The sequence below is a fragment of the Chelmon rostratus genome, chromosome 1 (genome assembly GCF_017976325.1).
Source record: "Chelmon rostratus isolate fCheRos1 chromosome 1, fCheRos1.pri, whole genome shotgun sequence".
NCBI classification, from domain to species: Eukaryota; Metazoa; Chordata; class Actinopteri; order Chaetodontiformes; family Chaetodontidae; genus Chelmon; species Chelmon rostratus.
The window spans coordinates 30,786,885-30,858,355 of record NC_055658.1 but is presented as its reverse complement, the minus strand read 5'-3'; the positions used below and the strand labels follow the sequence as shown (position 1 = coordinate 30,858,355).

Here is a 71,471-nt window from a genome sequence, read left to right as displayed (position 1 = left end):
GACTTTGGCAAATGGAAGCCATATGAGGGCGGAGGGCGGCGGAGGGCCTCCTCACAGAGGGTCTTTGTGACAGGAGCTGTAGGCAGTGCAGGAGAAGGCAGGCATCATTTAGATAAATCTGACTGAAAATCTATGTATGCTCTGTTTCAAGTGCAAACAAACACCACATCTGAGTTTTAGTTTAAACCAGCTTATTGTTCAAAAAGAAGAACATCGTGCTAGAAGATAAAAAGGTCTCTACATTTCTATATGGACAGTACATCCATGTTCAGTTTATCATAGAACAGTCTGGTTTACACACTTCTCACCCTGGTGTTTTCTTTAGCTGTATAACTGCAGCAGCCTCAGCTGGCCTGCACACAGGTGTGTAACAGCCAAGGTGGCGTGGTGGTCAAACAGACTCTGGTGTGTACGGAGAAGCTGAGACACGCTGACGTCAATGTTGGCTCTGCAGCGGTTTGCTCTGCTGACTCTACTGATGGAGGGAAGGGTCACCTTTTAAGAGAAACGCTGAGTTTGCGTAGTAGGGCCCACTACAGAACTTCCTGTTGCACTAATTCATCATTGAAGTGTTCCAGCAGTAGCGCTGGTGGTAGTCAGCCAGATAGGTGGCTTTTTAGCAACACTGATGCTTGCTCCTGGGTGTTGTGTGGGTAGTGCTGCACCAAAATGGAGTGGAGGACGTACTCAGATCTTTTACCTGAGTAAAAGTAGCAATGTCACAGTGTAGAAATACTGTTACAAGTAAAGTCCTGCATTCAAAATTTTACTTCAATAAAAGTAGAAAAGTGTTAACGTCAGTATTCCTAAAGTACCAAAGTAAATATCATTCTGCAGAATGGCCCATTATAGAACAATATATATTATATTACTGCACTATAATTATAATTATAAATGTGTGTAAATCTCTTAAGTGTTGCAGCAGGTGAAGCTGGAGCTTATTTTTATTACTTCATATATTGCTGGGGAGCTTGTGGATTTTGCACCAAGATTATATTAAGTCTTATCTGAACTAATACAGCATAATGTATTTGTTGATCATGTTTTAATTATTCATCTGAAAACTAAAGTTATCAATTAAATGAAGTGGAGAAGAAGTAGCAGAAAAAGTACCTCAAAATCATAGTTGAGTAAACTTTCCACAAGTGCTGCAGCAGTGGAAATCCATGTAGTACAACAACAGATAGAATACTGCTTCAGTGAAAGAGCACATGTATTATCAGAAAAATTCATTTAAGCAAATAAGTGGTAATTATACTGCAGACTGGTCCCTGTCTGTGTCAGTATGAAGCTGTTATGTTGACGCATTTCTGTGAAAGCAGCATTTTAATGCGGCTGACCACGGTGACGCTTGCCCGCAACTCTCATATTCAACGCTAGAGGCCGCCAACGCTGTTCTCCTTTTTTGGATCCTTTTTTGCAGCCCGATGACTTTGTCGTTGCTTATTGGCTCATGTGTTTTTTGTGTCACGCCTTCTCGAAATCGTTGTCCTTTCCCATTGGTTGTTTTAGACTTCGACCATCCGTGCGTCAAACTGAAAAAATAAGATTGGTTTCACATGCAAACTGTCAAGCGTAAAGGAAGCGAGCAGAAAGCAGCGATGTAAACCTTCCAGCCAAACTGTAAGTTCGTAATTTAGTTGCTCGCTGGTAATTGAAATATTATCGACACGCCTCCAGTCCTAAACGTTAAGATTAATAATCACACTTACATTTAGTAATTGCTTCAAATGCAAACAAAATGGCACTGGAGGACTTGTTTACATTGCCGAACCAGCCGGGGTACTAACCTTAGCTGCATGCTAACATTAGCTAACGTTAACGTTAGCTAAATGTGTTTTGCACTGCTAAAATTAACGATAGCTAATGGATATTTCTTCGCCAGATTCAGCGTTATTCTTGAACCTTGACCGTGTTGGGCAGTCAGTATTCGCTTTTCATGCTGATGCTACAATTAAATCCATTTACTTTTTTGGTAAACGTTTCACGGTATCTGCGTCTTCGTATTCTAACATCCATTTGCTGTAACATAAAGCAACGTTAGGAAGTCGTTGCCGTTAAATAACGATGTAACGGCAGCATCAGCCATCAGTCCGTGGTACAGGTTAGCGCTAACCAACCCGCCTGGTTACTGTATGATTAGTCTGTCAGGGCCTCTTCCGACTGGGACATCAGGTGCAACTGTAACGTTTGTGTTTTTCTCCAGGTAATTATGTATTTGTGAAACTGAGCTGTGTTTTCAGCCGAAGCGCCTGCAGACACTGTTTAATTTCATTTATTATTAAAAAAAAAAAAAAAAAAAGTCATGGAAGGAAATGGCCACACTGACTGCACTGCATTGCTGGCCTGGTAGCCAGGTCCAGAGCCAGGATTTTACAAATACTGAGGTCATTAGTCCAAGTCTCCTATTTGAAATGTTCGCTCCTTCTCTCTCATGCAGAGCTACAGAAATGGACACCAAATCCAAACAAACAATTTAAGCTCATGGTTGAATTTGCTGAATCGGAGTTTGAAAGATTAGATGACTAGTTGCGTAGTTGACGACAGAAAATGTGTCTCCATTTTTAACTGATATATGCAAATCACTAAAGGCATGTGGCAATTTGAAATCAAGATTTTTGCAATAAATTACTACCCACACACTTTCCTGTCAAAGTGTGGTCAGGTGGCAAACCTGACAGGTAAAATATATCCTACATATTCTCTTGTTAATAAACTTCAAGTAAACCAGGCCGTGACACCCATGAGTGACATGAAAAATAGTTTTACTGAAACAAGTTTGAGGGCAGAGTGAGGCGCTCCAAGCCAGGCCGGAGGAGATCCTGGCACAGTGCTCTGCAGGAGGTGTCTGAGCCTGCCCCAGCAAGGAGTCATCTGGTTCAAGCTGTGGTAGAGGTGCAAGAAAGCATGTTAATTAATGGAAAGTCGTGCAACAGCGATTCAGAAACTCAGGCAGTGGTTATATGAATGAGATGAAGTTAGAGGTCAAAGGAAGGAGAAGACAGTGGCGTGGAATGGAAGGTATAAATGTTGCCTTGTAAAGGTGTGAATTAGTGTTGGTAGTCGTTTTACTGTATTGTTTAATCAGTTTTTAGAGAAACCACCATGGCGTTACTGTTCAACTTTTTTTGCTTTTAGAGCTGTAATGATTAGGCCATTAATTGATTAGTCTATTGGCAGAGAAGGAACCAAGACCTATTTTGATCCTCAAAATCGCAAAAAACGTCAAACATCATGTGGTTCCAGCTTCTGAAGTTGAAAGATTTGCTGTTTTCATATCACTGTAAATGTAATGTCTTTGGGTTTTGCACTGTAAGTTGGACAAAACAAGAGATTTTAAGGCAACACCTTGGGCTCTGGTGTTTACCAGAAATTTAGTTTTTCTATTTTCTGACATTTTATTGAGTTTTTATTGACTAAACAATAAATCAATTGAGCCAGGAAATAACTGGCAGATTAATCAATAATGAAAACCCAATTGTCGTTCATGTTGTCAGGTCAGTTGAAGGATTACTTTCTGCTCTTTGTGTTGACCCTTTTTGTTCCCTAATCTCTTAAGTTTATTAAAACTCTTTGAAAACCAGCTGAACCGTGTCAAAAATGTATTTTGATCAAGGTTAAAACAATAAATGTCTTTGTAAACTCCTGAAAAGTTGACATAATGGGTATACAAGGTTTACACACCACTACAGCTGTGTGTAGCGCAAAACTGTAGAGTGTGAACTGCACCGGGGTCGCCCCCCAAAGTCCCATTTCAAAAAAAAAGAGGACATGACCTCAGTGTCCTCGGTGGGAGCTATGGCCTTGCTCGTAGCCTGAGTAAGCAGGTGTAATGGAAGAGATTAACTGTTATGCTCAAGCTCTGAAACACTAATCCACTTAGGCATTTAAAGAGTTTATTTTAAATCAACTTGGTGCCAAAAAGGGAGTAAGAGTGAATTTCTGGATGTGTGCACCAGGCAGCAGTTAAACATTTATACTGTAGTTAGAATAAACAGACACAGACTTTAACAGAATGATCTGTGTTTTCTTATTTCTATTGCTTTAACTGCATGTATGTAACTAACGTCAAGGCATGACACTTGATAATCTCTGTGTTTAAATAGAAAGACAACGTCCTCACAGATACATTTATCAAATACAGCACTGACAGTCTACTACATATCTACTTTCTCTTTTCATTCACACTTTACCAAGAACATTTAATTGGCAGAAGACATCAGTAGGATTATTATTTCCTGCAGTCACTCTTCGACCTGATATTTGCTTGATGTTTACGAATTGTTTTTGTCAGCCATTAATCTATGTAGTATTTTCTTAATTAATCACCTATAAAATGTCCAAAAACACTAAAATGTGGCTGTCACAATTTCCAAAAGTTCCCAAGTTGACAGATTTAAATTGCTTGTTTTTGTCTGCCCAACAGTCCAAAACCCAACTTGCTGTCAGAGAAGAGAAAGAAAGGCAGTGAATAGTGAATGTTGCATACAGTTCATGCTTTACTGTTGTTTGTGAATCACAGGAAGGTTACTGGAGTGCTGCGCCTTTAGGTCACAGGGAGGGACCTTCAGTCTTTTTTACAGTCTTATTTATGTTCCCTCAGTTTGAGATCCCCAAGGCTTTGGACAGTAATGTGTTTGTTTATTTTCTCATTTGGACCCCTGAACAGCTGCTTATTCTAATAACAGTATTTTCGTGTATATAGTCAGTTGACCCTTGAGTGACTGGGCCTCATGTTGAAGAGGTTTGTTGTTCAGATGGGCGTCTTACAGCGTGCCAGAGAGAAATGAGCAGTTGTGGCTTGTCTGCAGTATGACATGTGGTCCGCTGCATGTCCCGTCTCCACGACTGGCTAATGTTTAGTGGTGATGGAAATGCAGATCAGAGCTGATGCCCTGCTGTTTTGCAGCACTAGACTGCAGCGTCAGGGTTAAATCTGTAACAGCCGAGTAAGTGATAAAGGTAATTATTGCTCAAGCACACAGCCAATTGTGCTTAAAGTGATGGTATATTGGCTGGGATTTGCAGTGCCAGACATGGTGTTTCTTTTTTACTGTGCAGTTGAAAGACCAAAATTACCCATGGAGCTTGGTGTAATGAGACTGTTTTGGAAAGACACCGTCGGATGTCTTTGAACAAAGAAGAGCACTGGAACGGTTTTATCAGTTTAGATTCGCCCTATTGATTTAATTCTCAATCCGTTTTTGATTAAATATTCAATTTGAATTTGTTTCTGTCAGGCGTTAATCTTTTTATCCTCAAAACAACGTATATGGGCAACTGCAAAAATTTGAATGAAATCGGAAGAAAATGATGGCACAGTGTTTCTGGACCTACAAGTTGCAGCATGAGTCTGACTAACCAAAACAGAAGCAGTGAAAGATGATTCATCGTTTTTGCAAACCATCATACTTCATGGAGGTTTCTCTCCCTCTAAGTCTGCCTTTATGGCTTCAAGGATTTTAATGTTTGATGCTTATAATATTTTTTTTTTCGATGATGTACTGTGTTGACCATTTTGGCCAAATGCACCTGCATGTGCTCTGTGTAAACAAGCATGGATGAGGAGTCTGTTTTATAATATGGCTGTTGTGGAGCGCAGTGAGACTATGACTTGATTGATCCGGTGCATGCCAGTTCATTTTGCTCAACACCATAAAGCAAACTTGCAAAAACATGAGTAATGTTTTGTGTCTCTTGCAGGATTGTCAGTCTTGCATACAAATGGAGGAAAGGACTGTCGTCAGATAATTGGAGATGCAGCCTCCAGGTTGCTAAAGACTCATGAGAAACCCAAGCCGGTCATATGAGATGTGAATTTACTGAACCAAGAATGAGAAACTCGAGCGACTTCATGGCAGAGGACTGACGAGCGCCGTCATTTCTCAGAAAAACCTTCTTCGTCTCAGCTCATTCAGTGTGATTCTGCTCCTCTGCCTCGCACACCTTCATCTACCACCTCTGCTGCCCAGGCCAGGCAGAGTGGACCCATCCCTCTCCCCAGGCCTCGCGCCCCCCCGTCGGCGGCCCGCTCTGGCAGTGTGTTGGTGTACGATGGCGCGGTGGGACGCTGAGGGCTGCCGCGGGGGACTGTGATGTCAGAGCCCAACAGCCCGGGCGAGAGCCGGCGTGGCGCTCCCAGATTCTTCGTGGGCTGCGAGGACGATGAGAGCGAGGCCCTGGATGACAGCATGAGGACAGACATGGAGCTATATGAGGACGACGAAGACACAGACTCGGTGGGAGGATTACTCAAACTACATTACCGCTTGAACATAATCTATTCATTCACCTCACTCTCGCCACTAGTTGGAAGAAATTTAGCAGAATATCGTATCAAAAGGCTACTTTAGTGAAAACAGGTCGTTACAATGGAGAGCTTTGAAGAGCATAAAAAATATTCCAACTCAGGCCAGGGAGGCATGCTGGTAGAAATCTGCTCAACATGTCAATCCTTAAGTTGGTATATGTATTTCACCACTCGGTGCAGTCTCAGTGCCTCACACTTATTTCTAACGTGACGACCGCACTTTCTCAAACTCTTAAACTTTAATCATGACACAGCAGATTTTACCATTATACTCAGGAGCTGCATTTAGGTCTGTGACACTGTCCCCTTATGAAGGATATGTGGAAATCACTTTAGTTTCTGGCTAAATCTATGTGAAATGCATTTTATTGATTGAATTTTGTCTGTGATAAATACCAATAGACTGATCAATTTACTAATCCGTGCTCTATTTACTGCAGCAACAGAAGTGTAAAAGGAGCGAACCAAGCGTAAAAACATAACCCAAGCTGCTCTACGGTTTCTGTTCCTTCATCGTTCTCAGAAGTCAAAACTCAGGCCTTAGGCTCAACATACCTTGCTTAGCCATTAATCTCTCTTCATAGTACACGCCTCCGTTGAAGGCGTCCAGTCAACATTGAGCATCCTTGGCAGCCATGACGGTGTCTTTGAACAAGTGAAGAAGAATTTCACAAACACTTCAGTAATGAAGGTTTCGCTGAATGAATTTACATGTCCTGAAGTGACCTGGTTATTGTAGTAGTCAGATGTTAACATTAACATTGGTTGCTTTGGTGAATTAGTCACCTGGATAGTAGCCAACAGACTAAAGTCTACACAAACAAATTCATGGTAGTGATTTGGAGATTTTCACTGAATGTCTTAGAAGAGGAGACACGAGCAGTCTGTCTCAGCTGTGAGTGTGGAGCCAGTTTTTTGATATGAGGCTTATGTGAGACTTGCGGGACAAAGCTGCCATTGTTTCTCTTGCTTCCTCAGGCAGGTCATTGAAATGTTGCTCTCTTCTCTCGCGTTCAGCCCCCGGAGCGACAGATCGTGGTGGGGATCTGCTGCATGATGAAGAAGTCCAAGTCAAAGCCAATGACCCAGATCCTGGAGAGGCTGTGCAGGTTCGAGTACATCACTGTGGTCATCTTCCCAGAGGACGTCATCCTCAACGAGCCCGTGGACAAATGGCCTCTGTGTGACTGCCTCATCTCCTTCCACTCCAAGGGTACAACACACAGACACACACACACATACACACACACACACACACACACACGTGCATGTGTGTTAATTTGTTGTATATGAATTATGTTTCTCGTGTTTCATACAGTGGTGATATCAGTAGTTGTACATTTAAAAACTGCATCATACAAAATCAAGTAAGTCTACACACACGATCACGTTCCATGCTGTCTGTACGGTCCGTGTGATCACATGGGCTTCTTATCAACTGCCCATCCATTTACACTCTAAACAGAGAGCCTGTCTTATAATCCAGTGTCACAGTGTCTCAAGTGTGTTTTTCTAGCAGTGTCTGAGTAGTTATGGCTGCGAACTTGTTTTTCTTCTGTTGTTGACATCACATCATTCATTTCTCTGCATGTGAACCAGGATTCCCGCTGGATAAAGCAGTGAGCTACGCCAAACTGAGAAACCCTCTGCTCATCAATGACCTGAACATGCAGTACTACATACAGGACAGGTACTTCTGTGTACCTAACTGTATATGTGCAGTATTGGTTGAATTATGTGAGGTTTGGTAATACAACAACCACAGTTTCTGTATGTATCTTCTAACAGGAGAGAGGTGTATCGCATCCTGCAGGAGGAGGGGATAGATCTGCCGCGCTATGCTGTGCTGAACCGTGACCCAGATAAACCAGATGGTCAGTCTGCTGGCTCAGTAATATTTGATATGTTGCTTATTCATATATCTTATTAACATCACGAGGGACAGCACATTAGAAAGCTGCTGATATTCACTCCAGCTTTGGTTTAAAGCTTTTTGTTCCTCCTGAAGCTCTAAGAAAAACAGCCTCAGGGCCTCTGTTCATGCAGCATCCTGAGGCCCTTCATTTCAGACTGCATTGGTTTTATTTCAGCTTGTGGATAAATATAGTATCAAATGTGAAGCAGTTGCAAGTGTACCATACTTCAGCGCTGTGATATGATGTCTGTCACAGTAACGTAGAGACAGTCCCTGGACTGATGAGCCATCAGATGTTCTACAGGAACGATGAACATCACATGATTGAGAGTGCAGAGCTGCTTCACAGGGCTCAAGAGTAAACACTCGGGGGGGTCAAGTGTCATCTGTGTATATTAAAAGAGGTAATGAACGGGGCTTCCTGGCACGCAGAAACATTTGCTGTGTGTGTGTGTGTGTCTCAGAGTGTAACCTGGTGGAAGGAGAGGACCATGTGGAGGTGAACGGAGAGATATTCCAGAAGCCTTTTGTGGAGAAGCCCGTCTGCGCGGAGGACCATAACGTCTACATCTACTACCCCACCTCTGCTGGTGGTGGCAGCCAGCGACTCTTCAGAAAGGTCCCTTGACTTTGGCCGTTATGGCAACTATTTACAAAAATTCCCAGAATTACATCCTGTAACATCCTAAAACTGTCCGGTCAACACCAGTTAATGTCGTCAAAATCTTTTATACCCTCATTCAGGGTTTTGACTCGTTAGGCTTTGATCTGAACTTGCCTTTAGACTCAAGTCCTCTTTATCTTTCAGAGTGCACTTGTGTGCCTGAAGTAACAGCAAGTGTTACCGGCCCGTGGCTGGTCTTGACATTTCCAGTGTACTCCCTCCTTTAATCTGTTCAGTGTTAATGGAGACTGTTAATCAGCCGAACAGACGAGAACACACCAGGCGTTGACCTGCACAACTTAATAGCTTCTCTTGTTACTATACACGAGTCTGTTGCCCTGCCAGAGAAAGAGCGTTATCATAAATCAGGCACGCTCCAGTCAAACATGGAGCTGCAGCCTTTAACTCAGGTTTGATGGATGATACACAGACTACACAGAGTGCACAGTGGAGCAGCTGTACCAGACAGAATCATAACATTCTTCACTCATTGTGTGATTTGATTAGATCGGGAGCCGGAGCAGTGTGTACTCACCAGAGAGCAGCGTGAGGAAGACGGGCTCTTACATCTATGAAGAGTTCATGCCAACAGATGGCACCGATGTGAAGGTAGAGTATGGACACTACTGAAATGGAGTATGAGACTTAATACTGATATTAAGATATAAGATGTAAAAGGTGAGAGGAGTTATTTCAGGAGCCCTGATTCTGGAAATATAAATCACATTTACTTTCCCCTTTCGATCAGCATGAACGTTCAAATATCTGGTTCCTTGATAAGAAGTAGATTGTATCAGTCGCTGTACAAACAGAGCTTAAAGTTTTGGTTGATACAGTTTTAAAGGCGAGTGGAAGCTCAAGATTTCAGTCTTGAGAAAACTGAAAAAAAAAAAAAAAGCTCAATTCACTTCTGATTTCAAGGTCGATGTTGAATGAGTTCAGCCACTGTGGCAGCATGTTCTGTTCTTAGCTGCACAGATGAAGTCTACTGAATGTGTTACTGCTCTGATACACACCTCTGACTGGCCTCATCTCCATGGCGACGGGGCCCGAGGCTCATTGGTATGGTAGTTTTTAAGAGCAGTCCACTAAGCAAAACTGCTTAAAAACAAAGTTGAAATAAATCGTACTTGTGGTCTTAGTATAATCTGATATGGTTGTTATTTTGGAGTCCTGTGTTTCTGTGTAAAGTAACGTTGTGGATTAGATCTGGTGAGTCATGGTAATGGAGAACAGGGTGAATACACTTTCACCTCACTACTCATTTTTGTGCTGTGGAACAATAATAAAATTAGTGTCACGTATTGAAAGAATGATCTGTGATTGTGGGTCTTTCACGTGACCTCAGGTGTACACCGTGGGGCCGGACTATGCTCACGCTGAGGCTCGGAAGTCCCCCGCTCTGGACGGGAAGGTGGAGAGAGACAGCGAGGGGAAGGAGGTCCGCTACCCCGTCATGCTCTCAGCCATGGAGAAACTGGTGGCCCGTAAGGTCTGCCTCGCGTTTAAGGTAAGCACAGTCTTGATAAAGTCTCTTTTGTCCCAGTTTCCTTGTAGCTTCATCGGGGGGGGTGCACTACTGATACTGTTGCATATGGACATAAATAAAAGACACGTGTCCTGCTCTCCTCTCACCGCAGCAAACTGTATGTGGCTTCGATCTTCTCCGAGCCAATGGACACTCTTATGTGTGTGACGTCAACGGTTTCAGTTTCGTGAAGAACTCGATGAAGTACTATGACGACTGTGCCAAGATCCTCGGGTACCGTGTTTGTTTTTTGTCCTTCCTCGTCCACTGGACCGTTTTCTCCTGAGTTTGCTTTGGTTGATTTCTTCTTCAGGTCTGTTGATTGAGTTTGTGTCCCTTCAGGAACATCGTGATGCGTGAACTGGCTCCTCAGTTTCAGATTCCTTGGTCCATCCCTACTGAGGCAGAGGACATCCCCATTGTTCCCACTACGTCAGGGACCATGTGAGTCAACAGAACAGTTTAGCAGTTTGTTTGCAGTGGAGGTGTGTTCAGTATACTTCAAAATAAGTTATGGTAATGAATATTATCACATTTGACCTAAATGAGCACACCAGCTGTACGTGGATAGTCCCGGTCACTGTAAACCAATTCAGTAACAATAAGCAGTGTAAGTGGACTCAACATTACTTAATGTGATTTAGCACTGCAGGCATAAATATTCTCAACTGTGTTCAATCACTTCGTGTCCACATTTTTTTGTTTGTTTTTTAGGAAAGTGCCATTTTATTTTAGATCTCACGGTCACATACAGTTCACGGGTTGAAGTGCCTGTAACCTGTAAACTGAATCTGTTGACGTCCTCTAAAGCGAGATGATTGCCAGTATGACTGCTGGGCATGTTACAGCCTCTGGAACTTGAGTCTGAAATGAAAATAATTAACATAAATTCTTACAAACCAACAGAAAGAGTTTTCTAGTTTGTCTAAGAGTAATAGTAATATGCTCCCATCCTATGTGTCTTTTTCTGATTGTCCTCTCACAGCAGGTCACCCAGCAGATTTGTAAATGTTCCACACAGTTGTGAGGTTTTGATTGATGGAAGCGGAGTCCTTTTATGGGATGTCACAGTTGATGTTAACTCTCTCGTACACTCTTCAGGATGGAGCTCCGCTGTGTCATCGCTGTGATCCGACATGGAGACCGAACACCCAAACAGAAGATGAAGATGGAAGTTCGCAACCCCATGTAGGTTTTCTCTGTTACTGCCGTCTTCTTTACTGCAACGATCAGTTAAAGACTTTGGATTCAATTGCAGCTTGTCTTTGATTCATCCAGGTTCTTTGATCTATTTGAAAAATATGGAGGTTACAAAACGGGGAAATTAAAGCTGAAGAAGCCAAAACAACTGCAGGTAACAATAAGTCAGACAAATACACAGTTATGTCGGTTTTACCATCTAACCCCATAACTCACATACTGCATCTCCCAGCCGGAGTGTGATCTCTGAGAGCTTGTTTCTCTGAACCTCAACAGGAGGTGCTGGACATCACACGGCAGCTGTTGGCAGAACTAGGACAGCACAACGACTGTGAGATAGAAGAGAAGAAGTCCAAACTGGAGCAGCTGAAGACTGTTCTGGAAATGTGAGTTACAAGTAAACTGGGTCATTAACCACCAGTCCCTGATCTCAGTCATTTAATTCAGTTCTAGGTCATTTCAGCAAATTGTGTTAAACCATGATAGACTGCCAGAAGGATTCACAGATTTTTAATCCACACTACAAGCCTTGAACCTTAACAACAACAACTCAGATGTATTCTGCTGTAAAATTATTTGTTTATATGCATAGCCTCATTTCCTGAAGCTCAATTTCCTGTTGAATATCCTGAAAATGGTTTGGACAGTGTTTCCCAACGTTGTCTTTGACTTTCTCTCGTGCTAATAACAATTTTTTACAAGGTCAGCATCTGCAACACAACTCCAAGAGCATTTGCTGTGCTGTTACGACTGCAGTGTATGTCCTGTACACAGAGTTAATTAAAACAAGCCGTGCATCTTAAAAACTCTCCAGATATTTATCTTCACAGCTGAGAATGACAGATTGTTGTACTTTGACAAGGGATTGCTAGCATGGAAATACATATCCTGGTCCTGTTTCTACATTAGTCAACACATTGATGTTGGCGACCCCCCAATTTGTGATCAGAGTTGGAAGAAGGTATACCACCATATACAGAACGTGCATCCATAAATAGCTTTTATTGAATCCAGATTTGTGTCATTTTCTTGCTAATGAAGGTATGGCCACTTCTCGGGGATCAACAGAAAAGTGCAACTAACTTACCTGCCCCATGGGCAGCCCAAAACCTCAAGTGAGGAAGAAGGTAGGAAGATGTTAGGAGATTTTTAACTTCTATTCAAAATAGCCGAGCTCAAGCTGGCAAAAAAAAACCCCAAACAATCTTGAAGTGATATTTAGCTGCTCTGGATTCGTTTTTAAGACACACGTAAGGAGGGTCCGTCTCTGCTGCTGGTGCTGAAGTGGGGAGGAGAGCTGACTCCTGCTGGCAGAGTACAGGCTGAGGAGCTGGGAAGGGCCTTTCGCTGTATGTACCCTGGAGGACAAGGTGAGAAAGTCAGCTGAGTTTTACCACTGTGAAAAAGTCATGTTGAATTTCTTTGCTCTAACTGTTATAAAAAAAAAATCTTCGCTGCTATCAGCCCTTCCAGGATCATATCAGTATTATTACCCACCTGGCAATGGAAAATAAACGTCACATATCTGTGATCAGTGTTGGTTAAAGCATTAGTAACAATGATCTTTAGCACAGAAAAGGCTTCATATGCAAACCACTGCATCATCTCTGCATCAATCAACTCTGCCACAGGAAATAAAATACGGCAGTCACAGAATTGAACTCTTGCTGTATAAAAAAGGGATTTAAAGCAAAGGCATGGATGGATTTATTGGAACGAGCATTTGAAAGCTAAAATGTTCTATAAGACATAAAGATTGTTGAGGCTCTTTACAAGAGAACATGTGATGTACGGCCAGTGATACAAACAAAGAAAACCTTGACAGGGAAAGTGACTCTCTTCATTAAAGCAAGGCACAGGCACAACACTCACAGGATAATTTTGTGCTTGCTCATAAAGGAATTATTGGGTCTCTGTAGACAAAGAGTTTGGTCTGTACCAGTTCTATATGGAAAGTGTCCTGAGAAGACATCAGTTGTGATTTGGTGCTATATAAATTTAGTCCAGTTGCAGATGGGTCACAGATTGTCTGCTGGGGTGCAGAGAGTTTAGGTAGCTATGCCAACACGATAGAGGTCAATTACAGATGAGATCGGAGTCAGGTAACACCAAAGTGGTGACATCTTATCACAAACTTGTTTGTTCCACACAGAAATGGTTATTCGTCCAGATAAAGCTGCCAAACAAGCTATTTTACAGTTTAAGTTTACAGTGACATTTTATACCAGCAGGGTCTGTGTCTGTGTAATCACCGTTGCTGTTGTTGGCTCTGTGTTTCTGTAGGAGACTATGCTGGCTTTCCAGGCTGTGGGTTACTGCGGCTACACAGCACCTACAGACATGACCTGAAGATATATGCGTCTGATGAAGGCAGGGTCCAGATGACTGCTGCAGCCTTCGCTAAGGTTTGCAATGTTCTCATATTCTAGGAGCTCCACACAAGATAGAAATGTCTTTCTGTTGCTCAGTGTCCTCATTGAGTCAACCTGTGGCCAGTTGAAAGCGTTAAGCTTTGTTAGAAGCATCAATAAGCAGTTACTTTTTCATTTACTGCCGGTTAATCTTTACAAAAGTCTACCGCTGTGTGAATCTGGTCATAGAAGACACTGTGTAGTTAAAACAAGCTGAATAGAAAGGAAAGAGCGCCACCTGCAGAATCTCAAATGACAGAAAAGTCAAGAGTTAGTACCTGCCTTTCAGACAACAGCTTCTTTAGCTTTACTAAAGAACTACTGAGCGAGTTCCAGTACTGTCAGCTGTTCATCTGTAATAACTGTGAAACTCAACTGTTGCCATGTTAAATGGTAAACTGTGCTTGATACAGCATACTTTTATAGTGTAGAAACGACTGTCAGTGGCAGTAGGATCAGTCATTTCAGCTCATGCAAGTTGTAATTAATTGATTAATCAAAGGGTCAAAGTGCACCACACTGTTGACACTTATTACTTTGCATCCAAAACAGATGGCAGATTCCCGCTTCATTTTGTCTGTGCGTCTGTGTGAGCAGGGTTTGCTGGCTCTGGAGGGTGAGCTGACACCCATCCTGGTGCAGATGGTGAAAAGCGCCAACATGAATGGGCTGCTGGACAACGACAGCGACTCTCTGAGCAGCTGCCAGCACCGCGTCAAAGCCCGACTGCACGAGATCCTGCAGAAGGACAGGGACTTCACCGACGAAGACTTCGACAGGGTGAGAGCACTGTCAGGAGGAAAACACTGAGAAACACTTTGACCTTTGAGTCTGGCTGCAGTATTTTACATCAGCTACACTACCAGAACAATCATTTACAGATTATTACATGTATTCTGTACATTATTACAGAATAATGTACAGAAGTACAACTAAGGGGTCATTCTGTAGATTGAGGGAAGCCGTGGATTGAGACTTGCTTCTGTCAGAAGTGGTAAAGTTCACCTGGGACGACAAGAACAGTACTGAACCAGAGCATATGAGCTTAATAGACTATTCAAATATATTTGGTATAGGTGTGTATATGTGAATATGTATATACACACACACACCAGCGCTGCAGCATCAGCTCCGCTGCATGAATTACTGATGAATAAGACAGAAATTTGTATCACAATATAAATATAAATATCAATAACAATGTCTGTATGCATGTTTAACATCGTGCCACTGTAGCTACTCCTCACAAACTGTAGCTTCAAAATAGTCACATATTCACAAGTTTCTACTTAACCTACAAATTAAATTAATTTTTTTACAAATGTTTCCCACAGTAACTGTTAGACTGAGAGGTTGATATGTAGCGACAAGGGGGTGACCTTTTAACCCTGGTACCTAACAGTCTGTGGCCGCATCTCCTTTGATCATTCAGAGGATTACTAAACTGTGGTAATGAAAGCAGAAAGGATTGTATTTTTTGAGCTAACTGTTTGCAGATTAATTATATTTCTTCATCTTCTGTTAAATCAAATGACAAAGTCACACTAATTTGTGCAGTTTAGCAACCTCAGGCTCTTCAGGTCTTTGTATTGTGAAATTTGTCAGTATTCATTTGTTCTGTGCAACTGGTTTTGTAATAACAGTACTTTTTCTTTGTGTGTGTCTCTGTGTGTGTGACAGCTGGCACCGACCTGTAGCGCCTCTTTGGTGAATTCAATGAAGATAGTCCAGAACCCGGTGGCCACATGTGACCGGGTCTACGCCCTCATTCAGAGCCTCACCTCCCAGATCCGCAAAAGGATGGAGGACCCCAAGTCAGCTGGTGAGCAAAATCCTCTGTAAGCTTTAGAATAATCTCATGACTTTCAGCTTTCTATTTCATTTTCATTGCAATGACAAAGTTTGATGACCCAGAAATTAAAAGGACGTTTTCTTCTTCACCATCAGAGATCTGCAGACACGGAGACACTTTGTTGCTTTTTATTTGTGGCTCTCAAATATTCAAAAGTGACATCTGAGAAACGCAGCACAATCTTTGTAGAACCAATATCGTGATACTAATTTCTGTCTTATTTATCAGTAATTCACGCAGTGGAAATCTCGAATGACTCTTCTCACCCCTGACCAGACCTGCAGCTGTACCACAGTGAGACTCTGGAGCTGATGCTGCAGCGCTGGTCCAAACTCGAGAGGGATTTCCGCATGAAGAACGGCCGCTACGACATCAGTAAAATCCCGGACATTTACGACTGCGTGAAGTACGATGTCATCCACAATGCCACTCTGGGCCTGGAGGACACGCTGGAGCTGTTCAGACTGTCTCGAGCTTTGGCTGACATCGTCATCCCCCAGGTGAGAGACAGAAGGAGAGAGTAGAGAGGCGGGGGATACGTCTGGACTCCTGCAGTGAAACTGCTTCTGCTTGAGCTTTCTGTGTTTCAGGATAGTTCCAGGTTTTCTGTTTTCTGATGAGAAAAGCTCAGAGAACCAGTGGGAAAGCATTATTATTAGATTTATAAATTAATTAACTTTAACGCTGCACAAATCTCCATAAAGAACTTTTACTTATGACTTCGAAGTGAGTTTGTTGCTGTTAGTTCGTCCTTTATGTTTATAAGGAAAAAGCAAAGCGCAGACAAAAATCTAATAATCATGAAAAAATGAAAATAATATGTATTCACAGTGAAACGCCTGGAAGTGAAGAAGTGAAGAAGAAAGTGAAGAAATTGACCCTCAAAAGTTGTCAGAATTATTACCAATTCACAGGTTCTGCTGCATTTTTAGCATATTTTTTGTGTTTTTGCAGGAATATGGCATAAATAAAGTTGAGAAATTGGACATAGCATATGCTTACTGCCTCCCACTGGTCAGAAAGATCCAGCTTGACCTGCAGAGGACACATGAGGACGAGTCTGTCAACAAGCTGCACCCTCTGTGAGTCCCAGGAGTAAATTTAATTGAATATGAGGCTGTTTTAATGGGCAGACATGATGCAAAGTGTTTGGACTGGCTGTCGAGACTATTCTGGTGCATCTGGAACATTGAAGTCTTGTTTGCAGGTACTCTCGTGGTGTGATGTCTCCTGGGCGCCATGTCAGGACGCGTTTATATTTCACCAGTGAGAGTCACGTCCACTCCCTGCTCAGCATTTTCCGCTATGGAGGTTTGCTGGATGTAAGCCAAACATCAATCCTGCAGAACTTTGAGTGTTTGTCAGGTGGGGGTAAAAGGTGAAACTGAGGTTTTCTGTGTGTGTGTGTCTGTGTCCGTGTCCGTCCCCCCCAACAGGAGGAGAAGGACCAGCAGTGGAAGCGTGCCATGGATTACCTCAGTGCTGTCTCTGAACTCAACTACATGACTCAGATTGTCATCATGCTGTACGAGGACAACAATAAGGTAGTGTTGGTGTGTTCCACTGGTTCCTCTGTGTGTAAATCAAAGCTTTTATTAATGAAAAGAAAGAACAAATGAAACTACAGCACATAATATAACCTCAGTTCTTGCTCAACAGGTCTCCTCTATAGAGATAATCTGGGATTTTGAAGCACTTGCCACATACAGTATATTTAACTATTAATATTGGGCCCCAATATGTTAATTATACTGACCAACGTGCGCCCATCACCAATTACTGAAAACTGAAAGTACCAGAGGATGTCGTCTAAGTCTTCCAGACTTATTCTTGGATCTGAATGTTTCTGATATAACTCAAAATTTTGCCGCTTTAGAGTTTTTTTTATATCTTGTATGGCTGCTGGCGTTCATGCAAAATCTAACAGTTGAGAGAACAGTTTTAGCATTTTTCAAGGTAAAATATTAGAAAATGTATCATTCAGCTTCATATTGGAGATGGAGTGTCATAGTCCTGATTGTTCTCCCTACAGGACCTCTCCTCAGAGGAACGTTTCCACGTAGAGCTTCACTTCAGCCCTGGTGTCAAAGGCGTCGAGGAGGAGGAGAACGCGCCAACCGGCTTCGGCTTCAGGCCCGCGTCTGCAGAGGTAGCGCGGCAGGTAGAATCACATCGTAACATTTCCGCTGTGCTTTTCTTCTCGCAGGGAGCAGCATGTGTATTCTCTCTTCTTCTTCTTCTCACTCAGAACGGACAGAAACAGACGGACCCCGGCAGCCTGGAGGACCTCTCACGAGATGAGACCGACCGAGCCGTGCCGCTGTCTGAGCCAATCACCATTCAGAGGAGGTCCCCACTCATCCGAAATCATAAGACTGGATCCATGGAGGTGATTAATACGCCTGCTTATACGGTTACGGTTTTGTCCAAACGCTGTCAAAAATCAAATCACTAGTCTGTTGAGCCTCCACAGAGGTGGTGTATCTTTTTTAGTTACTTATATAATGAGTGTGTTTTATCGACCCAGAGCTCTGCTGTGGTTTCGACCTCTCCTCTTGCCAAAGGTCATATTTCACTCTGCAAACTAGCAGCCAGACAGTTGCACAATATCAAGTAGACTCAAGCTACCACTGTCTGTCTGTCTTTGTGTGTGTGTGCGTGCGTGTGTGTGTGCATGTGTGTGTGTTTTCCACCAGGTTCTGTCAGAGACATCATCCTCCAAAGTAGGCAGTTATCGCCTCTTCTCGCTCTGCTCACGTCAGTCTCCTGAGATGAAACAAAGTGGATTAGGTAGGTGTCATAATGCCCCGTCTCCATGGCAACTGGTGTGACATTGCTCAGAGTGGGAGGGACGGGCAGCACAGGTTTCATTAGATGACTTTTGTTCTGGGAGGACATTATCGTTAATGGAAATACTTGATTCTGAAGGCTGTGTGTGGAAATGCATGCAGCTTGTTTCTCCTGATGGAGATGTACATGTCGTATACAGTACATGTGTTTGTTAACACAGTCGCTTGTTTGTGAAGAAAACTACTCCCAAATACAAAGGACTGACTCATGAGAAACTGGTGGCTGCATTTTATACCTGTTTTGGGCTCTAAGTCATTCTTCATAAATGCATCCAACAGTCCTCCAGTTTTGTGACTGTCATTTGGAATTCAAAGGCAGCGCCAGCGTTTAAAACTAGTCCAGATTCCAGGACAGAGATGATCCTCCTCCTGGAATAAAATTTATTTTGCATGGAGATTCTCCTTTTGAAGTGTGTTTGATTCCAGCACTGTTAATGTTTGGTATCAGCGTACAGTTGTTTTGCATCAGGAAATTAGGTGAGATTTTTCCATTCATGTGAAGTAAATGGGATGAAAATCATCAAAAATGTGTCCCAGAGGCACGTTCACACGCCTTTATGTAGCTCCATACACATTAACCTCTTTCCATCACAGTGAGCCACTCTCTCCCTTCAGCATAATCCTGAAACAATGACTGCTCTGCAGCCGTTTAGCTCTGACGTAGTGGCCGTTAAAAGAAAAATCCACCCCAAGTTGTGTCGATTTTGTTGTTTGGTGGTTAATTTTTCCTCTTCACTCTCATGGGATGTGTTGACTTATATCAAGCAAACACATACAGACTGGTGCAGTTCCTGCTGTCTTAGAGACCAGCGACAAACAGTCCTCCATAATTAAAGAGCGACCACTTCCTCTTACAGCTGTCATTCGACAGTCACACAGGAAGAAATGATTTCTTTTGACTCTATTTTTTCTTTCAGTGCTACTCTTTTGTTCTCTCTGTTTGAACACACTAATGTTGAAACAAAATCGCACTTGAATGTGTCACAAACTGGTAAGAAAAGCAGTGACAGGATTTCAGGGTGGATTTTTCCTTTTAGCCACGTACTCTGACATAGCTGCTGAACTGATAACTCTTCTTCCAGCCTCTCGCAAGGTGATGGGGGGAGATGTTGGTACAAGGTGCATGGTCACTTCTGGGCCATCGTGTCTGTCTGCCTGTCTGTTTTTCTGTCTAGTTTTCTCTCTTTCTCTGTCTCTCTCTGAATAGTTGTTTGAGTAACAGCATGATATGTAGTAGTAACTAACCCCCCCGCCCCCCTCGCAGGCTCTCAGTGCGCCGGGCTCTTCAGCACCACTGTCCTAGGTGGGTCCTCTAGCGCCCCTAACCTGCAGGACTACGCACGTGCACATCGCAAAAAATTCTCCACTGGCAGTCTGTCCTACAAAGACGGTACGTGCTTGAGACGGCGCTCCTTCACTAACCTGCACAGGGCGACAGCAGATCAGTGTCTTACACTTTCCCTCTGATACTACAACACTGTTAGTTTGACATCCTGAGCGACACCCTGTGGGGAAACTGGGCAGAAATGTGTACTGTAGGAAGGTTTAGTATTGTTTACAGTAGTGGTAGTACAAATAGATAATACAAAATAGCAGCAGTAGAGCTTATTCAGAGGATTACAGAATGAGAAAAGAAGGAGCAGATACTGTATGTATGCTCATACATGTATTTTATAGTTATGTTTTCAGTAATTTCTGTATTTTTAGACTCCATATTCATTGTAGCCACCAAACCCACTGGATTTTTCCATCTTTTTTCTTTTCTCCTCACCACTTTGAGTAAAATCGGTGTATTTCTTTTCAGCAGTTTGTATACATGCTGCCTCAGGCCCAGTTAACACGACGAGACTTTAGATGTTTAGAATACGTGTGAAGACGACAACAGCAAATGTGGCACATGTGGCTGAGAGAAGCACACATAACAACGGCCTCACCAAATTCAGTGTCCAGATGTAGTTAACTATCGCAGAGTACAGTCAATATGCACTTGTGGAGTCATTTTCTTGTACATAAACTTCTGTCTATGATTGTGTACTTCTGTCAGCTGCACTGTTGAGTGTGCAGAGATCACACTTGTCATCTTTAGATGTTAACGAGCGTTTTGAGAGTTTGTTAGTTTTAGATGTTACTGAAAGCTTCATCCTGAGCAGCACACAGTGTGATTTTATTTCATTTTTTTAGAACTATTGCATGTATGAAGCGACTGATCATCAGTACGTCTCCGCTAACTGCCCCCCATTCTCAGACATCATGATCTTTCCATGTTTTTTTTGTTTTTGTTTTTTTGCATGGTCCATGGCTGCAGTGACGTCCTAACAGTCAGTTCAGTGTCAGATTTTCCCACGATTACTGTAAAATCTACACACTGAAGATAAACTTGGTTATAGAGCCAACACCAGCAGGCTGCTGACACAGGAATCATACACGACACTCCCAAGAGAAACATGATACACAGTAATACACTGTGACTCAGTTTAACTTCTCATCATTCACTATTTTTGCACATTTTTCTGAATGTGTTGGCCCTCTGTTGATGTTAGAAAGCTAGGGCATCACCATGTGAAGATATTATTCAAATAACTTTTTGAATAATACTCTGTTTAGAACTTCTTCTAACATAATCAGTATGAAGTCAATGACGCAGCATGGCCATCATGCTTTGCTCCGACCGTGCAGCTGACATTGATGTCCGTTGTCATGTCGTCCAGTAGGTGTCACTGTGGTATTGAACAGACTTACAGTCTCTCAGCTGCCATCCTCCCGGTTGTCTCACATGTAGCCTTGCTGTTGGTCTTTGTCATCCATCTTGTTACACCTCAGTTTCAAGAATCAAAGGAAGCATTCCAGTGTCGATGCAGTCAAATACGCACAAAGTGTGCCCTTTCAGTGCATGCTCCTCTGTGAGTGCAGTGTCAGTGTCTTTTTGAATTATTTTTTCCATGCCGAAGCATCTTAATCCCGGTCAGGTTCACCAGTTGACAGATTTCATTGTTGTCTCAGTACATGACAGAGAGGCTGAACGGCATTTAAACGTTCGCCGGGATCGTTGTTTATGTCGTCACGGTTAGAGCTCAAGCAGGAAAGCACGAATTAGACGTGAATATTGGGCTCGTTTTTGGAAGGTGTCTATTTCTTGGTGGGTACTCTTCACTTCTTCAGTTAAAACATTTCATCTCACTTTGTCATCAGAAGATGTTCCATCATGTGTTGCCCCACAGCCATCTTCAGACATCTTCAGACTTCAAACGTCAGACAGTTTTAGCAGAACCTTCTGGAACAGATAGCTCTGATTCTTAAACCTCTCTTTCATACAGTAGGTGTCAGATGATCTGTCCACTGTTTGCGTCCACATCAGAAAAGATCAGGGAAATGACAAAAACATGATATACAAGTTACTGTGGCTCAAAGTAACACTAGTGAATTTTTTTTTTTTATTTCCTCAGAGTTGTTGTCTATGCCGGCAGTAAAACGATTTTCTGTGTCGTTTGCAAAGCATCCGACTAATGGTACGTCTGCTTCTTTCAAGTATTTTTCCACTTCACCTCCCTTTGTCTTGCATGTCTTCAAACTTTTGTTTTTTGACCTTGGGTTTTTTCCACATGGCCCTCCAGCATTCCAGGTTTCCGTTATTTTTTTCTAATGATTTAATTCTTTTTTTTTGTTTACCCATATGCTTTGGACTCTTTTCTAACACTACCTGACATTCTCTTTCTAATCAGGGTTCCCACTGGTCACTGAATTTGTGAAATATCAAGAAATTAGGAGACAGGGAATGTCAGCAAAATATCAGAAAGACCTCTTAGTGTAGCAGAAAATACACTAATCACACCTGTAAAAAAAAAAAAAAAAAGCATCAGATATCAGCAGGGATTAATGGGAATGATGTCCAGTTTACTGTCTTTTAGCACCTGGTATTTGGTCATGTCAGACTCTGACCGACTGATGAAAAGCATTCTAATTAACTTTTTCTTACCTCTTGTACCAACCACAGTCAACATTTCACAAACATTCACTGTGAAACCTACATTTAACATTGTGATCGGAGTCAGTTTGTCCTGTTGAGATACACGTCACACCTAAAATTAAGTGTCTTCCCTAATTTCCACTTGAGTCCAGTTTGCACCGGTCGACTTCCCTTTGTGCTTCCTGCAGTTTGTGGGGCGACACAAACCTGGATCAGAAAGTGTGTCGACATGTACTGAAGTCGCTGGGTTACTGCAGTATTTTCATTTCTGAAATGTCTTGTATACGAGAAACCTGTTTTCTCTGAGGGTTTAGACTCTGATTGTCCCGGCTGGATTTCTCCACGGACATACACAGCACACATGTGATGTTGTCATGGAAGTGTTCAGCAGCTAAAACTAAAGCTAAAGGTAACAGACAGACCCTCACATCCTCGTTTAGTGTTTTGCAGATAAATTGGAGAATTAACCAAATCAATACAACAGACATTTACTTAACATCTCTTTAATACACCACAGTATTAAATGGGAATATATCTATTGTACATCCAGGCTGAATCTGCCATCATTTTAATCTTATTTTAGTTTACTAGCTTAGCTTAGCTAGTTTATAGTTGACTCAACAACGAGCAGTAAACTGAGACTTCAGACTTACTTTACTAATCATCATTGTTTTGTTTCATCACTGCCAGGCGTAGTCACAACAGTAAATTTGTCATCGTTAAAAAGCCGGATCGTGGAAGCGCCATGGACGCTATTTTTTTTTTGTGGAATATGTGAGGATGATTTCTACTGGATCGGAATTGGAATCAGAATTGGACACTCAAATAAATCGGTGGACAAAGCATTAAGTAAATTAAGGAGTCCTTACTGGAGTAACTTGTCTGGGCTTTGTGTCTCCTTGTCATGTTTGCAGGATTTCTCACTTCAGTGCACGGAGGGAAATAGTCTTGAGCGGTCAAAACTCAGGCAACACTTAAAGTATGAAAACAGCTTCACTCTGAGACCAAAACGTTTCGGTCTGTGTCCTCAGCTTCACTTTCAGGGTGTTTCTTCTGTCCAGAGTCGTAGCAGATGTCAGCTGACTGCTTTGTTCCGGGGCCAGTTGAAAAATCATTTCCGAAGGTCAATGTCAAAGATTTTTATAATATCAGCTCTGATTTGTTCAAGGGACACTTTAGATTAGTGTTGCTCTTCCATGAAGTTTGGGGACTTGCAAGAGAAAAAGAACGTTCAGACCTGAGCAGCAGTTTCTCATTAGATCCTCTCTCACTGGTTAAACATACGTATAGTTTGTAACGGCGACTTTCTCTTAAAATTCTTCTCCTGAGCCACAAAGACATTAGACAACAGGCTAATTAAACGCTCCTTTTGACTCATAAACCAGCTTAGAAAAATCAGTTCAGATCCCCTTTTTATTCCAGAAAAGAGAGATTCATAAACAACGAGTGAACCGTGGGTGTCTCTCTTCAGGCCTGGATGAGCAACCAGATTCATCGTTCCTTTATTTAAACTCTAAAGCTTCATCCCTCCTCATGGTTTCATGTTTAAAAAGCAGAGAGCCTAATGAAGGAAGTCCATACTGAGTAAAGGGTGGGAACCCTGTTTAACATCCTGCATACAGTTTGTGAAATGATCACCATTACCCAATAATTCAGTTTTTTCCCCAGTGGATAGATGTGTGTGGGTGGGCGGGTGTGTGCTTGTGTGCATGTGAACACAGTAATTACATAAAATACACACCTGTTGCCATCATTGTAGAGGATGTGAACTGAGCTCATACCACCAACAGCACACTGAATGTTTAACCCTTCCTCTGACCTCGGCTTCATGACTCTCCCTCAGTGATGCTAACCCGTTAGCCGCCTGTATGATGTGGATCAAAGGATGATTGCGGTTCAGTGACTGAACCAGGATCAGCTCTTATTGGCATACAGGGGAAGGGTTAAAGCATTGTCCATCCCATCTCCTGTGTCTGTTCTAACAGAAACATCAGTCAGTTTTGTTTGAATTCATGAGCACACACATGCTTGTGGATGTTTTCAGTGGGTGTCCAGTGTGTTCGAGACTTGTAGAAGGGCAAATATTCAATTATTAATGAAGAAGTGTAATGACGCTGTTCGTGGCGACAGCTGAATGTCTCCACTTTTATTGACTTTGGATCTTTGCTTGAGTGGTGACGGTCAGACAGCGGGGAATCATAGAGAATAAGAACCTCCACAGCTCAGCTGCTTTTCTCGTCCTTCCACTCAGAACCGGTTTAAAGGCGTTCAGCAGGCAAATTTTGGTCAGTCGGGATTTTGTGTATCTTCTCATATCTAATGGTTTCTGGCTCGAATGGCGAAGCTGGATTGCTCTGTACGATTATAAAGAGTTGTCTGTGTTTTTGGTCGGTAAACTGGTGTGACTGTGTTCGTGCACATTCACCGAGTGTTTCTGGCTTTTCTGTAAGAGGCGACGTGTCAACCAAAGCAGTGACGTGTGAAAATTTACCCCCCTCCATTTACCCCACGCAAAGAACACCATGCAAACACATTGAGTGCAACGTCCACACACTATGTTTTCTCTGATATTTATCATTCACCACAGGAACACAAGATGACACATCCACCATTGCAGTGGCTCCACCTCTCTGGTGCACTGCCAAAGGTACAGCGGCCCCCACTGATGCAGTGTGTTGGAACCAAATGTCCAGCTGCAGCTTTGTTTGAGCTTCAGCTGTTTGTTCATGTGGACACAGCGTCGATGTGCTCGGCAGCTCCTGCAGTGTTTCTCTGGAGACGTGGCCGCAGAACGCTACCTCCTCCTGGAAATACGTCTTCTGTCACTTGCTCCTTCGTCGAGTCTCCTGAATTGGATCAGTGTTATTTTCAATGTTATTGACATTTTGAAAGTGAATTGAGCCTCTGCAGAGGAGCAACATGACGTTTTTATTTTCCCTGTCTTGTTCTGAGTCTTGCTGAAGCGCTCGATGGTTTTTATGGCAGAGACTTGCTTGATATGTTTTGCTGCTTCTTCTGATCTTTGGCTGCCGGGCAGCCAGGATAAGCTGTTGGCTGCCTCTTGCGTTCACAGCACCACCTTCACCCACACACTACACCTCTCCTCTCCTCTCCTCCCTCCTATTTCCTCTCTTTTTATCCCCCCTCTCTCTCCAAACTCATTTCCCCTCTCAGCATCTGTATCATACTTCAGTCCTCTCTCTTCCTTCCTCCTCGCTCATATCCTATCGTTTCATGTCTGTTGTACTGCTCCTCCTCCTCCACTGCTCTGTCCTTCTTCGCTCTCCCTCTTCTTCCTCAGAGCCCTTGGAGGAGCACCATGTGGCCCAGTTGTTGAGGCGTTTCTCCACCGACCTCAGCCTGGGCCGCCACCTCTCTCTGGACGGGGCGCTGGCCCACCACCTCCACCAGTGCTCCTACCACCTCCGCCTCTTCCGAAACTGGCTCATCTCCGGCCAAGACCCCCTAGAGTACCTCCACGGTCAGCCCCTGGCCCCGCCCTCCATACCCCCAGCCTCACACCCTGTTCAACCACTGCTCACGGTTTAGTTGGGCCTGTGCTTGTTCTGTGGTTGACTCTCATGCTTTGCCTCTTGATGTTTCTGCATGCCTGCCTGTTTCTGTGGTTATGCAGATTGCAAGCTGGAGTGGTGTGAGCTGTTTGGGATTTTTGGGCCATTTTTGGGACTAATATCTTTCCCCTCTGCAGTGGTGTCAGTAGTTCTCCCCTCCTTCTCTCCAGTCTGTAAACCCTCAGAGTTTCTAAGTCCAGTATTTTTGGAATTTAAGTGTAACATTACATGAAAAGTAGGGCTGCAACGACCAACCATATTCATTATCAAATCATTTCTTTCACCATCAGTCTATTGTTTGCTCTTTAAAATGCCCAAAGGCCCAAATCGACGATCTTCAACAGTTCAGAGCCCAAAGATCAAAAGTTAACTTTCATAGAAGACTAAAAAAACAGTAAATGTTCCCGTTTGAGCCGTCCGAACCAGCAGGCTTTTGGCAGTTTTGCTGAAAAATAACTTGGAACAATTAATTGAGTACTTTTTTTCTCTGTCCGAACTGGAGAAAGCCGTCACTTCATTTCTTAGCATTTTGATTTCTGCAGTTTTCACTTTTAAACTAAGCAGCAACATTTCTTTGAATACAGCAAACCATGGCTGAAATCTGTTTTTAAAGTAAAATAACATGACATTTTGAGGGGAAGTCATAAGTCTGAAAACAACAAAATACCAAAAACTGTGTGCTTTTAAATGTCAGTTGAAAAAGGCAGACAGTGTGAAGACTGACGGGCGAGTCAGAAACAGTCAGAAACATTTAATACTTCACAGATTCTAATTCCAGACTCTGTGTTCTGCTCTGTCCTACTTTCTTTTCTCCTCTCACTCACTTTTGCACAAGTACACTCCCCGAACTCAATACTGCCAAGCTCATTAGTGCCTCGTGCATTGTGAATTTCCAAGAAGCAGTCCTGTCTAATATACCAACACAAGAGAAACTAGCTTTACTGAACAAAACAAAGGCACGCCATTTCATTTCCACTGTCACTCCAGCTGGTGGAAGACTCAGACCACCCACTGCGGAAAGAAATGACCCTTTATTAATCTTGACAGGAAATGTAATCATCACAGCAGCAGCAGACAAGGGGACGATTATTAGTTCACAAAATGACAAACAACAAACGCACAAAAAGCTGCGAGGAAAATGAGTGTTGACCTTCACCATCACCCCCTCATGTTTCCATCACAAGGCCAACATCTGGCTCACGGAGGGCTCGACATCGGACCTCAATACGTCTGAGTGCAGACTGAAATCCGTCTGCAGCCGAAGATATCAAACCGTCAGGCGTCGAAAGTCACCATCCGACGTTTGGTCGTATTCTTAGTCTTGTTTGCTTTTTCTTTGATCAGATTGTTCCTGATCTAAATCAGGAAACTTTGCTAATTTTAGACAGTTTTATTGAGACAAACTGCTGCTTGAGTTCAGACAATATTAAACAGGCACACAGTATGCAGTAGAAGTGAAATAGAAACATGCACATTCCTCCACATACTGTTTACAAATCAACATATTTCACATCGTAGTATGAATATTTACATGTCTAAATGACACAAACAGATGGCTGCATCTTTGCATCAAGATGTCTCTGTTTAAGATTAAAGATGTTTTTATTCTTCCAGCTCTGAACCTCCATCTTTTAGAAAGATACAGAAAGCGCTGCTGTTAATCCACATCACATTCAACTCTGCATTTGACTCGGCTGCTCTGTTTGAGTTCGACTTGAATGCCAGTTGCTCTCCTACCTGATCTTAACCAGCATGTGATTCCTGCTTGTTTGCTGTACTTCCGGCGTCCTCTCGCTGTGTGCAGGTGAGCTCTGAGGTTTCAGGCAGCGGAGACGAACTGCGGTCCGGCGCTTTGTGATTGTGAGCGGCTCTGGTGAGACGCAGCTTGGTTGTGAACTAACAGTGGATGAAGTGCCTTTGGTAACGTGGTGGATCTGAGCTGCAGTCCGGACTGCTTTGACCTGTGTGTGCTGCTGTTAGAGCTGCAGCTTCTGTGTGCCGCGACTGACCAGGAAGGCCGTCGTCATGTTTTTGAGATGTGCTTGCTTTTGCAAATACAGCGAGACGTTAGAGATGTGTAGACTCGTTGCCGTTCGATATGGTTTCATGTTGTCTTGGCGTCCAGCATGGTTTTTGCAACTTGCCTGCGTGGAAATGATCCGTAGAGGCTGGCAGGAGTTCACAGGGGTTGGGACCCGTTCAGAAACAGGAGCAGGATTTTAGAGCACCTGTTGACGTGTAGCGACGGGGTGGCATTGGGGCGGTGGTGTCGGGTGACAGCTGAAGTGGTTCTGCCTGCTCCTCTTCTGACTGCCCGGTCTAACTGAGGCCTGATGTGCCTGCGGGCGTCGTGTCTCTCCTCTGCCGCAGGGTTCGAAGGCTGCTCCATGGTGCCCTCCATCTACCCTCTGGAAACGCTGCACAACTCGCTGTCGCTGAAACAGGTCAACGAGTTCCTCGCCGGCGTGTGCGAGAGCGCAGGGGATCCGCACACGAGGACTACCAGAGGTTAGAAACAAACGCACGTTCATGTTATTATTATCCTAATCATTATCACGTAACTTGACCTGCGGCCCTTGTTTTGTCCCCACAGCTCTGTCAGCCATGTTTGACACACACAACCAGCCGTTAGTGGACTCGTACATCCCTCAGAGAGTCCTCTCATCCTCCATCTCTCTCAGATCTCGCTCTGACAGACCTCCTTGGTGTGAGTATCGCAGCGTCTCCTTGTTCACACTGAGATTTGACATTTCTAGGTTAGCCTCCCTCGACTCACTTTCAGATGTCTGTGGATTATTTATGGAATACAAGTCGTCTATTACAGCGTCACAGTTTGGTCTCTGTCGCTGCTGGCTGTCATCTTTTCAGACTTGCTGCTCTGCTGAACCCAATGAACCAACACGCACTTTGCAAATGAAGTTTTATGTCTTTGTACTGTTAATTTTTTTCATGTTTAGCCAAATGAATCGCAGTTCTGTCTCCGTCCTCTCACACTGGTACTGTGGGTTTATTTCCTGTCCCTGCAGACAGCAGCGGTCCATCCAGCACAGTGTCCAGCGCTGGACCGTCCTCTCCCACTACAGCCGACACTTCCCCACGCTTCAGCTTCAGCGATAAGATCTCCCTCACCCCTCAGAGCAGCGAGGAAACTCACTCCTCTCAAAACATCTCCTCTCAGCCGGCGGCCGCCGTCGGCTCACAAGTGCTCGACCCAACGTGCCCTGCTGCTTCAAACCCCGGCGAAGTCCCTCTGACCCCAAATAATTCACCAGAGGACGATGCCGAGCTCTGTGCTGTTACTGGCCACCAGCCCGATCACCCTGAATGCTCACAGGAAGGGCCTGAGGTGCCTCCTGCAGCCGTGGATGCTGCCAGCGATGCGGTTTCAGATCCTGGCCTGAGACCGCCCTGCTCTGCGTTAGCTGAGCTCAGCCTGAGTCGGATGGAAGGTTACTGCCTCCCAGGCTCTCTGCCCGTGCTGTTGGAGCTCAGAGAGAGCAGCAGCGAGGCGGGCTCCAGCTCCCAGACGCCCCAGTCCCCTGAGGGACCTGACGAGTTCTTTGACACTCAGGAGTCGATGGAGTTGTGGAGGGACAGTTTGGAAAGCCTCCCCCGTCCTGAGACGCCTCTAGAGGTCGCAGAGCCGTAGTACAGCAGGGCGCTGAGACCTGCTCAGCAACAGGCCTCAGATCTGTCAGAGACTGCTGTGGTTACTTCTGTAACTTCACAAGTGTCACGCTCGTCATCACTCATGAGCAGTGAGGCATTGTACTGAGCTACAGCCGACCGGCCTCCCATCTCCTCCAGCTTGATGACTGTGTGTCGAGTAATGATGAATGGGCAGCTGATCCGCACACTGAGCTCTGTGTCGGAGAATCTCATGACGATGCCCCACATGCTGTTCATTGCCTTTAAAAACCACCAGTGAGCCTCCTCTGACAGCCCGCTGGTTCAGTTCATCCATCTGTAAAGATGTGGGAAGCCACTTGTTGTAAGCTGAAGCTTTATTGTCAAGTTTAAATCTTACAGCTCTCTGTTACTGTCGCGTTGCTGTTGCACAAACTCTTTCCTTAAAGCTGCATTGATCAGTTTCTGGCCACTAGGGGGCAGAGATCCACAGCCCTGACCTGTTCCCAACTAAAAGCTGTTAAAGAGACCGAACAAACTCATCCCTCCCGATCGTGTTTGTGTCCACATGACGAATAAAAGTCCAATTATTCTCTCTCACTCTCAAAAATATGTGCATTTTAACAGCTAGGTGTTCCACAGACGACATTGTCTGTCTGCCAGTTAGTGGACGGCGGATTCGTCTGGGTTTGCTGAGAGCGTTGAGTCTTAACCAAACAGGAAATGTGATGTGAAGCTAAAACATTGATCCACCGTGACCATAAAGATGCTGATTAATGGAGCTTTAGTTCGTGTTACGTCCGTCTCTCGTCTTTCTTACCTTCAGCTCTTACCCTCGGACAGCTGCAGTGGTGAAGTGTAGCCTTCACATTAATAGGTGTCATATCATCCGTCAGCGGTGCTTTATCATCGCGAATAAGCACAAGCTTCCTGTTTTCTTCGTTTGTTACAGGATACAGAGACTTACTGACTCGTTAATGAGAAACACAGGAAACGGCTCAACGTACAAGACAGAAAAAATCCAATCTGCAGCTCTCCTGCTCTTCATCATACGCCGGCATCTGTCCTGTGCTGAGCTTCTGTGGCACTACATGTTTAAAACCTGCATCTGTGGTTTAAAAAACAAAACAAAAGCTGAGTGACAGCAGCTGAATCTTCATTAAATATAAAGTGTTTAATCTGCAGGTCAAACCGCGTGTGCACTGCTTACTGCCAAAGTCCTTAAGCCTCATTGAAGATTAATATAATCAGTAGGAATCAATAGAGGAAATCAAAATAATATTTATTTTGAAATTGCATCTTGAAAAAAAAAAACAAAGTCTGGTATTTTTGATACCCGCATCAGATATTTAATTGTACCATAGCTGTTGTATATGTTTTGTAAATCACCTCATGATGTGGAGTCTGAAAGCTGATCTCTCATTTTATCACTGAACAAACAGGAGGGGCATTTTACATTAAATGTGCTTTTATAGTGGCGAGCAGTCATGTAGCAGGTGTGTATGTGTGTGAATCGGGGGAGGGGGGGCACACATGCTTGAGAAGCAGTCAGACGAGTACGATGATGTGCTATTCTGTGTTGAATCAGTGGGATTCGTGTTACATTGTGTTGTACTGTAGAGGTGAAACACAGCTGCTGTCACCTGTGTGTGTGCAGCTCGTCGCACTGTTTGCTTTTTGTGCAGCAGGTGTTTGTTTAAAGGGTCAATTCACTCAGATTACGAATAAACCCCCAACATTTTGTCACTTAGCTTCACTGGATTTATTTTTTAGTTTGTTCCGGTTTTGAGATGTCTGACTGATAATCTTCTCTCTGCATTTGTTGTGCTCAAAATATCTAAACTTCATTTCTAAAAGGAAAAAAAAGTCAGTAATGTGTCTCTTCAGAACCAGCCAGGCGCTCTGGATAATCCAGATGTGTGAGCAGCTTCCTTCTCTGCTCTGTACATGAAGAGTTACTTAACACCAGAATGAAAATCTCTAAATGTTTCTCCATCCACCTGTTGGCACACCTGTGCAGCACGGTGAGAAATAAACCACTGGAGCTGAGCAAAAACCAGACGTTCAGGGAGCTTTTCAGTCATGGATTTATTAAGAAAAACTGGATGCTGTGTTCTGAGACTGACCATCCGTTCCATGAATGATGCTCAGTGGCTGCTGTGCACCTGATCTGTGGGGCTGTGCAGGTTATAATTTACTGGACTAAGACCAAAGCTGTGAGCTTCCCAAATTAAACTGAGTTCACTTTCTGTGCATCAGGACTGAGGCCAAATCTCAGAGACGAATAAAAGCAGACCATGTCTCGATACCAGCAGCGTCTGTCTGTCCGTCCGGTGAACTGACCCTTTAAAGACCCACCTTTCAATCACTGAGGATGAATCGTGTGTAGTCCAGTAACGCGCTCCCTGCCGAGCTTGTGAATGCTTTGTGAACTGAAACGCTCTCATGTTTCGAGTGTGAGACTTGGACCTGTTGGATGATGAGCTCGGGTTTAGATCCACAGTGTGTGTTTTCCTCCGGTCTGTGCCGACTGTACTGAGCTGAACGACTCCAGGGCTCAGCACTGTTCTCTGTCTGTTGTTCTGGAGTAATCTCGCCTGTGTGGATTCAGTTTGGTTTTAGAAACATGCACAATATACTGTAATACTTCCAACAATGTTACAAAATCCAGCGATAGGAATGTCAGTTCCATATGTGGGTCTGCTTTGTTGTTTGGTTTAGTATTATGGTTTCTGTCCTTTAAAATAAACCAATAAAATAATCAAGTTAAAGAACATTTCAGGTGAACTTTCCTCAAACTGTTGAAGAAGTTGGTGGTGATGAAGACGTTCTTCGTGGGCCGTCATCCACGTGGTCTTTCCAGGTAGATGAGGTGAACTGAGTGAAGGTCGCTGCAGTGAAAGATCACCTTGAATTCGGCCCATTGATAACAGTTTAGATTATAGAAGCTTTGTTTTCAGGCTGTCCGTCTGTCTGTCACATTTTCATCGACTGGATATCTCAGGAACGCCTGGAAGGAATTTTATTACATCTGACAAAATGTCCATTTGAAGGATGAACTGGGTAGCATGTGGAGGTCAAAGGTCACTGTGACCTCATCGTTTTTGACCAAAACTGAAGAATTCACTCGCTAATTAGGACAAAATGAGAGTAGATGTCTCCCAAAATAAAAATACTGTACGCCTTGTAAATGCTGGTCAACACGTGTGAAAACTGACAAATATTAAAGTTTGGTATCAAACAGTTGCTGATTTGTAATATTGATCACGTTTTCTTTGATAGTTTGATGATTAAATCAAAATCAGAATGTTTAGTCTGTTTAAACAAAGTTCATGAACATCTACTCGTGTCAGACAACATTTTACCATCTCTGGTTTAATGAAGAAATGGTTTTTGTAAAACATTTATGTTTCTGTTCCTCCAGTGATGGAAGAAATATTCGCATAGTTCACTTCAGGAAAGTATTTTCAAAAAGCTATAGTACAGATCTTGTTACAGAAGAAGTAATATAAACTGGCTCAGGCAGCAGAATGACCCACTCACTGTTATATTTTTAAATTAATATGATTTCTGTATGACTGGATATTATTACTGCTGCGTTACCCTGTGCAGAGCATCTTAATGTTTTTACTTGTTGAGGTGCAGAGCAGTTTTTTCTGCTGCTCGGTGGTTTCATCAAGTTTTACTATCATGATAAACTATATTTTACAAGCTCATTATAGTTTTCATGTGTAAAATTCTACCCTGTAAATTAGTAACTACAGCTGTTTGATAGATGTAGTGAAGTAGAAAGTATGTAAAAAATATTTCCCTGTAGTGGAGTAGATGTATAAAGTAGCATAACATTTAAATACAAGTAAAAGTACCTCAAAGTCGTCCTGAAGTACTGTCCTTGAGTAAATGTACTTAGTTACGTTCCACCACTGCATTCCTCAGTATTGAAAAAGAGGAGCAGAATGAAACCCTTACTTGTATTGAACATGATAGCCGTACCCCACCCTGTTGTTCCCTCTGTTCTCCCCCCCGATCATGTGACCCAGGAGGTGATGTCACTGCAGCATCCATTCAGCAGCTTCTCACAGCAGGGATTGTCCTCCAGCTCCCAGCCTGCTCCATCCTCCAGCACACTATCAGCTTCACAAAGACCCGACGGTGTCCGCGCTCCAACCGCTGCTCCACCGATCACTGCTCCACCGATCACTGCCGTCTCTGTCCTGCTTGTTTTGCATGACAAACAGCTCATACCGGCCCCGCAGGCCTCGGCGCTTTCCCCCTGCAGATCTCTGCTGTTGAAAAGGGGTTTAACAGAGTCAGAACAAAGCTCACACTGTTCTGTGTCTGGACGTCTCTGTGGGGTTCAGCCCCCCGCTGGATTACATCATCCTCACACGCTGAGGCGGCGAGGAAGGAACGCTGCTGTCTGCAAGGCCGAGATCATCGGTTCCCGGCCTGCGGGTCGGGACACCACAATGAGTCTCAGGATAAACCTGAGAGGTCAACAAGATCAGGGAAAGAGGCTGTACTGCATACTGCTGACCGTGTGCAGTGTGCAGTACACGCAGCATGTAACTCGTACTGTTTTCATAGCAGTAAAACACTGTTAAATGGGCGTGTTTTGCAGTCTGCTAGGCCAGATGCATCCTCTTAGCCTCTAAAAGAAGAAATAACAAATGTGAATTTTCACAATTTTCAAAAAGATGAACATTTAGGTGAGAGATGAGTAGCATCTATCGGACAATCAGAAGGAACCGGATCCGCCAGCGTTTTGTCTCTTTACTTCACTGCAGATTAACGCGAGTTGGAGCTCGTCCTCGTATTTCTGTCGCTTTGGAAGCGTAAAGTTTCACAAAACCTGATTGACGGTTGATCAGCCTCAAAAAATGTCAGAAGTGGATTTAGTGACGAAATAGCAAATGAAAATAGTGAAGAAAAAAACTTCCTGTTGTTCGCTCAGCTGGTTGCTCTGACAGCGCTTTGCATTGTGGGACACCGCAGGTGAGATTCACTGGTCTGATGCAGATTTTTGGGGAATCAGGACAACATCCAGGTATTTTTGTACATTTTTCTTTTGTTCGCTACACGCTACATTTAGGCCGAGTCAGCGTGCTCTGCAGCTACAGTCGGCGGCTTCGGTGTTTTTGAATGTGTGAACTTTTTCTTCACATTCAGCAGCATGACTGCAGGGATGATCAGAGGATACATCCTGATCACTTCAGTGACACCATGATGAGGTTGACATCTTGGCTTCCATCTCAATAACTATCAGATGGATTACTGTGAAACCTGGTACAGATATTCATGGTGCCCAGAGGATGAATCTACGAGGACCTACAGACTTTTCCTTAATTGCCACCAGCAGGTCAAATTTTTTCCACTCATCCAATGAAATATCTGCACCACAGGATGAACTGGAACAACATTTTCTACATTCGTGGTTCCCAGAGGATGAATCCCAATGAACGCCTGACTTTTCCCGAGTCCCACCAAGAGAGGGACAGTTGTAGTTTTGAGTCTCGATAACTATTAGATGTAATTACATTTTATAAAGACATTCATGCTCCCCTCAGGATGAATTGCATTAACTTTAGTGATCCTCTGACTTTTCATCTAGCGCCACCTACAAAATACCTGCATACATAATCACATTCCCATCAGACACCTGGAATGGAGCCATTACAAATTATTATTTTCATTTACACATGACGGCTCAAAACGTCTCACCTGCTAAACATCAGCATGCTAGCACACTGGGAGAGTTAGCATTTAGCTGAGGCAGTGCTGGGCCCAGGTGTAACCTCTGATGTGATGTAATGATACCAAAAGAAAAGAAGAGGGAGACATTTTTCTTCAGTAAATGATGTTTTTATTGGTCTTCACCACACTTTTTCCCTTTTAACAATAAATCTGTTTTCTATTTGACCTTTTTAAGCATTTAAAGAGAGATAAAGAGAATATTGCACTTAAAACAAGAGATGAAAGTAGAACCATGAAGCAGAAAGGAGGAAAAAACGATCACGAGGCTCTCTTTACAGCACAGCACAGCCAGGTTACATGTGCCTCCTCAGTACCGGACAGCTTAGCTTCTTAAATGTACATCTTTTAAAATAGCATTTCTATGTTAAGTCAGTTTTTCTTCAGCTATTACAATACAGGAGAACTCAAAAGGTACACATGCACGTACAAGCAGGACTCACTGAAAACCAACAGTCTTTGTGATGATTTGTTTCACGGCGGATGAGTCTGATGCCACAGATATTTTGTTTTCTTTTTTTTTTTTGCACAATACTAAAATGCAGCGGTTATGTGTGTGTGAGTGTGTGTGTGTGTGTGAGTACTAAGCTTCGTCTGGAAAAGGTGTGATTAATAGGAAATCCTCTATAGATAAAAATGTATCGACAAGAGTGAAGCGAGTCCCTCGTGTCTGGCAGTCTGAGTTTTTAGTGATCTGCTCGTATGTGAGTTGTGTTGGTTTTGTTATTATCAGCCTTTAAAGTGATGCAGTATTAAATAGGAATGCAGATTACAGTGTTGTTGAGTGACTGGGCAGCACGGTGGGTTAACAGGAAAACGGTGACATCACAGTTAACCCCGTTTCACCAAAGAAGCCGTTCATTGGATCTTTGTAATTCAGCAGGAAATGTGAACCTCAACTCAACATCGTCCTCAGTGAGGCCGATTCACCGCTTCATCATGCTGACAACATTTTCATCCACAGACAGACATCATTTCCTGTTATCCAAAGAAAGAAACTGGTGGCTTTCATCTGCACACAAAGTTTTCCTCCCTGCACACAGCCGCGATGCATCGCAGGCGACAGTGAGGTTGTTACTGCCAGTGTGGCCGATGGGTCGGATGTACCATATGATGCACAGTAACCAAGGCAACCAGGAGATCAAAGTCCTCCACGGAGAACGTAAAGGTAATCTGCATCTTCACATTCAGCTGGAGCCGCTGAGCTTCGGGCTCCGCTCCCTGCAGCCCTGTGGTTTTTAAAAAGGCATCGCCTTTAGGAACATGCATCTGTTGTTCATGCATCACTAGACGAGCTGAGGGAATAAAATATCATACAGAGGAATATTTTTACTGCGGATCATAAAATAGCAACCCTGGTGAGGCGTGTTGGTCCTGTCATTTGTCGGATAGTTGGTTTTGTTCCTGGTTAAAATCTATTAAATTACTCAAAACTTATCAAAATATAAAAATCATCAATATCAAATTAAAACACATCTACACACAATATTAAGTTGATAAAGTGTTACTTATAAACATCCACTGAACACTGAAAGTAAAGAAAATTTCCTGTCAAATGATGCAATTTAAAAACATGATGCAATAACTTCAGGTGATGGTGGGTGATTTTCTGCATTAATTAAAGGTATCCAGGAAAAGAAAGCAGACTGCTTCGAGTTTTGCACACTGGTTACTGTTTGTGCTTCTTTTGAGTGGCAGCTCCAGGAAATCTAAAACGGCTGAAATACCGAGTTGGTGCTTTAAAAGTGCCATTTCATGCTCAATGCATACACCTCAGGCCTTTTTGTGCACCGACGTCCTCGCCTTCAAATCTCACAACCACAGAGGAGAGCGGCTCCGCCACAGAGCCGTGGATGTTTCCACAACGCTTCCGTTCCAGCACGGCCGGACAGAAAGGCACATGTGGGTGACAGTCTAACCGCCGACCGGCCCACGTTTTTGCTCGCCAGGCAAACACACAATCTCTCTCGCAACCACATGTTCCTGTCGTTGTAGTGGAATACATTCTTCTTTCTTTAACACAGCGTTTGTGTAAAGATCTTTTAGACGCAGCAACTGACATGAGGTGTGTCTTCTGTCCTCGACTGAGCTTTGAACGCAGGGGCCTCATTTACAAAAGGGACTTTTCGTTCACATGGAAACGATCTCATCTCTAAGAAGCGTTAGTGGTTTTCCTGCTGGTTGTGGAGAGGTACTGCAGCTTGGGACACGCTGGGAATTAACAGGTAAAGGTGTGGGGATTGAGCAGACCTGCAGTCGTTATTGTCAGACACACACGCGAATGAATTCAGCTTTTTTTTCCCGTGCAGTTTTTAGCAACAGGCACCGAGCCGAGTGTCAGCGAACAGCACGTTTGCTTCAGTGTCCTCTGGCATCGCTGCGACCTCGTCTCCTCACTAGACGCTCATCCTCATCCAGCGATGAGGATGATGATGAGCGAGGGCGGCCTAGTGACCAGTCGCTCATCTGTGCAGGCGTCATATAAGGAGAAATCACAAGGCCGTCAGTTCTAAGTTGATTTGAGATTCATAGATCACAGGTGCGAAAGTTACAAATGGGACTCTTAGTACGTGGTTAACGAAGGGTTTTTTTTAAGCTCAGCATCTTTTATCACATTGGCTCACTGTCAGAAATGATCTTAAGTATTAGTTCAAATATGAATCCAAGACCACTTCCATAAATGAGGCCCCTGTTCTCTATGTAAAGATATAAACAGCTGTCCTCACGATCCTCTGCAACGATATGTTAACTGGAAATACACTGAAAAAATACATCGAAGACTACAGAAACAATAATAGAGAGAAACGTATTCGTCAAGTTCACTGTAAGAAATAACAGCCACTGAGAAATTCTCACTGTAACGATTGATTTTCACTTTGAGATAACCGTAGAAATATCATAATTCACTACAATACAGATTCTTGAATATGGTCGTCCCTATGCTACGGCAAATATACTGAAAAGACATACTGAAAGGACCGCTGGGGTCCACTTGTACATTTTTTATCTCACTATGTGAGCAGTTGGAACAAAGTTCGACACCGGGACTGTTGTTGTCTTAGTAGAAAGACAGAGAGGAATGGAAAGTGAAAGTGAACACAGTTAACCTGTAGTGATGATTTTCTAACAGCAAATGTGTTAAATTGATCACCTGTAATGTGAGAGGCTTGATGGCTGGGATTCAGAGGAAGAAAATCATTTTGTAGTTTGTTGCTGGCTTTAAGGTGCGCAAACTTGTGCTTTGATTTAGGCCAATCAGAAGACAAGCAACCAAACAACCAAATTTTACATTGTTTCCTATAGGACAGGGTTTTTCTATTATACAATGGGAATATTGTCTCAGCCAATAAACAAAGACTCCATTGTCTCACAGGGTTTGGAGCAAAGACAAGTTAAAGAACAGAGAAAACTCCCTTTCACAGGACTGAGTAATAAAGATGTAGTGGAGGACAGAGTTGTCAGAAAACTACCTTTGTAATACAAATGGTGATAGCCACGACAAGTTTAGAAATGAACAGAAATCTAGAAAAAAATAGACAGCTATCCAGATCTGCTCCTGCTTTCGGTCAAGAGCCCAAAGCAGAGACAGACCTACATATCAGGCTATAGAGAAGAGCAATTAAAAACAGATCTACATTGGTGAGGCCGGGAGGAGGGCGAGCGGAAACCAGGGTCTTAAAACTCGATCTTGCAGGCGGGGAAAGACTCGTCCTGCATGACGACGGTGCTGCTGGAGGCCAGGACCATGATGTTGAGCTCCTGCTGCTTCTCATGTGTCTGCTGGTACCAGTCGCGGGTCACCTCCGTGTCGTGGGTGGGGATCAGCGTCACCTGAGAGGGAGACAGGAGATCAGGAAAGGTTATGAAAACCTGTTTTTTTCCTTGATACCTGTGCTTCTGCTGTGGGTAAGTAGCCTTCGTAGTTAACTGAGTTGATGTACTATTGGGAGTCTGCACAGGGTGTTTTATTTTGAAAATATACGGGATTCCCTACACTGTTCCTGTGTCTGACTTCCTGTCCTGCTCGATCTGCTCTGCGCAGAATCACATGTCGTCCATCGAACGTATACTCGTTCGTATTCTCTGCATAGTATTAAGAGTGGCAGCGATCAGCTCCGTTGGACTCCGTGGACAGAACGCGGATGTTACACGACTGGTGGAATTTAGGGGTAATATACACAAGTTAACAGAAGAAGTACTATACATGAAAAACTACATTAGTTCAGACACTTTTTGTGTATTTATGTATATATATTTATGTATATCGTTGACATAGAATGAGGTCTTTGTATCTACAGAGGGACCGTTTTGTCTTCCACCGAGTCCACCATGTTGCACTGCCATGTTTCTACAATAGCCCAGAATGGACAAACCAGACAGGCTCTAGAGAGTGCCTTTCATGTTTTTAGCGTAGGTTCTCCAACAGGCTTGGAAGGGGAGGGTGAGGTGAAGGTATTCAGTTGGTTGCAGTCTGCAACCACACCACCAGGTGCCACTAAATCCTACACACTGACCTTCAACAGCCACGATGAAACATGGTTTACATACGAGTATTATAGCAAAAATTCATGTGTTCCTGACACTGTCCTTTTATGTGTTTACCTTGTATGAATATGTTTATTTGGATATGGTGTCAGTGGCAATTAATTTCAATTCTTGCCCAGATGCCTTGCCTCACAATTTTTCTAAAAACTATGTCACTATATGACAGGAGGTCATTTGAAATCCAGATAACGCAACAGAAATAAGTAGAGACTCAGCATCAAAATAAGTAGAGTTGGAAATGTTACCTGTAGGTTTGATCCCCACTGAGCTTTGCCATCCAACAGTGCATCAAGGACTCCTCGGCTGGGTTCACCACTGGCTGCATCGTTACCGCTCACCACATAGTACGCAGAGCGAACGCGTTTGAAAAACTCCTGGTCCACGTTCTTGGCACTGCAGTGGTTCGGAATGTAGGCCAAGTCCACATAAATAGGAAGGCCAGGAGCAGCTGCAGAGCCAGACTTCTGAGAACCTGAGAGAGGGAACAAAAACTGTCACTACGTACAAATTCATTGCTGTGTCGAATTTAATTTATATCTGAAAAACTTAATTACTTTTTAATTCATTTTGCTCACCTGAGCTGCTCTTGACACCGTTAGTCAGCCCCTTGCCAGGGTTGTAGCTTGACCTTGAGAGGTCGTCGTCTTTGGATCCCTGTCCATCTGACAGGCGAGACATACGTGAGCTCTTGTCTGTCTCCTTCTTCTTCAGCAAGGCACTGCGAGGAGACGGCGTCTGTTTGACAGGCATGGGAGACCTCTTGCGTCTGGCTGGCGATGCTGATTTGGTTTTTCCCGAAGCCTTCTTTAAGCCCTTGGCTTTTGGCTCTTTCTTAACTGAGCCATTATCCAGCGACTCAGGATCCACCATGCAAACGTCAGGGCGTGGGGGGTGAGGGTAAGGGTCCATGAGGGGAGCAGGAGGAGGGTCATGGCTCCTCCTAGAGAAATGATGGCTGCCTCCTCCCGTGGCAGATAATTTATCTACAGGCATGTAGTCTGCATCCTCATCTGAGTCCATGTTGCCTTCACCAGTGACCGAGGGGTATTCCTCAGTGCCTGGAAGCACATCAGAGTCTGACTGAGAGGCTAAAGACTCACTGACCGAGGTGGGCGGTGTGTCCTCTGTGGCCAGACCCAGCCCTGCCGACATACCACCAGCTTGGTGCAGAGAGCTGCTGTCCCTGCTGTGGGACTGGTGATGATGAGGCTGTTTGCTAGCCCTTCTCTTCACCGACAGATCGCGCTCATCACCCTGTGATTGGTCACTACGCCGCCCTTGCTCATCATCATCCTCATCGCTGGATAACTGCCGCATGCATGGGTTGATGAAGGAAGGTGAGAGGTCTTCTTTGCGCTGCCTGCACTCGGAGGAGGAATATCCGGGAGAGGTGCGGCTAGTGTAAGATGAGGTGGCTCCCATGGACACATGACCAGGAAGATCCTGATCGCTGTCGTCATCGTCATCCTGCCCTCCTCGGCTGCACTCCTCAGCGTAGAATGGTGAGCGAAATGGCTGATCGGTTGAAGAGAGTGAAAGCGGGCGGGCAGGGTGCTCTGGCTCCATCTCGCACTCCTCTTCAAACTCATCATCATGACGGTAATGGGGAGGGGAGTCTCCAGGTACCATACCCATCTGGGGCTTTGGCATCTCCCACTCATAAGAGCTCCTGTAGCCTGCTGCTCCCTCTCTGGGCTCCACCTTGGCTGGGCCTGAAGATACACCACTGGCTGCTGCTCCAGCAAGGAGGCTGGAGCTTGAGCTGACCTCTGTGGGACCGTTGGCTGTGTCTGGCTTGCTGACCTGGACAGGTGAGGGCATGTAGGAGCCAAGAACATCAGGGAGTGCACCACCTGTCTTGTCACTGGCAGCTGGAGCAACAGGCTTCTCAGGAAATGAGAGGCTACCAGCCAGGCCACTGGAAGGCGACCTCCGAGTCATCTCACGCATGTAAGCCTCCTCATCCTCTTCTTCACTGCTGTCAGTCTCCTCAAAATAATGCTTGCCTTCTATGTCTGGGCGTGGTGAGGAAGTGACACCAAACAAAGCGGCGCTGGCGGCCTCTTTGTCCTTGGAGAGGTCTGCAGGTTGAGAGAAGGGTCCTGCTGAGGCTCCAAACCCAACAGCTGTGTCCAGCTTGGACCCCTCAGACCATTCAGGTTTGTAGAAGCAGTCCGATTGAGGGCCTTTGTCCGTAACTCCAGCAAATGAAGTCGTATGCTCCTTCTTATCCTCAGCAAAGGCTGCGGCTGAGAGCGAGGGAAAGGATTTGACCTCCTCAAATGGGCTGAGGGGTGAGAAGCGGGCTAAACTGGAGGTGGACTCAACCATGTTTGTGATCTGTTTTTCAGATACTTCTAGATAGTCATCTTTGGCGGCAGCGGAGCTGGAGAAGGGAGAATCCATGACCAGTGAATGTTCATCTTTAAAGGAGGAGTACTCAAAGATAGGCTCGGCAGGCGTCTCCAGCTCCTCTCCAAACTGACGGCTGGTGGAGAGGGAGCCCGAGGTGGAGGAAGAGTAGCTGTAGGCTGAAGAGGAGGAGTACCCGGGGCCAGCAGTAGTTGTGTACTGAAAGCTTGTGTCCAGCGATCTCTTACTCAGAAGATCTGGTGTCTTCTGTTTCTCGAAATCAGGGTCAGCTCTGTCATTCTGATAGTAACTGTCGTCTGTCGATTTCAAAGCGAAATCCTCTTTAGCTTTGTCTGCAGTCTGACTTGATAAAAATGAGTCTTTCTCACCACTTCCATATGAGTACTCAAACCCTGAGGAGTAGCCAGAGAAACCTGTAGCCCCTAAATCCATTGGCTTTCCACTGAAGGATGAGGAGTCGGTTTTAGCCTCATCTTCAGCCTTTGCAAGTGAGCCAGAGCTGCTTTCTTTCATGCTCGGCTTCCCCTGACTGTTATAGCCGTATCCAGCCATAGAAACCATAAATTCAGGCCTATTTGAGCCAAACATTTCACTGATTGGACTTTTTACTTCCTTCTCAGACTTATCTTTGGCACCTTTCTCTATTTCAGAATCAACCCCACCTATGTCAGCATCATCGTCATCCTCCTCCTCCTCTTCTTCGTCTTCTTCCTCCTCGTCATCTTCATCGAGAACTTCATCGTCATCATAATCCTCCTCATCCCTTGCTGTTAGTTTTCTCATATCAACCTCTAAACACGCTCCTTTCTCACCGTAGCCTGCGGCCGCAGGTTTCTCTGTTTCGAATGCCGTCATTGAGGAGAACGTCTGGGGTTTTGTGCCATCAGTCTGGCTTTTAAAAGGGGGGTCTTTTTCTGACGATAGAGAAGTGGACGAGGCCTCGGGTCGATCAGCCACAGAAGGGAATCGGCTTCCTGTGCTGTATTCAAATATCTCCTTTTCTTTGACCTCTTTTTCAAATGGGGGTAGAGCAGAAGTGCTCTTGGAGTCAAGCCACGATGTGCTGGAGGACTCTTTTCCATAAGAGACAGTAAATCCCTCCTTCTCTGACATCTTGTCTGTGGCTGCTACCGGCGATGGAGGCTCATGTTTCTGCAAATCCACGTCACCCTTTGCAATGTCCTTCTCCGTCTTATCTAAGGACTCTTGATGATATGAATCAGAGTCCGTTGAGCTTGTTTTACTGTCATAAACATCACCGTAAGAGAATGTTTTGCCATGCACGTAGGGCGTGTCTTGTCTTATATACATGGCCTTTTCTTTGCTCTCCTTCTCCGGAAAATCATAGAGACTGAAATGAACACTTTTCTCAGGCTCTTTAAGAGTGACATCTGTTACCTCCGCTCTTTCATTTTTTAAGTCTGTCGATAAGTCCTTCGATCCTACACCACTTGGGAAATCATCATCTTTCTCATCTTCGTCTTCATCTTCATCTTCGTCTTCATCTGAGAACATCACTTGAGGTTTAGGTTTCTCCTGTGTGCTAAAAGACACCTGTGTCTTGTCCTTGACTTCTGTTTCTGTCTTTGCAGATTTTGACTCAAAGGTGAAGTCGTCATCCAAGAAACACCCCTCTTTTGCCTCCATAAGCTTAGCCTTAACCGTAGGCTGTAGATCCTTTTTAGCATAACCGTAATCTTCATCCTCATTGTCTTCAGCAGATTCTTCTGACTCCTCGGGCGCTGTCTTATCACTCACATGGCTGATGAAGGAAGTATTGTCTGAGATAGTGACTGATTTATCTGTTTTCTGGGTGTCAGCTGTAACATCGGTCACTGCCTCATCTCTGTCTTCTGTCTTAAAGGGTTTCTCCTCTGTCGGAGAGTAGCCGCTGCTTGTAGGCACAGACTGAGTGGGTGAGGCCAGTTTCATGGTGCTGTCATCTGGACTTAGACATCTTTCCTCACTCTCCTGCCTGGAGTGGGACTCGAACCCAGGGAATAAAGATAACGGGGGTGAAACAGGCTTTATATCAGCACCAGTCTTAAATCCCTCTGTGCTTAAGAGAGTCTGGTTTTCTTTGACATCTTGTGTGGGCGAGTACTGAGTGGTAGAGAAGGGAGGAGGAGAGAAAGTGGCAGAGGGAGATTTCTCTTTCTCCTGGAGCATGACGGAGGCTGCATGTTCATAGCCCTCCTGGAGTTTACCTAGAGGGATGTCAACATTTGGAGTCTGGTCCTCATCCTCGTCTTCCTCATCGTCCTCTTCTTCATGGGCCGATTTGATCTTTGCATCACCCTCCATCTCAGGAATGTTGGGCTGGTACTCGTCAGAGGAAGGAGATTTAAAGCACTTGTCGTCCTCCAGAGAGGAGGTGGGGGAGATGGTTCCTGCTGAGTGAAGATAGTCCTTCCCTTGGATGGCCTCAGCACGTGACGGGATACTGTTGATGGTGTCGAGCAGGAGTGAGTTCCTCCCAGCTTCCTCGGTCTGAGGTGCTGTCACAGAGGCTATTGACTGGTCCTCAGCTACAGACGTGGCAAAGGATGACAGTTTGTCATATTCTGTGATGGATGTTGCTGAAGAGATGTGCTCTTCCTCTGCAAGAGGAGCAGCAATGATGGCAGGATAAGGTGCAAGCTCAGGCTCCTGACCCCCGATGAAGGGTTTGGATTTGACATTGGCAGCATCAGACACGGCGGAGGTCTTCATCTCTTTTATACCCTGCATGGAGTCAAAGGTCCCGGGGACGTCAGGGACAGAGATGTCATAGGAACCCACATCATAGCGCAGCTGTGGAATCCTGTCTTCTGTTTCCTCATGGATCTCCTCATCAGAGATGGTCTGTTCAGTCTCAGAGTAACCAGGGATGGTCTCGTCTTGGATGTAAGAGAATTGCTCCGAGGCGGTGGCTGCTACCTGTCCAGAGAGGGCTGTGGTAGATAAAGGTTTTTGTTCTGTTGGCTTGGTGTCCCACTCCTTTCCTGGTTTTTCCTTTTTCACCTCTTCTGTTTTATATTTCAGGACCTCATCGTCTTCTGTTCCTTCAAGTTCAGCTTTTTCAATTACATCACCCTCCTCCTCTGAGCTGTCACTCTTCTTTGACCTGTCTTTCATGCTGTCCTTTACAGGGTATATGTCATATTTCTCCATTTTCTCCTCTTCATACTTCTTGTCAAAGCCATCACTTGCTTCCTTCTTTTCAGTGACTACAACCTGTTCTGATGCACCCTTGTCTTTGTTGTCTTCTTCCGGTTTGACAGGGGATTTGGGTGAAGCAGATTTGATCTCAGTGGCTGCAGATGTGACTTTCTCATCAGGGAAAACTAAGGAAGAAACCTTGGTATCTGTGTACAATGAATGTCCAGGCATCACGTCATTCTGGATAGGCACAGTCTTAACTTTGGACAGCTCTTCTTGCTTCAGAGCCTCAAAATCCTCCGTGAGGTCCTCTGGGGAGGACACTATAGACCTGTCAGCCAAAGCTGCTGCTGCGACCTCTTCAGGGATGTTTTTCGGGACTGGCTTTTTCTCATTTGCTTCCTCTTTAACAGCTTTATTCTTGTCTGCCTTGGGCTTAGCCTGAGTCTTAGCCTTATGCAGAGTTTTCCTCACTTCCGGGGTGAGCGGCTTCAGGTCAGGCTTGGTGATTTTTCTCAGCTCTGGTTTACTTGGGTCCTTCTTTTTATCCTCTTTGGCTTTGCTTTCTTTTTTCTCTTCTTTTCTTATGTTTTCATCTTTCTTTACTTCACGTTTCTCTTTCTTACTTTCTTTTTTCTCTTTGTCTTTCTTTTCATCCATCTTCGATGCTTTCTCCTGCTTGGCAGTTTTTTCCTTTGATATTTTCTTTTTCTCAGACTTTTTGTCTGCCACAGGGGCCACCTCACTGTTTTTCTGTTGTTTGGTGGCTTTTAGACTTTCACTTTTGAGTTTCTTCTCTTCTTTCTTTTCTACTTTATTCTCTTTGGTGATGTCACTCTTGGACTCTTCCTCCTGCCCACTCGCTTCTTTCTTTGTTGTTTTAGAGTGTGGTTTGGGCGAAGACTTGAGACTCTCTTTGCTGTCAGTTCTGGATCTTATTTTAGTCTGTTTGATGATGGGAGGAGGTGCACCAGATGATATCTCTTTTTGGGTAGCCACTGGGTATCGCAGGTAGTCCAGATGTTTCAGTTTCTCAAGGCCCTCGAAGATTTTATTTTGCGGCGCATTTCCAGGGAAGAGCACCCTGACTATCTTTTCTGTTGGACGGTGAGGAATCCAAACAATGAGAGCCGTAACTGATGTCAAATAGGGGACAGATATTTCTCCTTCTTTTCCATTGGGCATCGTAATTCCTGTCTTAGCTTTGCTGTTTCCAGCCCATTTCTGCATTAGAAACTGCATCTCCTTGCTTTCTTTTACAGGGTTTAAAACATACATGTCTAACTTTCCCACACCAAGTTTGTGGAATAGTGTGATAGGTTCAATTGTGTTGCTGACTACCCTGTGAAGAGGCTCTGGTGTGATACCAAGCTTGTTGAGGTACTGCAATGTAAGAGACGCTTCCTCAATGCTCCGCTTCACTTTCAGCGTGGACTCTGGCATCCGAAGCTTCTCTGGGACGTTGAAAAACACGATCCCAAGCTCAGGAGAGATCAGGTTCTTCATCCACTCACCGTTGCTGCTGGAGCCAGATCCTTGGTTACGCTCCTCCTCTTGCTCTGCAATCTTTCTCTGGAACAACCCATTGATGCCAGGCAGGTTGTCTGCACCAATATGAGTGAGCAGTACAGAGTCGATCCTGTCCAGGTGGCGAACCAGCTTCCAGAAGCAAGACTTCCGATCAGATCCTCCATCCACAAGGATGTTGAATCCGTTGACGGCGAACAGAGCAGAGTCCCCCCTGCCTCCAGGGAAGATGTAGCAGCAGGGTTTGGACAGCTTCAGAAAACCTCCAGAGGTCGGGGGCTCCAGAAGGTCGAAGGACGACGGTACATCTACTGTCTCTGAGACATACTCGGTGAACTCTGTGACTCCGTCCATGTCGGGGAGGTGGGGTTCGGGGTTCAGGCGGTATTCCAGAAGATTTTGGAGCAACTGCTGCTCCTGGCTTTGGCCCAGGGAGCTCCAGCCCCCGTCTCCCTGACAGGAAACAGTAAGCCTGGGCGGCTGCTCTGAAGAGACCTTGGACAGGAGTTCAGTCACCTGGAAACACAGTCACAGTGACAAACAACCTAAAATAACTGAGCCTATGTAAGTTTTCGAAACACAAGTTAATCCATACATGTACACTGTAAAGAAGTATTTGGAGAGATAGCACACTCGGCTTACTTGAGGGTTGGAAATGATGTCGGAGAAGTGTTGCCAGGTGAAGGTTCCACCTTGCAGTAGGATGTCACCTCCCTGCTCAGAGCTCTGGCCGCTCAGTATCAGCAACTTATTCCCAGAAAGGTCAGTGATCAGAGTGCGAATCTGGGTAGAGTAAAGCATAGCACTATAAGAACTGCTGACATTAATGCTCTGTTATAATACAATCTTCCATAACTCATCAGGATCAAAACTAAAAAACTAAGTGGCTCCGCACTGGAAAGATGAAAAATGTGAGTGACCAAATGCAAAAGAATTAGTTGGTTAATAGGCTGCTTCCCAAAAGAGCAAAGTCTCTACATCATCCCGTATAACCATCTCATGAATACACTGAGTTGCAATTTGATTTGAGTGCTGTTGAGTTTGAGAGCTGCTCAATTTGTCCCCTAATTGATGCCATCCAGGCAACACAGAGCCAATAAGAGATAATAACGCAACTGACGAATGGAAACTAAAGAAAACACATTTAAAGAAATCAATGTAGATATTGCAACAACGAGTATGACAGAAAGGGCCAAACATTTATTTTGAAAATACAAATGTAGTCGTCTAAAATTAGTCCAAAGAGTTGAACAGTTTCAGTTAGTTTCTGTCCAAATGCAATCACTCCACTCAAATTTCATCAAATAGAGCAGACGCTTGTTTTAGTCACACATTATTTTTGTGTGTCACTGAGCAGCTGCAGAAGAACACATGTTAAAGTAAAGTGCAGTGCTCTGCATCTGTTTCCAAACAAACAGGCTTTCTCGCCAGGGTCAGGGATCAGGTGTGTCACAGATGATCTGTTCAGTGGTCAGTGATGTAGGTTTAACCATTACCTGACTTTCCATCATACAACACGAGACAAAAATAACAATCACTCACTTCAAAATAGTTTTTTTTTTTTTTTTTTTTACATTTCAGCTGCAGTCACAGGCTAAGGTAGCTGACTAATTTTCACACTGGCAGCAAATCTGAGTGTTTTAGAATATCAAAGAAGTGTCTGTCTCACACTGTAGGGCTTCAGCTGAGAGTGACAGTGACAGAGAGTGTTTTCCTGTTAATCAGTGAAGTGATGATCACTAGCAGGAGACACGGACCTCCCACTGGGGCTAAACGGTGAACGGCAGGCGCTCCGGTCTTCTTCATAAGTGAACTCAGACTGAACGCTTCGGCCCGAAGCTCAACGGCGTGATTTGAATAAACAGAATGTTTGTAAAGTGTCCTGCAGGAGTCCGAGCATCTGGTCATCGTCAAACCCCGCGGTGTTTGTCTGCGTTGACTCACCTCCGAAGCGGCAGTCTCCTCCGATGGGTTCACCAACACCACCGTCTCAAGGACGTCACTCTGATACTGGAGAACCCGCTGGCCTACAGGAAGAAGAGATGAAGATAAAAACCTTATGACTACACCAAGGCCACATAGCGACAGGCAACGAAGAAAAAGCAAAGATCAGCGAATTCCAGAGGCCTTCTTCTAACGGCGAAAATAGCTGTTTGTTGCTCTTATTGCAGGAAAAATAACACATAACTCTAAAACACTTAGATATATAGATAGATAGATATACTTTATTTATCCCAAGCTGGGAAATTGCAGTAAAAAATACTTTCACTCCAGACCTGCAGCCCCGGCTTCTCCTCCGTAACTCCTGCGGGACCACAGGTCTGTCTCCGGGCAGCAGCACGGGTCTACACAGCGCAATCAGCTGTTCGCGCATGTAAACAATGCTCCCACCGCTGCCGTCAGCATAGTTCCCAGTTACAAAAAGTAGGGAAAGTAGAAGAAAAACACGGAGAAGGGTAGCAAACTTAAGTCCAGCCATTGTCACAACTCTAAGAAACAGGTTGTGATTGATTGGAAAAGCAGAAAAAAAAAGAACGAACAGACAAATAAACGAAAATTAAAAAACACGACGGGAGCTGCTGCTACAGGCTGCCACCTGGGACGGCACCAAATGCGAAGAGTCACTGACAGGATACAAACACACAATCACTGCTAGTGGAAAAAACTGTTTTGGGAACATTTTGGGAAATACGCTTCAGTTTCTTGCTGAAAGACGAGAGGATCGTTACCATTTTCAAGGGTCTGTGTAACTTAACGTTAGCATCAACATGCTAACACTCACAATGACAATAAATTGCTGATCTTTAGCTGGTATGTTTACCATGTTCACACTCTCACTTTAGCATGTTAGCATGCTAATATTTGCTAATTAGCACTAACACAAAGTGGAGCTGAGGCTGATGGGAATGCTGTTAGCTGTAACATGTATTAGGCAGAGTGCCGGCGGTCGGCTAGTTTAGCTGTAGTTTGGCACAGCTATGGTTCGTTATTGCGTATTCGTAGCCGACCGCCGCAGAGTTAGCCGTTCGGTAATGACATCATCCACGTCAGAAGTAGTTGTCTAGAGACGCTGGATGTTGATAACATGCCACCACGGGCTCAGAGGGGAATAGCACCAGCATATCATAACAAAATATTGGAATATGAACGAGTTTCGCTGCAGATTATGCGTTATATAGAGGCTGCGCATGGATGCCCCGAGTACTCGCATTATACGGATATACGCGCCGCTCCTCTGGGGCTAATTTCTTCAAAAAGACTCCAAATGCCACCAAAGTTGTCTGGCTGAGTAAATGGTCGTATTTAATGCTACAAATAAGGTCCAGGTTGTAAAAAACGAAAGTTATCCTTTAATAACAGTTCATCCTGTGGTCCAACATGAACGTCTGCCTGCACTCAATTTCATGACAATCCATCCAATACTGGTTGAGATTGAGTCTGAATCAAAGTGGTGGACCAACATATTCATCCCCAGCATGGCTGAAAAGGGGAAACCTAATGAGGTTAAACACAAACAGATGTTTTCAAGCAGCACAATGCTTTTGATATGCTCTTTTCCCGAGCCGTAAAGCTGCTGTTCAGGATACGTAAGAAGCACTTTCCTTTAATAAACACTCTGTAGGATGTCTGAAAAAACTCGAGCTGTAAACTGAGCTGCCTGAAAACTGTTGGCAGGCAAAATCAGAAGAAAAAACAATATTTGCCAGTATGACAATAATGTACGATCAGGGTCATTTACTGACAATGCAACGCCCTGTTTTCCAGCATCTGCCAACACAATTACTCTGCACATATGGCTGTGCATCCTCAACCCCGCCCCGGCTCCTCTTTGGCTCACATGCCATCTTGTTTCTCCACTGGCACTGAACTAAAGCCCCCCGACGGGTTTAATCCTGGAAATACGCTCTTTTCATATACAATCACAACAATAACACAAAAATTAATCCCTCAGCCACGAGCCTCATTGGCTGTTGCTATGGGGACGCTTCTCTGGCTGTTGCTGCTGGCTGAGTTACACTGACCCAGTCTTGGCTGAGGGAGACGCATTGCAGCATTTCTGAGAGGGAGGGGGGGGGCTCGTGCTGCATGAGAGTATGCACACAGCATCACATAGCACAGGAGGTGAAGGCGAGTGGCAGCAGCAGCAGCAGCAGCAGCAGCAGCATTGAAGGCATGCAGGCACTTCATCAGGGGATCTATATTTAGCAACGAAGATGCTGCTCGAACTTCCTCCACCTCAAAAATGTGGAGTAGCTGTCAAAGGGCGTCTATCTCTCCTTTCCCTGCTGAAGGAGGAGCCAAGGGCAATGTGGGGTGGAAAAAATAGATTCAGCACTTGAGAGAAATGACATGCCTTAATATTCAGGAGTTACACGTTAGGTCAGAGACCTTACATTCACGTCGCAGATACACGACACGCCGGCGTCCCTCTGAATGTCTTACCAGCATCTGGGGGAATGTATCAGCCCACAAGTCAGAGCTATGAGCCAATTAGTGCAAAGTAACGGGCAGCATCAGCTCAGCAGCACGTTCAGTGAGTAAACACACTGTGGTCCAGTTTACAGATGCTGCAGCTTCGCTGTCACGTTCAGCTCTGCCGATCACACAAGCAGAGAAGAACTGATGGTTGTCTGAACGCAGCAGACTGTTTGGATGTAAGAATAACACCAGAGCAAAGGCATTTACTGCAAGCAGTGTGAGCGTTGCACTCTGAATACTTTCAAGTGTTATTTGCTTTGAAATAATTATGCGTTTCCTGGAAAAACATGCAGCTAGGAAGGGAATTACTGCAGAAATTGATTGGCTGTTCACAGTAGCTAATAGCACTAAATGTGCAACTGCTGCAGTTAGCAGCAGCTAGCCGTCACTTCAGCAACAAGTAAAGCTACTGTACCTGTCCATCAGGACACCCCATAAATGACTGAGAGTCGAGGCAGACTCTGTGGCCCAGCCCACTGTGATATGTGATAAAAACTGAACATTACACCTCACTGGAACTTTAATGGTGCTGGGAGAAAATAAAAAAGCCAACACTGACATTCAGGTTTTTCTGTTCCTCTCAGCATGTTAATGAAGTCTGGAAGCTCGTTAGTTGTTCTCAGATTGTGGACGATACACAGGCAGATTCACATCAGTGAATCAAAACGACCAACTACCAAACGTGAAATATTCAGCTCCACATTTCAGCGCTTTATTTGTGAGTTTTATGTCCTTGCTCCAATCAACAGGGATGCTCTGAAGCCTAAAGTGGCAGCTGATTGGCTCCAAATGATCGCAGCTGCTGTCACTCCGACTCAAACAATGTGGGAGAAACTCTCCAAACTGAGTCTGCGTGTTACAAATATTACCAACAACAACGGACAGAGCAGAAACTGGGATAGATAAATAGCTGCAGAGTCAACAATTTAAACACCCACCCTACGTCTGAGGGCGGTCAAAACCCAAATCAGACCAACGCCTTGTGACTCATTTGGACACAAGGTTTTCAAGGATCCATGACAGCGTTGGACTTTGGCGACTGCTTTGAAGGTAGAGACGCTTCGTTTTACAGATTTCAGTTGAAGACTCTGCACTGCAGTGAGGAAGGAGCAAAAACTTACAGCTGGGTAAATTCACGAGACAACACAGTGAACCGCTGGTCAGAGTCCGCTGGAGCTCTGGCGGCAGAAAATCCCTCAAATCCCGGGAGAAAGCCAGCTGCAGAGTGCCAAACAAACATGCAGCAGCAGCTGGATCTGTTTATATGCAGCAGCGCTTGTGTTAAAAAGACCAAAAAAGGAGGAAAAAAGTGTCAGATCCTCTTCTTCAGGTGTTCTGTAGACGCCACAAACCTTTGTGCTCGCCATTTTTCTTTATTTATTTAAGATCACAGACCCAGACTGGAGCAGACCTGGTCTAATGTGGCTCCAGCAGTCAATCATATTCATAATGGACTCGACAGTCATAACATGCGTCTCTATCCTGTGTTAAATGTCTCTCATCTGAACTGAAACTTTTTCTAACAACAGTTTGATATAAAACGAATGAATCTGACCACACGCTGCCTCACATCACCTGCATGCATCTTCGTCTTCATCTCTTTTAGTGCCGTTAACCGCTACATCACATTAGTGTGACACCAGAGGAGGCGTCTGAAGGACCATGTTAGGACTACGACCTTGACATTGTACTGCAAGAACTTAGGACAGGTATGACCATTTCCTCTTCTCTGACTCACTGTCCAGAAAACACTGAGTAAAAGCCATGAATGGAGTGACACTGTTTAACGAGAGCTGAGACTGTGAGCAGGATGAAAACAGTTTTATAATACCTTAGTTTGAGTCAATGAGGCAGCCGTACCCACATTTACCAACATGCTGAGCGATCAATCATTTGGACCCTCTGAAACGTCTTAATGTTGCTGTTTCATCCGACCGGCATCCAAAAGTTAAAGATCTTTACAAAGATAGAAAACAGAAACTTGAAAAATGACTTGAAGGATTATCAGAATTGTTGCAGATTCATTTTCAGCTGATGAACAGATCAATTAATCAGCTGATTGTAGCTCTATCCCTGAGTTGGATCACTCAACATCTGATCTAGAATCACTAAAACCCGACCGAGACTTTGATAGCACCTTCACTGCACGGCCTCTAAAGAGGAGACGTCCACAGCCATCGTCATTAAAGTCCTGGGTGTGTCAGTGAGTACGAGCTGTGACAGGTGAAGTTTGTGTGCAGATGAGATGAAGAAGAGGAGGGCTGCTCCCCTGCGATGAAGCACTGCCTCTCCACCCAACCCACAGAGAAGCTCTGCATGTCTGAGGGAGCCGATTAACCACCTCGCTCTCCTCGTCCCTATTTCCAGTCATTAAAACGTCCAGGGACGCTCTCCCGTAAAGCCGCTCGTGTGCCCACTGCTCATTCAGACTGTTATCATGGAAACAAACGCTGGACGGATGCAGTCTGGGCCTCTGTGGCTCGAGCCTCTCATCCGGCTGAATACCGCAGCCTGATAACGGAGTGGAGCTGTGGCCCTTCGTCAGCTCTGCTGGCTCTGAGCGATAAAGTGACTCCAGCACCACACATCAGGTTATGGCCGGTGCATTAGAGACCAGCACAGTCCTCTTCAAAACAACTGGATAACGACTGGTCAGTGTGGGCGATGGAGGACGTCGGCTGTAAAAATGCACTCTAACACACTGAACCACAGCCGAGCGTTCGGGAACCGAACCCAAAAGAATCACACGAATCTCTCGGACAAAACAAACCCACCCGAGGGTCAGCAGCGTCACATCAGCTTCATCAACTGAACTATACTGAGTTGTCATGGAGATGGATCTGACACGCGAGCTCAGCAGCTGTTGTGATTTTATGAACTAGAGTTTCGGCCTTGATAATACTGAGAAAATAATAAATTAAAGTCTCCACTGTGACAAAAGCTTTTGCAGCTGATTCTGCATACATATATAACATATCTGAATATTCACTGCATATGTCTGTAAAGATCATGAGCTGCTGGTTTTTCATTGGATTCACCAAAGAAAACAAAAGGAGACTTGGGAGGATTATGACTGACGATCTCTGACCCCGTATTCTGTGACCAATCAGATACTCCAATTCCAAAAAAGTCTGGACTCAGAATTCAGTCATTTCCTAAAGTATTCCTGAGTCCAGGTATTAATCTCTTCATCCAATCACGTGTTGACAAAGTGTTGACCCTCGCTCCATCCTCGCTGTGAACCACTGAGCCTTTCAACCATGATGCTATCACCTGTTACCAATCAGCCTGTTTACCTGTGGAATGATCCAAACAGGTGTTTTTGGAGCGTTCCACATCTTTCCCAGTCTTTAGTTGCTCCTGTCCCGGCGTGTTAGAAACATGTTGCTGCATCAGATTCAGAATCAGCAGATATTTACAAAAACCAATGAAGCTGCTGAGGTCAAACCTCAGAAAGGATCAACAGGTGGTCACATTCTGTTTCATTCATGTTTTATGCAGCAGCCAGCGCTTTAAGAATCAGGGTTGTATTTTGAGAGCTGTCATCATCACAGTATTTCAACAGTCACACATTTTGACAGTTTGGATTCATTTCTGACGTACGACTGAAAACACGAAGCGTCCTGTGCTGGTTTAGCTGCTCCTGAACAAACGGAGAACCTCAACAGGTAACTGTACCTTCCACTGGAACAAGCCAAGCACCCGTGATAACACTTACTGTCACTCTGAGTGTTTAATACGTAAACTATCTGACGACGACATGCCGGATTCTGCCTCTTCACTTCACAGACCTAAACATCTCAACCACATCAGGACCGCTGTCTCAGACCAAGGACGGAATGAAGACAGGTTAAATCAGGCAGTGGCATTATATCTCTGTCTGGTAGTAATAAGTGAGTCATTATTACGAGATAAGGCATTTTAAAAGCTTCAGAACAGCAACTAAATGTGCTGATAATGTTTCCAGAATGAATCCAGAACGGACTTCCATCTTGTCTTCTGTCTTATATTACTATATATAAATATATATATACTTAAACTGAGCTTTACATAATAAGATGGTGCAGAAGAAAAGCTTCCTTCTTCACTTGAACAGAGAGAGAAGTCTAATAGTGAGTGGGTGTTTGCAGCATTAAGGAACAAATCAAAAGCACAGCGAGCCTACACACTCGTGCCTGTGGTGCATGATGGGAAGCGGTTTGCAGCCGCTACTGTCCGAGGTGGCGGCGGCGACACATTTCCTGCCACAGCTTCAGACACCACCTGAGGTCAGGAGGGATGTCAGCTGAGTGCTTGTTTGTGAGCCTCATGGTAAAAGTAGACCATGTCCCACATGCGCTGTAGAAATGCAGCAGGAAAGCGTGGCCTGCGTTGGTTCGGCGCCTTCACGGATACGCCAGGAAGAAGAAGCAGCAGCGACTGCGGCCACATTCTGCAGCAGCAGAACGAGTCGAGCTATCAAAGACGTTTTCTGGCTCCCGACAACAAACTAATTATGCTCTTGTTATTGTGTCTGGCAGGTCGCTGCTCATTCGCTTCCCAGCTGGCAGAAGCTTTTGTTTATGACCCATAAGCTGGTTCACTCGGAGTGGCAGCACGATAAACGACACCGCACCTTCAGAACAGCAGCATGAAGCCTCATCGTCAGGTCATTGAGAGGGTTTTTAGTGACGGCAGGGAACGCTGGATGGACTGAAGCTCTTTGGCCACGCTGTCATTAATACCACAGAAAAGGTCTAATAGTCACTGTTTGTTGTAGCTGCGCCTCCATCAAGGTGCTTTTATGCACATTTTGAAAAATCGCAGATGGAAACAGCTTTGACGAATAAGCTCCGACGTAGCGAACTTAACTTGATGATCAGCTGTTTCTGCTACAAAGCCCAAAGAAGAAGAAGAAGAAGAAGCTGTCTCTGCTGTCGATGTCTCTCTGATTATTCCCATAACGAACGAAAACGCAGTACAACAGGACAATCACAACCTGCCCAAACAACACAGATTCCTGCAGACCTCTCTCCTCTTTTCTCTCATGTGGCTGAGGCGACTCGTGTTTTTACCATTCTTCTTCTTCAGCTCTGCCAACTTCTTACAAAACTTCGCTTTTCGTGGCCGGTTTACTCGCTCCAAACCAGTTTACGGAAATGCATCTAATTAATATTTTAGTTTTTTCTCGTGCCATTTCAAAATTTCGCTTAAATTTTTCTTGACGACGGACAGAAACACGGCTCGTGGTCGAGATTTTCCAGTCCGAAAGTGTGTTTGGTTGGAGGGAAACGTGCAGTTTTATATGAAGCAGCTTTGTGATGTACAGTGAATCATTCCATCACATTCAGCCAGTGTTGGGTTTGAAGAGCAACCTTCAGGTGGACACACCAGCTGAAGCAGAGGTGACGCTTCTCCTGTCGGGGATCATGATTGATTCATACATCAATAAGTCCCTGCTCTGTCCCGATTCGTCAATTACCTCCTCGTCCATCAGACCGTACACAAACTGAGCAGAACACACAAACGAGCGCGGCGCACTGAAGCTCTGGAACATTAAAGTGAATCATGTCTCCCAGCAACATGGACAGTATTAAAAAAAAAAAGCCTGCCGGTGTACATGTCCTCAGAGGGACGGGACTGTGACATGCAGGTGATTTGTACCTGCTGCTTTCACCGGCAGATGAATTAACACGGATGCAGCTCTCAGGTGAGCCTGAATTAGAGCCTGTGGTGCAGCAGCAGTCTTCACTTTATTAACCGCCAGCTGACTGCGTGGTTCATTCTTCTAGAGCTCCAAACGTGTACAGATATAATCTACGTCGACGGAATCGTGTTTCAAAGCGCATCATTGATTCCAGCCTGCTTCTGAATCCAGGAGTCAAGCGGGACTCACTCCCGATTGGCTGTCCTTAGATCATTTAGGCAAATTCGTACAAAATGTGAAACTGAAAAGCCTCAAAAGTTGCAGGTAATTTATATTTACAGAGCGCGTCATGTGACCGTCTGTTGGATAGAGCTGCAATGATTAGTCGATTAATCGATTAGTCGACTGAAGGATAATTGATCTGCAACCGTTTTGATAGTCAATGAATCGTTTCAGTCTTTCAGTCAAATTATGGGATTTGCTGCTTTTCTTTGTCACTTATGAAAGTAAATGGAGAGTTTTTGGGTTTTGGACTGTTGGTTGGATAAAAGAAGAACACTGAAGACGTCACTTTGGGCTCTGGGAAGCTGTGATGAGCATTTTTCACAATTTATTGACGTCTCATAGACTTTGTAAAATAGTAAAAAATAATCATCAGATTAATGGACAGTGAAAACAATGGTTAGTTGGAGCCTTACTGTCCGAACACTTCTGACACTTAAATAGACGTTGAACGCTCCAGGATGAATCGTCACAATTCTGAGAAACTGCTCTGAAAAACTAGTTTCACTGAAAAGAAATGAGTGATTGTGTTCATTTGTGATTATTCCTCATTTCATGAGAACTGCTTGTTAGTATGATTTTGAATTTACAGTTTTTAATTGAAGAAGTTAATGACACGTAACTTCCAGTCTGTGCTGGTGAGATCTGACGAGCGCTCATGAACAGGTGTCATTCATGGAGTTTCGGATAAGAACACAGAAACACTCTGGCATGAAGCCTTTTGACTGTTGGTAGAAGATGAATCACAATCGTTGGTCTTTAAGTTTGAGGCTTCGTTTGTCATTTCAACAGACAACCAGTGCTGCCATGATTTCTGACGAGGACAGATCCAATCGCGAGCTTAATGTTCTGCTGTGAGTGATGTTTGATTTATTGGGTAAATTCTAAAATTTGAAAACAAAACAGTCTGAACTCTGTAAAGCATTAATAAAACAGAGTCAATCATTAATAATCAAACTGTTTCCTGAAGTGTTCCTGAGTCCAGATATTTATCTTCTTTATCCAATCACGTGTTGACAAAGTGTTGACCCTCGCTCCATCCTCGCTGTGAACCACTGAGCCTTTCAATCATGATGCTATCACCTGTTACCAATCAACCTGTTTACCTGTGGAACGCTCCAAACAGGTGTTTTTGGAGCGTTCCACATCTTTCCCAGTCTTGAGTTACTTGATGAAACGTGTTGCTGCATCAGATTCAGAATAAGCAGAAATTTACAAAAATTAAACATTAAATATTTTGACTTTGGACCGTTTTCAGTTGAGTTTATGTCAGAAAGCATCAGCAGGTGATCTCATTCTGATTTATTGATGTCTTACATGGCGTCACAGCTGTTTTGGAATCAGGTTTGTATCTCAACGTCCAGTTTTAGGTTTCGTTCAATATTTCAAACTGACAAAACAAAAAAGAAAATAATTTAACATCAAAGGAAGTTTGAACATAACTGATGAACGCTGCTCTTAATCTGACATTCAGTTTAATTATCAAAACAGCCTCGTCTGCTGCTGCTTCTGCGTTACACATGAATAATCTTTCCCACTGCTTCACTCGGCTTAGCCCAACTTTTAATTGATATCGTCACAACATCACGACCAAAGGGTCGCTGCTCTCGCTGTGGACACACAACCTTTAAAAAGAACAGCCTGAGCTCAAACGTGACTGAACGAGCAGCGATGCTGTGCTTCGTCAGACGGCTGCACTCAGGACAGTTTCAAGGTGATCCATCAAAAGATGGCCTGTGTGAGACGTTGAGATGGAAAGCTCCGGTGTGAACGGACCCAGAGTGTAATTACAGCTGACAGCGTGAGGAAGCACAAACTGGGCTCTATGAAAGCTTCAAAAACAGCAGCAAACATCCGGATCAGCCTGGATTTCAGCAAGTGTCATTAATACCTCAACCTTATCCTAGAACGCCACGGTGACACATCTCCAGATGTCTCACCGTGTCACTGTAACATGAGTATATTTCACTTCTTCCACCCATCAAAAAAAAAAATCTCTCCTCGGGTAACAGAAGGTGAGCAACCACATTATTTTATTGTTAGCAAGTCTCATGATCAGCAAACCAAACCGTCTCTCTCATACTTTCTGACCTCCTGAGCCTGTGTGACGCAGTCTGAAGTCCACTGGTCCCTAATGAAGACATCAACCTTTAAAAACCAGCTCACACACGCGTGGTTTCATCTTTAAAAAGGTTCAGGAGTTTTCTAAAACCGCTGCTCACTGTAGCTTTTATCCAGTGTTACTCAAACAGGAGGAAATAGAGCATTTATCGGGGACTATTTTCAGCGGCGGATTAATCCACGTTTGGTGCTGTAGTGGGTGTTTGTTGCAGCAGGACGGTGTGTGTGGGACAAACTACGGTGTGTGTGTGTGTTCATGGTGATGAAGGAGCCAGTGCAAAATGGGGCTCATTGATGGGGTTTAATGGAGCCCAGAGGAGGAAGATCCATCAGGCTGTGGTGCACACAGATACATTCACTGCTGGGCTTGGTCTTTTCAGTACGACACAGAACATCGCCAGCCAATCACCAGAAAGCTCTGCAGAGACAGGAATGATGCACCACCGCTTCATCCGTGCTGGTTTCACGTGTCACGCGGGTGGAGGTCGAGGGCCACACCTCTACCAAACCAGAAAGAAACCACCAGCCTTGCTGCTGTTGCATCCAGTGTGTCCACGCTCCACCCAGCCTGATCCTGCTGAGCTCAGCACTCTGCCTCACCCACCCAGAGGCATCATGGGAGTCCACAGTGCATACTGCAGGGCGGTGTGTGTGTGCGCGTGTGTGTTCGTCTACAGGAGAATCCAATAATAATACAAAGAATACAATCTCTGATGTGATTCAGTCGGCTTTAGACGTTATGACAGCACGTCCCTCACAGCAAACATGATCACATGACCTGAGCAGCTCGTCCTGCTTCGGTCCGTGTGGACGATGAAGACGCCTCAAGGACTTTTCAAAGACAGCGTCCAGTTCAGGTGCTAATAATAAACCACCGGCTGGTTAGCAGTGCAAACAGGGCTGCGACTAACGATTATTTACATTTTTTGATCAGTCGCTTTAATTTGCATTTTAAATTGTGTGAAAATGGTGAAAAACGTCCTCAGACCACAAGGTGACGTCCAACCGACTGCAGCTCAACAGAAACAACAGAAGACCTGAAGCCATTTGACAATCGATTAATCGTTTTTGTCATTTTTCAAATCAAAATGTCGAAAGTTTTCTGTTCAGCCTCTCAAACGTGACGATTTGCTGCTTTGCTTCGTCTCACGTGAGAGTAAATAAACGTCTTTGGGTTTCGGACTGTTGGTCGTCAACTTATCCTTCACTGGTCACACTGACATTTTATAGAATAAATGATCAATCAAGAAAATAATCAGCACTTTCATCAGTAATGAATGTAACTGTAGCCCTCACGATTTAATGGATTGATTGATTATTAAAAGGTTTGCCAGATATATATATATATATTTTATTTTTTGTCGATTAAACGATGAATTGTTTCGGCTCTGGAATATTGTGTCACTATTTTATGACATTTTATACAGCAAACAGTCAATTAATTGTAAAAAATAATCAGCAGATGATGACGATCAATCGGAAAATAATTAATTGGTGATTGAAAGTTGCACTTGTATAACTAAAAGTCCAAAACTAAACCGTGTTTAAATTTAAGCCATATAAAACATGGATGTTACTTAAATTTTAATCTGCTATCGAACTCGTCATTGGTTGCTTTAATCGAGCTGCTGATTGATGAACTGACTCACTTGTGTCAATCTGTACCAGTGACCTCACAGAAATATGGCGTTTCCATCATGTAAATAAAACAAACTGTACAGAAATAATCCGCTTTGCCTGTTTTGGGATTAAAACAGCTGTCAGGCGTCTGTGTGCCGCTCTCTATTTTTGGACATTTTTGTCTAGTCGGTTGCATAAGTTTGGGGTTATTCAGAGAGCGAAGTCTAATCCAAACAGTTTTCACACGATCGAATGAGCTGCTGACCAGCAGAGACTCGGCTTCGCGGCCAGCGAGCCTCAGATGCTGCCTCCAGGTCAGAAGACGCCTCATTCCCACCTTAAAAATCAGGTCACCCAAATTTACTCAGCTGAACTGAGAGCAGCCAGCGCGCTGACAAGTGAGCATGAAGTGTGGGTTGTGAGTCAGAGAGGCTGTTCACACATAAGAGAGGCTGAAGGCCTGCACCACTCGAACTGCATCATCATCATCCTCCATGATCACAAGAGAAAGAAGTAAATATCAGAGAGGAGGGCTGTGGCCCAAACCCACAACACAGAGGTCATCATCCGTCTTATTTCTGCACATCTGTGGCTTTTCACAAACTGAGGAGGAGTTTAAATTCTACAATATCTGACTGAACAAGCTTTTATTTGACTGTTTTTTGGCCTAACAAAAAAGTAATAACATAAAATAAAAGGATTCCACCCAAATTATGTCCCTGACATTGTGAGAAAGGCTTTAAAACCTCCATTTAGGCCATCACTTATTGACAGAAAACATATTAAAATGTTTAAATGTTAAAGAAAACATCACATTTCTGTCTGTCTGGGTGGATTTTGTCACCTGGGGTTGTGCTGGGAGGATTCAGTATTTCTGTAGGAAATGATCGTCCTCTATTAGATCGAGATAAACAACTATATGCAGTGAAATGGATCATCATTAACCGCGATGTTACTCACTTTATATTTCCTCCACGGCCTCTGAAAGCATCAAGCCTGTATCACTGTTAAAATGTCCCGTCTTCATGCATCAGATTCCTTCAGTATCTGCAGGCTGACGCTCCGGATTAACGGTGCGGCGTCAGAAAACAAGCCGCCTGATCAGCGCAGCAGTCCGGTCAGCCTCCGAGCCTCCGAGACACCGCGGCGGGTGTGAGCAGACAGCGGAGAACCGGCGGCACTGCACCGCATCGCCTGCAGCCTGTGAGGGCGTCTAAACCGGAGATAAACGGCGGTGTCTTACCGTCCTTCAGTGAGGATGGAGCAGAGGGAGGGGCGGTGCTGCTGCTGCTGCTGCTGCTGCTGCTGGGCTGCGGATGGAGATGGAGGCAGGGTCGGCCTGCTACAGCTCAACACCTACACTCTGCTGGCTCGTGCTGCGTTCAGGAACCCGTCGTACGCTCCCATTTCAGATGCGAAGTGGTGATGCGGCATTCAAGTGCACCGGGAAGTTCTCAACTCGAGTCGACTTCCCGTCAGGACGATAACATGGCGAGTTTCTGGTGATGGTGCAAATGGTGATATTTAATCCAGGGCCGTACCCAGGATCTTAGAAATACTGAGGTCACGAGTCCCCCTGAACACACCCGTCACCAAATGTTGACCAGAATCAAAAAACATCTCTAAATTTGTTTTTAAATTTGATTCTTCATATTTTCTTAATGGGATGTTAACTCATGGGCCTATTTTCCAACATGAGTGTCTAAATGGTTCCACTTTTCTATCCAAATATAGCACAAATTTTAATAGAAAGTCTGCATCAGAAAATGCAGATTAATGCATTTTCATCCACTGTTGCTGGTGCAATGAAACCAGTGCAAGAGTAAATAATTTAAAATGTTCCAGTCAAAGCTCAAATGATGGAAACCAAAGTGGAAAACATGATGGAAATATGACATTTAGCTTTGTTTCATGTATTAATGTGAGGAAGGTTGCAGCCTCCTCATCGCTGCACACAGATCTGATATTTGCTTTATCTCATTTTGTTTTGATTGATGCAACTTTCTCATCTCAGAAAAGCATCAGAACATTTAAGATGGAGATGCAGTAAATAACAGGTCATGGGGAGAAAAGCTGAAGCCGCCTGAAAGTAATCCGATTTTTTTTTTTACTGGGTCTAAAAATAGGCCCATTAATCAGCTTATGAAATAGCCACTATGTGTTTTTAATTGTACAGGGAAACTCCTGCCGGTCAGCTAATTCGTCCTCGTCCCTCTCGGGTGGTTTGGATTTAATAAAGTTTAATTTTCAGCTCGGACTGAGACGAGTCAGTGAAAAAAAAGGGATTTGGCTTGTTGAAGCTGCTGCAGGCCTGATGTTTTACCACCTTTAAGCTGTTATGGCTAACATGTTAGCACACAGCTAACGGTCCAGCAGATGCAGAGCAGCATCACATCAGAGTCTTCTGTCTCCACTGACCTGATGTTGCTGGATGCTCCTCTCTCTTCACCAGCTTGTTTTTTTCTTTTCTGCACATGTGACATCTACTTCCTGTCTGTCCATCCTGGGAGACATGATGGACAGACTCCTCTCCAGGTTTCTTCCAGTGTTCCTGGTAAAGTTTTTTTGGGGGGAGAGTTCATTATCTGAATCGAGGGTCTCAGGACAGAGGGGGTCGACCTGCTAGCTTTGTGTCATGTACAGTGGGTTTATCTGGGACTTTTGGCTGAAAACAGCTGCCTGCTTTCAGAGGCTGAAACTGAGCTGAATCAATTGATTAAAACCCAACTGATCGAAAGAAACTAAATGTGTAGCACCTTTCATACATGAACTGCAGCTCAAAGTGCTAACAAGAAAGAAATCGCATGCAGTGAGTGTTTTACATAGAAAAGACAGAATGGACATAAAAACAGATGAAAAACGAATGTAAAATAAGATGGAGAATAAAACCCACTTGATAATAAAAAAAAAACATTGCATAAAACTATAGAATAAATAATGAAATATAGCTAAAATAGAGTAGAATAAGGATGAAAATATATAATGGATAAAGCATCATAAAATAATGAATTATAGCTAAAAACAGATTATACAGAATAATAAAATCAAGCAAAATACGAGTTTGAAAGCAAGAGGAACACTGAGATGGCTGTTTCACAACTTTCTGCCGTTTCATATAGAATGTAGTTAGTTAGCTGAAGCTTCAACATGCAAACATTTAGCACGTTAGATGCAACATGCTACTGTTGGCTGTGCTGTCGGTGGTGATGAATTTCTGTGTGCATGTTGATTTGAAATGTGACCAATCGATAACGTAACCGAAAGCAGATAAAGCTGATGTTCAGAGTGAGTTATTACCTCCTTCAGCTCTCTGCAAACTGATTTAGAAACAGCAGAAATTAAACTAAACCAGCGGCAGGAAAATCCGATTCAGAGACCATCACTGTCTGCTGTATGGATAATGATCAGTGCTGTTATGTGGTATATATTGCTATAGAGGCTACGTATTAATTTTCAAGTAAACAGGGCAAAACATGTTTTAAAGATAACTTAAAAATGTTCGTTCACTGATTCAAGTCCATCCCAAATATCAAGTTTACTGTGGAGGTGGACGATGTTAAAATGTGGTTTATTTAGACCTATGAAGTTGGGTATTATTGTTTAGTGGGAGGCGAGTGGATTTTCTGTTCTGGGGAGGGGACTTTTCAAACAGCTGTGACTCAAACAGCTGCTGCTGGGTGGGACAGAAACAAACTAAAATAGACTCTTAGCTGTGCCGAGCTGACCGGCTCTAAACCATGAATCACAGACTGATGCTGATTCACAGAGATGGATGTCGCTGCTTACCGTCCCCGTCAGAAGACATGCATCATTCTGTCCCTTTATAACTTTTTTTTTTTTTTGGATCACACAGAAAATAATTCTCTTTGATACAGAAATAGCTCACAAAGCAGGGGGGCAGAAAAAAAAACATGCACAAACTTAAATGTGATGAGTCATTGATCAACTTTAAGATGCAGGAAAGAAAAGTTTCACCCCCCTCAGGTCTCCTGATTATAAAAAGCTATTTGCAAAGCCTGCGGTTGCTGCAGTATTTTAACCCCCTCTGTAAAAAGCCTGTTAGTGAAACTCAAGTGCATCATGTCCACTCTGTTGAAGCAGCACTGATGCGGCATCATCTCATATAACCGCCAGTCTCCTCTAAATGTCAGGCAGCTGTTCGCCATCCAGCTCGGACGCCCGGCCTGCCGCGCCCTTCTCTCCAGACGTGCTGTTTTTCTCTCCCCTGAATGTCTCAGCTATTCCAGCCCTCCTCTCCTCCCTCCTCTGCTCCTTACATCACTCTCAATTCTCTCACACGTGGAAGCGCACGCACACACACACACACACAGCAGCTGGTCAAGGTCACATGGTTTTTCAGCATTTGTAGACTAATGTGTTTCTCTGAAGAAGCATCGCCACCATGACTGGGTGCTTTCAACTTGAGCGACTCTATTTTCTGTGGCCTGCGTGGAGCAGTTCATCTGAAAGGCAGCAGCGGTATTCTAAGCCTCAGCTGTTAGATGTACGTCTCTGAGCGAGTGTGGTATCGTAACCCAAGGTCAGGAAAACCTGGAAATACTCCCACACACTGATGGCACAGGCTTTACGTGAGTCAGTCGGTTTCAGTCAAGTGTCATCAGTCGAGGCTGATGGATGCAAACCAAACACTAATTCAGCCACTCAAATTATCCCATTAACTCTACCAGCAGATGCCAGAACTTTCCACCACTTTGGTCCAGACTAAAATATCTCAACAAGTATTGGGTGGATCGGCAACATTTTGTAAAGCGTTCGTTGTTCCCAGAGGATGTATCCTAATGAGATGTTGTTTGTATTGATGATGATCCCTCACAAAGAATTGCATCATAACACATTTTTAACTTTCCCATTAGTATTGTAATTACCGTTGTCTGTTTTACTTTATAGCCAAATACCAGCAAAACAAATTCCTATCAGTTTTAGCTGCACTTTGTGCTAATTGTGCTAATTAGCAAATGCTAGCATGCCAACAAACAGGGCAAACTAAGATGATGAACACGGCAAACATTATAGGTCTACCTGCTAAAGAACAGTATGTTGACATTGTCATTATAAGCATTAATAAATTAGCTTTAGCATTTAACTCACATCACTGCTTAGCCTATGTACAGCCTCACAGGGCTGCTAGCATGGCTAAGCTACAAAGGCATTTTCTGGTAAGAAAGGTAACAAGGAAATATATATATATGTGTGTATATATAATCTTTGTTACACATACACACATATGTGTGTATGTATGTATATCCAATCCAATCCAACTTTATTTATAAAGGACTTTAAAAAACAAAGTGGACCAAAGTGCTGTACAGAAAAAATGTATATATGTGTATATATCTTTTGTTAACAGATGATGTTTTGATGTGTTAGGTTGCAAAGACGCAGCTAATCTCACCTCTTTTTGTCCCTTTGCATTTCCTCAACTGCAAACAGTCTGACTATGCAACAAATTCTCCTGTTACAATGCATGTGAAAACGTCAATCGCTTTCATTAAGCTAGTGTTTGTCTAACATCTAAATGCGTCAGCCCTCAGCTCTCTGCAGGCCAATTACCTGCTGGTTAAACTTCCCCAGACTGATGGATGGATGGTGGACTGAAGAAACCCCCCACAATAAATAGTGCTGAAACAAAAAGTCAATTCATTGACAGGAAAATAATCAATAATCCATCAGTTTTGGGAATGAATTAATCATTTAACTTGTCACTTGTCATACAAAAGCCCCAAAACATTCACTTGTTCAAGCTTTTAGTGTTTCTTTTTATGTCATTGTAAATCGATTAGGTTTAGATTTTTGACTTTCTGTCGGATAAAAAGAGCAATTTGAAGACTCTGACAAGCATTTTTCACTGATTTATTACATTTTATAACCCAAACGATTGATAATTTTAAATAAAATATAGCTAGCAATGAAAATGAAATTGGCTGCAGCCCAGATGAGACGACAAATATAAATTTATAGCACTGATTACTTCTTCTGTCATGTGCTGCATGTGCAGTGGACAGAATCTTACAAATATCTTTTAGCGTAATGTTTTCCTATACAGCACCACCCCTACACTACAACCTCAAAACACTTGAGGCTTATAACTCATTTAAATAACATTATAAGCTTGTAAATGAGTTTTACTGCAGTGTTGTTGCACCTAAAGATGCACCTAAAGAACTGGTAACTGACTGTGTCTGTCCTCCACCCAAAGACATTACAAACATCCCTGCAGCCTGTCTTCTTTCACCGTGCAGCTCTCCTTCCAGTAATTTCACTGTCTTTCACCTCTTTCGGTCTCTATGTGTGCACTCACACACATGCACGTGTGTGTTGGTGTGTGTTGTCGGGTCCAGATGAAAGGCTCTGGAGCAGGGGACCCTCCTTCTTGATGTACAGCCCCGACTGCAGAGAAGCTCTGGGACGGATCAATATTAACTGCTGAATTATTAACCAGCACACGTCCTCTTAAACTACACCCAGAACAAATGCTGGAAATTTTTAAGGCGTGTGTCATTAAAATTTGAACTGCTCATTAGATAGCTGACAGTGACACAGATTGCACGCCGTCCCTGCAGGTTATTCTCTGAACCGTGTCGATCAGTTTCCTCTTCATTGTTGTGACCCGCGCGTATCGCCTCTCGAAGCACGTCTCTGTGATTTGCTGTGTATTTGAGCCCCTCACAGGCAGAAATCAATGGAGAAACAGATTACTGTAAGCCAAGCATGTGCAGTGTGGGAGAGAAACTCATAACCGGCCCTTCTGTTGGTTCAGCATCATTAACGAAATCCCCAAGAGAGGGAAAAACTTTTAAAGAACAAAGAGGAGGCAACAAAAATTGACATTACATGAGTTGTAAGTGTAGTTAATAATGTATTAATGCAGTTGTGACACAAGGAACTACACCTGCTGACACAGCAGCATTATATGACTGCCCACTCATGATGCATCTGCCTGCACGACTGTGGATATTGTTTGCTTTGCCCTTTTTCCCTTTTGACTCCCTGCCAGCATATCTGTTGTGTGTGCGTGAGGGGAATCTAGCAGTGGATAATATTATACCTGTGTGTGTGTGTGTGTGTGTGTGTGTGTGTGAAGGGTCTTTAATATTGCTGCTCAGCTTCCTGACAGCCTCTTTTCTGTTGCAGCCATCACTCATCTGTGTCTCTGCCTGTCAGCTTCAGCCTCCTGTTACGTCCGTCACGCTCTGTGAACACCCACTCAGCCTTTAGGTGTTGGGTGGTGGGAAAATCAAGTAGTATGTCACACGTATTGTCGGCACTCCCTTTATTCATGCGCTGCTGTGGTGCATAAATGAGCCCTCCATTGTTTTTTAACGATGCTAGAGGCATAGCTTATGGGATGGCAATGTTGGTCTGTGCAATACTTTGGTCCAGACTGAAATATCTCAACGACTTCTGCACGAATTTCCGTGAAATTTGGTACAGACCCTCAAGTTCCTGCTGATCCTCTGACTTTTCCTCTAGCGCCATCATCAGTCCAGAATTTTAATTATTCATTTTTAAATACCTGCTAAGCTAATAATGATTCCATCAGCCTGCACTCTGCGTTTAGTGCTAATTAGCAAATGTTAGCATGCTAATATGCTAAACTGAGGTGGTGAAACTGCTAAACATCAGCATGTTAGCATTGTCGTTTTGGACATGTTAGCATGCTATGGTTAGCATTTAGCTCAAAGCACCGCTGTGCCTACAGTAAGTGCAGCTCAGAGCTGCTAACATGGTTGTAGACTCTATTTTTCAATGTTGAGCGAGAATATTAGGAAAATTTTGCACCTGGAGGTTTGCTGAGTTATGTTTCCATGACATGCAGGCAGGATTAGAACTGAACCAGGGCTCCAGGCTCCGAAGGCCCAACGGTTATCATGTGTCAGCAGCTCTATGATCGCTTTGTTTTATTCTGATTCTTGTAAACAACCAGCCATGTTTGCATTCAGCATTTCTTACAAACATATACTTTCTGCATCCTTGAGGCCTAAGAAGTCTTAAATACAAATCCTTTCTCATAAAATATTGTCAAGCCAACATTTTTAATATATTGGAACCTGCACTTTTTTATATTCATATTTGCTAGTTAAAGTGTGTATTTAAACAAACTGAGAGCAAACCATTAAACTCAAGGTTGAGTAGTACCCCAACATACTGTATGGCCTTAGAAGGTCGCTCGGAGGGAGTATATTGCCAGGATATAAGGACATTTTCCCTGTTTGTATTAATTATTTTATGATTTGCATCAGCAAAAGTGGAAACAACATGAAAGAAAAAGTAAGGAAATTTTTTAAAAGAGGGGAAAAAAGTTAACCTACCAGTTTATTTACTTGTTCCTAGCTTATTGCCTTCAGGGTATGATGGGTGAGATGGCTGAAATATTATTATATGCAGCTAATTTGTGTTCATCATCATGTTGTGCTGACAAACGTAATTGCTGCCTGGTTGATGTTCAGAGTCAATGTTTGTTTGAGTGAATGAAACACTGCGTCAGAGTCACGGGGTGGTGGTCGGGTCGGTGTAATGCGCAGGGCTGTGAGACCAGGCGGTTTCTGGATGTGAACCAGGATTCACATCCAGACTGTGATCAGGTTTAGACAACAAAAGCACTTTGGTTGAGGCTTAAACGTTAACCAAGTGCTGTAACCATAAAGAAGCTGAATACTGCTGAAGTCACTGCATTGACAGATTGCCAATTTTAGTGGAAAACGAACATGTTGTCAGTAAACACACATTCAGTATTAACATTTCTGTGACTTTCTAGGTACATTAGTTATTATGTTAATGTAAAATGTCGTTCTGTATGGAAGCCGAGAACAGCCAGCTCCGTATAATTTTTTTTTTCTCCTGATAACGAATTATTATTTAGCTATCTCGAGATAACAAAGACCGTTTTACCTTGACAACGAATTAAATTATTTGGTTCTCGGCTTCCGTATAGCCTACACACAGAGCCTCCAACAGGACGGCGGTCAATTTGATGACAAGGGAACACAGAGCCGAGGTGGATTTCTTGCCGAGTTTGGCTCCGGAGAACTCGGAGAAGTTGAGTCAGGAGAGAGGAGTGCTCACAGAGCTAACATTAGCGCCGACGCCGCTAACTTTATGTTAGCAATGGCAGCTGCAGTTAGCTCTCAGGTTAGTAAGGAAGCTGCTGCAGTCAGTCCTCCAGGAATCACCTCGGCATCGTAATGGTCTCTGTCATCGTCGCTGAAGGCTGTGTGTTGCTCCGGTCCGGAGTTATTCATTGTAAACGTGCTGTTTGTTAGGATGTCTTACTGTTAGCTGCTAATTTGGCAAGATGTTTGCACAAGCATACTCAAAATACTATTAAAATTGTCTAAAAAACAGCTGTCACAAAACAAAACTTAGTCGACATGAGTGAACACAGCACAGAGCAGTTGGAAAATGAGCGGGAACAGCGCTCGTTAGGTCTGCTGACAGCAGGGTTTGCTTTGCTAGTTACTGTGATTTTAAACACAAGTTGTTGTTCACAATGTATCGTTCATCATAAACAATCGATGCTTAGTCTGGCGGGGGGGTAAGAAAAGATTATCCATTCTGTATAAAGCACTGGGGGAAACCCTGAACTTTAAATCCAAAGGGGCATACTTCCTCTGATTATAGACACATTTTAAGTTGATCACTGTAATGCATTGTGCCGCACTAACCATAATGTAAACACACTCATCACATCACTGCTAATAAACACTTTATCAAGCTACATTGTGCTAAATTAGCACTAGCCTTCGTTAGGGTTTTGTCTGTCTAGAAACCCCGAAATCGAGAACCAGTCTATGCTGAGAACCAAATAACTTAGTTCGTTATCACGAGAAAACGGTAAAAAAAAAATTTATGCGGACCTGGCCGTTCTCGGTTTCTGTAGTTCTGCCACCATTACGTTTCCTTCAAAACATTATTAGCTGCTGCTAATTGGTCGTATACAAACATATATATCATATACATAATTAAAATATTTAATTCAGTATCATCGTCTATCCTGAAATGTATCAGAGAAAATAATCAAACTTACATTTTGATTAGAAATTACAGTGACAACACAATACGATCACCTCTAATATGATTCCATAAACAATAACAC

At 43.9% G+C, this 71,471-nt stretch overlaps 2 protein-coding genes across 7 annotated transcripts; one reads left to right on the top strand and one right to left on the bottom strand.

Moving 5' to 3' along the window:
* The first annotated feature begins 1,561 nt into the window (after positions 1–1,561).
* On the top strand, positions 1,562–31,229 carry ppip5k1a (diphosphoinositol pentakisphosphate kinase 1a). 6 transcript variants are annotated; one of them, XM_041943395.1, is made up of 32 exons: positions 1,562–1,623; positions 5,704–6,239; positions 7,328–7,523; positions 7,910–8,000; positions 8,099–8,184; positions 8,690–8,844; positions 9,397–9,498; positions 10,238–10,399; positions 10,530–10,651; positions 10,760–10,861; positions 11,519–11,605; positions 11,696–11,771; positions 11,894–12,003; positions 12,659–12,744; positions 12,862–12,987; positions 13,901–14,022; positions 14,626–14,808; positions 15,709–15,850; positions 16,157–16,380; positions 16,835–16,962; positions 17,088–17,202; positions 17,317–17,424; positions 17,913–18,041; positions 18,129–18,269; positions 18,577–18,670; positions 19,994–20,119; positions 22,173–22,235; positions 25,281–25,340; positions 25,995–26,174; positions 28,636–28,773; positions 28,859–28,972; positions 29,292–31,229. In XM_041943395.1, the coding sequence occupies exons 2-32, from the start codon at positions 6,096–6,098 to the stop codon at positions 29,912–29,914; spliced, it is 4,335 nt and encodes a 1,444-aa protein (XP_041799329.1). In that variant the 5' UTR covers positions 1,562–1,623; positions 5,704–6,095; the 3' UTR covers positions 29,915–31,229. The 6 variants fall into 6 exon arrangements, with proteins under 6 accessions (XP_041799329.1, XP_041799296.1, XP_041799288.1 ...); XM_041943362.1 differs by lacking the exon at positions 25,281–25,340 and having other exon boundaries at positions 17,913–18,029; XM_041943354.1 differs by lacking the exon at positions 25,281–25,340.
* A 7,898-nt stretch (positions 31,230–39,127) lies between these two features.
* Positions 39,128–49,269, bottom strand: map1aa (microtubule-associated protein 1Aa). The gene is made up of 5 exons (XM_041936375.1): positions 49,174–49,269; positions 47,872–48,012; positions 40,764–47,745; positions 40,434–40,660; positions 39,128–39,474 (listed from the first exon to the last, which is right to left on the bottom strand). Exons 3-5 carry the CDS (start codon positions 47,581–47,583, stop codon positions 39,319–39,321), a joined length of 7,203 nt encoding a protein of 2,400 aa, XP_041792309.1. The 5' UTR covers positions 47,584–47,745; positions 47,872–48,012; positions 49,174–49,269; the 3' UTR covers positions 39,128–39,318.
* Positions 49,270–71,471: the final 22,202 nt, after the last annotated feature.

Bases quoted from the DNA above. Each gene is read 5' to 3' on its own strand.
- ppip5k1a (XM_041943395.1), top strand. From the start codon at position 6,096: ATGTCAGAGCCCAACAGCCCGGGCGAGAGCCGGCGTGGCGCTCCCAGA. The intron at 8,001-8,098 runs GTACTTCTGTGT...ATCTTCTAACAG, and splicing joins CAGTACTACATACAGGACAG to GAGAGAGGTGTATCGCATCC. The intron at 20,120-22,172 runs GTACGTGCTTGA...TTATTTCCTCAG, and splicing joins CAGTCTGTCCTACAAAGACG to AGTTGTTGTCTATGCCGGCA.
- map1aa (XM_041936375.1), bottom strand. From the start codon at position 47,583: ATGGACGGAGTCACAGAGTTCACCGAGTATGTCTCAGAGACAGTAGAT. The intron at 40,661-40,763 runs GTGAGCAAAATG...TCCCTCTCTCAG, and splicing joins CGGTGTCAAGAGCAGCTCAG to GTTCTCAGAAGTCTGGCTCT. The intron at 39,475-40,433 runs GTAACATTTCCA...TCTCCCTCTCAG, and splicing joins AGTGGGGATCAAACCTACAG to GTGACGCTGATCCCCACCCA.